The following is a 72089-nucleotide window of genomic DNA, read 5'->3' on the forward strand; positions in this document are numbered from 1 at the left end:
AACGAACTCCATGATAGATGTGCAAAGACTCAAAACAAATGATGAGGACTAAGCTTGTCATCTGGCCCTCCTTCTAGTGCTAAAATTTTGATGGTGTTGGACCCACCAACATGTTAGGGGATCTCCCCAGTAAGAAGTCCCAACTAGATCTCAGATTGTTTGGTGTAGGAGTCCTAGCAGTGGGTCATACAATATCGACTTGACCGCGGTTGCGTGTAGAGGCAAGTAAGATGTCCCTAATGGTAGCAAGGGTGTGACATGCACAGAAAGCCAAGGAAGGTGCATGAACGGTTCTAACACACAGAAAGTGAGGTGAGTGTGCCCCTTGGAAACCTGTGGAAGCACGCGACTTGGAAGGGAATACATGAGTGAACACATCACAAATTGGAAATCAAGCTAACAATCCAATGTGATGGTCAAACCAACAACACATTTCAGTAAGATTCATACATGCTTATACAAAAAAAGTCCAAACATGCATGCATAAGCAAATAGATACATATATCATTAGAGTAACCAAGATAACTGAAATACAATAAAAACATATGCATGAAACATGATGGCTTTGTTATATTAAGAAGTGAAGGTTCCAATCATACAGTACAACCATGACCAACCACTAGTCCTGATAGCGGAACGTTACAGTCATTGCCATCTGCTCCTCCAAAGAGATGTACTAGTTCTGCACTGTGGAGAAGCCAAGGCTCCTTACAATACTCTCCAAGCTTTTTCTAAGATACTCCTATCAGAAGCTTGGCTGACCAAAAGCCTCTACAATGAGTTATGAGGTACTATATATAACAAAGGGTGGGGTGACCATTGAGATTCCCCTTTGTGACTGTTCATCTACCCTCATCAATCTTCAACTACTCTATGAATGTTACATTTAGCTATTGACACTTGAACTTCCACTTGAAAAGACATTACATACAATATGCACATGTACCCATGTGAGGCAAAATGGGTTTGAGCAAGCCATTTAAGACATCACTAAGACTTAGATAGTTGTGGGAAGACCAATTCTTAGAAATCCTTGCGATGATCGATGGTGGCAGACTGATGCCAAGCTTGGTCATCCTTGATGGTGTTCATGTGCTTCAATGGTGACATCCTGCTGAAAGTGAACTCTTGCCTTCGTTGCATCTGGGTACAGGGATAGGGCTCCTCTGTCCAACTTGTCTAATGACATGCACATCATCATCTTGAATGCAGCTAGACTAGCAACATATTGATGCGTAGTGTCTATGCTGATCTCCGAGTGTGCGTTGGTGACCATGCTTATCAACTTGTCAAAATACATGTTCATCTCCAGTTGGACTTGCTTCTTGTCTTCACCTCAGTGAGTGTTCCAAATGGGTGGGATCACATGCGTGCACATAATGACATCCATGCTCTTGAATACCCTTACATGCGATCGAGAACACTTCTCACCCTGTCAGTTTCTGAATGGATCTATAGCCTGTATGGGCGCAATTTCATTAGTCTGTGGATGTTGCGCCTCATGCTGTACTTGTTCCTGCTGCAACTCCTCCTCTCGTTTGTGTAGCTCTTGTTCTTCCTTGAGTTGTTGCTTCAACACCTGCAACTCCTTCTCTGTTTCTCTCTCTAGCTTTGCATGATCCTCTTATCGCGCCATTTCCTGATAGCCTCAATATCCAAAGCTACTTTCCTCACAGTTGGATCTGCTTGAGCTTGCAACTTTGTCCTGCCTCTGCGCTGTCAATAACCCTCCTCTTGCATTTGCCGCATGCAGGTGTGCTACCTTCTACTGTTGCTGATGGTGCCACTTGCTATGAAATCACTGCTATTTCATCTTGATATCCTTGTCCATGAATAAATTGATTTCTTCATAGATAGGCAAGTTCACAGACACTTGATCGACTACATCCCCAGTTGTTCTCTGAATGGTGTCTTCGACTTTGCTCTCCTGGAAGCCATTGTACCTATGCTACTGAGAGGCAGACGAACACCTGCGATACTTGGAGACATAACAACACTCATGAAAAGTAATATGTCCGTCAAAAACCAAAACAAATTGGAGGACTGACATGCAACATACCTGTGTGATTGTCTATGAAGATTGTGTAATTTTCACCGGGAGGCTGGGAGACTGATAGCCAGAACTATGCAAAGCATAGTCTGGGCTATCGGGAGGCTGAATGACTGCTTTAACTATGCAATGCACAATCTATCCTGGCTTGATAAGGACTGGAACTGCATAATGTGCAATTTCAGTCAACAGTGACATGAAAACCAACAAACCGCATTTCGCAATTCCTGGGGCCAGCAAGGCACTGCCTCCCAGAATTGCACAATGCAAGTATGGAGGTTAGTGCTAGGCAAGATTTGTGTAATTTATGAAGGGAAGGAAGAGCCTTCACTTCCAGAAATGCACAATGCTAGCCATGCAAAGGAAAGGTATGGGCTAAGGCAGCCCAAACCCGCCGATGGGCGACTGGAAACATGAGAAGTTTGAATGCATGGTGATATTGAGTGTAAACAAGAGTGCTTGATAATGCATGCAAGCAGTAAGTGCAGGATTCAAAAAACAAGAAAGCATGCATGTGTATGAAGCGAGTCGCCGCAACGACGACCATCGGTGAAAAAATAGTGTCATGCATGCGACAGCAGTGAGATGCAAATGAAAATTGAAATAGTGCTTCTACAAGCTAACACACATCAAAACGACAACAAGTGCTCATTGAAATCAAACAAATTGCACTCACATAAAGTGAAACAAAAAAAGCGATAGAAATGCAGTGCAAGACATGAGAAGCAAACTTACCCTGAAACAGTTAACTGAAAGTGCCGAAGACTCTTGGATGTGATATGGGATTTCAGATCTGTAGATGTGAGGAATGAGGTCTGTAGTGTCTGGTTCATAAGTTTTGATAAGATCGAGGTTATGACATGCATGCCACAAATCTAGGAAAAAGCGACACTTGGCGAGAGGTTTCTAAAATGAGCTTTTCATATAACATCGATATGCTAAGAATGGATCCCTAGATCTAGGGATTCCTTTTGCATGTTTCCTTTTTCTATTACGAGAAGAGAAAGCCATGCATGCAAATCAGGATAGCTCAGCCTCGGAGGGGACCAGTCAACCTGAAGGCACATGCATCAGTCTGTGATCCTAGGATGAAAATTAGAGTAGTTCCTAAGATGAGTTGCGCTAGATGTCCTAGAGAGATTGCATAATTTTTGGGGTCAGCAGGTGATTGCCTCCCAGAATTACGCAATTCCTGGGTTGAGTAGCAATTCTAGGTTAGATTGCGCAATTCTCTGGAGGAAGCCTGCCTGACTGCTCTGCACAATTCTAAAGCCCAACAGGCTCCTAGGTTAATTTGCGCAATTTCTGGAGGGAAGGTTGGTTTCCCTCTATAATTGCACAATTTTATAAGGGAAGCCTCATAGAGTGATTTGCAAAATCTTGAGCTCAGTAGGCTAGCCATCTGATTTGCGCAATTTCTAGAGGGAAGGTTGGTTCCCCTCCAGAATTGCGCAATTTTATGGGGGAGCCACATGGTCAGCACATAGTCTAAGTCTGAAAAGACAAACTGTGAGGGGAGTGAAGAAAATTGACATGCACAAGTTGACAAGACACTGAGAAACAGTTGAAGCCTATATGCTTGACGGTGCAAGACATGCTACTGAGGATGGTTGGTAGGGAGGCTCCAAAATGAATCTAAGGAAAAAATTTGGAGGGTGTTTGTAGCCGCTAAAACACCAGTGTAAGTTAAGGATATCTAAGATAACTCGAAAGATGCAAGTCCCTATATGAGCTTACAAATCACCATACTTAGCTCATAGGGAAATGAGGCATTAGAAAACCTAACTCTAACACACCCCTTAAGCAAAACATAGGGAGTAACTAAAGAGAAAAAAGTGTATCTTGGAAATGAGGCCTGATTAGGTACCCATGTATAAAATCTCATAACCATAGAAAGAGAGAAAAAATGGTAGGAAAATACTCCCCCCAAAAAGAGAGAAAAATGTCAGTGATGAAAATTATCATAGAATCAAAATTGTAGATCCCATAATAATCCACTGAATGGCATGAACATAGGTCTGCTCCAATCAACAAGTATGAAATGCTGAAGTACCAAAATTTTGAAGATGAGAGTTGAGAAACCTTAATGAGGTCGGTCAATCTCTAAAGTAGGAATGTTGTAGAGGCATAAGGATAGAAACACTGTCAAATTCTCCCAAAAAACTTCAGAGAAAATAGGTGTTGATAAATAACCAGGACTAGGTTTAAAATAGAAGCAACACTATCAACCAACAAACAAACGATGAGGCATGTAAGATGGAAATATCAACTCGAAATTTGTACAAAAAAACTCCTGAAGCTGTCTGAATACCGTCACCATCACACTAATCAAACACAATATCTTTCACCATCTAATTTCCCCCTATTAAACACAATTGTGGAAGGAATAAGAATCAATAGTCTCCATTGTCTGAAAATTTTCGCCATAAAACACAACTGGGGGAACCATGGAAATCAACAATGAGCAAGTGATACAACATGATGATATGAATTTTGTAATAAATGGTTCAATTGGTTCCATGACCATCCATTGACCCATCCACAAATGATCTTGATGGTGGGCACTGGTCCACAATTAATTCTCTCACGTCTCTTATGTAACAATCTGAATGCAGGACTAGTAAATTATCAATAATGTTGGAGCCTGAATGATTTCCTTTGATGAGGATGTGGAGATGCTTTAGTATTTGTTTTTGCAAGCTCAAATTTGGGTGCCACAATATTTTCATTTGGAATGACATTTATAGCCATGTCATCAATATGTTTATCACAATTAATAGGAGAATTTTCTTCAAGCACCTCAAAGTTGGATGTAGGTGATGAGGCAACACCAGGATCATATCCAATACCTACTCTTTATGTATGCACTATAGGGTTAATAGGAGAAAAAATTCCTTATCCATTCTTCCCAAGTCCTCCTCCAGTATATCCCATTTTTCTTAGCAATCGAGACCCAATACTAGTAGTATGGTTTTCAAAACTGGGTGTGACAAAGGCATGTGATGAGTCATGATCATCAACATTAGGCTTCTGGCATTCAACATCATCAAGTGTGGAAGAAGGAGAGCTTGGCACCTTAACATCAATTGTCTCCATCTAAAATGTATGAACATGACTAACTTCTAATTCAAGTCCCTGCTTATACTCTTGCAGATTTTGAATGACCTCATCCTTCTCAATCATTTGTTGTGATAATGCATCATATTTTTGTTTCAAAAGTTGATATTGTTCCAACATTGTTTCTTTTAAACATTTAATCTCCATAACATGTTGATTATTTTTCTCTTCCAACTTCTTCTTCAATTTTTCTATTCTTGACTCAGAAAAAGACTCAACTTCCTCCTCCAAGTCATCAAGGAGGTCAATCTTCTCTTGAAATTCGTCTGCAAGCATATGGAAATATGTGGCCATGGTTTATTATATGTTCAACCTTCTTTATTTTTTCAACGATTAAATTTTGCAACCTATTCCTAAGAGTTGCATTCTCTGCTTGCAAAAAGGCTACCACGACTACAATTGAAGGACCTCTTTATGAGGTTCATCTACTGCCTTCTTTTCATGAATCTATTGCAACCTTTTACCTATATTTAAAATTTAAAGTTGAAAAATTAATGCAAAGAAAAGTAACCACCAGTTGATACATATGCCAAAGAGACACAATGAATCTAAATTAAAAATTAAATGAACTTTCCTTGGTAAAAAATAATAATGATTCTAATTACTACCTAATTACTTCAAACAATGCAAAAATACATTATTGATGATAGTGGGTTAAAAAACATAGGACTTCTTTCTGCATGGAAAATTTTAGCGCCTAATATTCGCAGGTAGGCTAATTTTCCATGATTTTCCAAAAAAAAGATTTGTTAATTTCCATTTTTATAAAAATGATTCACCTAAATTTTATAATATAAAATTATTTTACCATAAAAACCACCAACATTATTTAGAGAGTATATATAAAATCATTATAAATTTCAATAATTTTACAAATACATCAATAAATTTTTTATAGTTTACATATTAGGGACTAGTGAAATTTGCTAATGTTTTCAAACTTCAAGATAATTTTCTGTCCTTAATATTTTCTCTACCTACCATATCCAAAAATAAATAATTGCCTGCATCTTTGTCAATGTTTTCAAACTTATAATTTTCCATCCTTAAAATTTTCCCTACCTACCATAGCCAAGCCAAAAATAAATAGTTGCATGGATCCTAAAGGACCAACAATCTAACATTTTCACATTTATGTTTAGAATACCGATAGAAAACTCAACAAATGTGTAGGATGACAGGACTAGATTGATTCGTCGATGGGATATAACATCAAGCATCAACCCAAAAAAATCGACTGGTTGTCTTGGAGGGAGAACACTGAGATTTGTTGAATGATACATGAACCTGTTTAAAGAAGAGAATTGGAGCTTTCAAAATTTTTGAGTGCTGGAGTAGATTTTAGAAACAACACATAAAATATGCTTCTGCAAAAATGATCTAGATTGACAAACTCAATAAAAAATACGTCAAGATAGCCCACGTCACACTAGAGATTTGAGCTTCACAAACCGAAAGCTGCTTGAAGATTATAATAAAAGAAAAATTAACATGGAGCATGGTGTTGGATGCAGTAAGAGTAAGAATAAGAGTACGAAGCTATATAAGCATTTAACTCCTCGATCGCCAATCCTCGTAAAGAAGAACGACCTCTTCCTGCATTATTTGCTCTCAGTTCACCAATCATGCCAGCAGTTGATTTCCATTGAAGACACAACCAACCAGAAAGAAGGCGTGGATCCCAAAATATATGCTAATGCAGCGTGGTGTTCTTGTGAAAAAACCTCAGAGGCTGACGATACAAGATGCCAATTTTTCAATGTGTGGTAGCTTTTTATAAGTTTGTTGTAAAGTTGACAACGTGGGCTTCTCCTGTGGGTCTCATAGCTAGGATGTGTGTAGCCATAATCCTCTACAAAATAAAAATACTACAGATGCAGAGTCAGACTCAACTGATAAAGGATAGAGAAAATGTATTATCAGAAAGCGGCAGAGGAAATTTCACTAAACTCTTCAACTTAAAAAGGTTGACAAATGGATCAGGAAGGGATAAAGTGCTCGACTTTGGGTGCTTTGGTAATTTAGCAAACAGGAAAATATGTACAATCAGAAGAAATTCAATATATAAAATAAAATGTCACAGATAAGGGGTGTGCAAACCCTCAACTTCCGACAACTTCGCTCAAGAAGCAGGCTGCAGGATTCCACCATGATTTGCAACATATATGACCGACATGATAGGGAATATCTACATATTTCTTGGTTGTGATATGAAACACAACCACAAACCCATAACAACAACGAGAATCCATTCAATATCCATATTAGATTGAAACCATTATCACTTAGAAAGATTGGTAGATATCGAAAGAAAATTGTGATACCTCACTAAAACAAAAATTCCAGTAAGATGATAAAAGAATTATAAAAATTCAATAAAGAATTCCATAGGAAAGAAATCACCTGCTGTGATACCAAGTGATATTATTTTATCACTGACAATTTTATGTAAAAGTATATGGAAGACCTCCATTATATAGCAATGGAAGAAACATCTCGCCACTTAAAAATATCTATGACAATTGAACAAATACAAGTCCTTATGTGAAATTACAACTCACCACACTTATTTAATAAGGAAATGAGGCATTAGAGAATCCAACTCTAACCTATAATGCATAAGAACAAGTGACTGTAAATTACAAATCCCATCTTTTATACGTGGGAAAAATATTTTTGATCTTTTTGACGTGTGTGAAGAAGTTTCCATAGCATAAATCATATCTATACTATTAATTCTGAAATGGGAGGTCCCGCTATATGGATTTTCAACCATCCTATTATATAATTCAAATCGTGATCTTGAAATGTGGCTAAGGCTCATGTCAAATCTAGTGCTAAGAAGATCAACGTATGCCAAGCGACTTTCGCGACCAAGAATAATGGCTCACCACTATTATTTTCAATTAGCGGTTATGGAAATGATATTCATAATGGTGATATTTATTTATTTTTATAAAATTAAGAAGTCCCCTTCAAATTGTGATCCTTTATCATTCATATTGGTGGGGAAAATGATTTTAGAATATTTTCCAAAGGATTTGTGGTTTTCTTTCACGTCTTTATAGGTGGTTTTCTTTTCCATTTTTATATGGTAAAAAAAAAAAAAATTAAAATATATTCAATTTCATACAAAAGTGGTAAAGTGTGAATATCAAGTAAATGTTAATGTCTCCAATCATGCATTATTTTCACTTTGAGGTTATGATAGCTGCTGGTGACACACTTTTCATAAATCAAAGTCTTATTTTCACTTCACGCTTTTCATAGATCAAAGTCTTATTTTCACTTCACGAAATCAAGATGTGCGAAAGATTGCAGGAACTTTGTGACAAGAAGGAAATGGATAGGCTTCATAATGAGGTCATTCAATTGTATGCTATTGTTGCTATATTTCAAGCAGAGAATACAATGCTTAAAAATTAGTTCCAAACAAAAATGGATGGGAAAATCTTGAAGGTTGATAATATAGAATGAACCATGGGAAAGTATTTCTAAAATCTTGCATATAATTTTTAGAATAAGTTTGAGCTTCTTAATGATTAGGAGGGCGAATTTACGAAAAATACTGAGAGGTGGGTGAATCGATATTTCATTTTACTTTCATACTATTGGATAGTTTATCACTTTAGTCATTCATAGAATTAACATAAACATAAGAGATATTAGCACATCAATAAACAATGCACGAGATATGTTTTCCAAACATGCTTTGTATTATGTATGGTTACATGCACAATTTACCAGTCGAGATGGAAGGAGTTAAAAAATCCCCAAAGAATCTAAAGCTCCCCAAGTTATGAAGATATTTGTATACCTAGTTTGAAGGGGTCTTTAGTCCCCCTTACAATCAACAAATCAACCAATCACTTTCACTCCACAAATTTTTCCCCTTGTTTCCACCACTATTGTCACATAGCTCTCTATTATTTTCCTCACTCTCTGCAACCAGCACTTTTTTCTATGCTTCATCTATTGCCACACTCACTATCTATTGTCCATACTACCTCTGTTTCAATTCGCTGTTGTTATTATAACCCACTCCTACCACACTATTGTCAAGAAGAGACTATCACAATCTCATTGTAGTTATCATCATTGTCAATCATGTACATGTCAATCCTGAAAGTCTGTCACTATTATTGTTATCACCAAAAAATTGATCATCTAGCCTAATTTACTAGATGGATCGAAGTACACCATGTAAAGCCAATTTTACCATAGTAAAATTGCTTTCACTGTGAGAAATTACTTAATAAACCACCTTTGTTAAGTAATTTATAGTTAAACCCATGGAGGATAATTAAACATATCACTATTTATTTGATTTTCTTCTAGGAATAATTAATTAAACCATTGTTCAATTATTATTCCTTGTCATATTTGACCCAATCATGAAAAATAATCAGATAAATCATGAATTATCTTATTTTTCTCTAAGAATAATTAATTAATTACTAATTAATTGTTATTCTTTATCAAATTTGACTAAATCCCTTAGGAATAATTAAATAGATCCTTATTTATTTATTATTCCTTAACTAATTCCTTGAGATAATAAATAAATCATTTATTTATTATTTCTAAATAAAAGTTTAAATATTTTTTCCCTCCTAACCAAGAATCAGATCAATAATATTTTATTATTGTTCATTATTAGAGGATAACTCAATATTTTGTTAAAATAGAAGGGGTTTCCATTGATTATTCACTTTTCATTATTTTCATTGTCGCACACCATATTTTTGCTGGGTTTATGCATTATAGAGGAGAGAGACTCTACACAAGCTGAAGACGTTTGAGGATAGCCAAGAACCCATCCCATAGAGGGGAACTCGTAACATTTATTTTTTCCCTTCACAAGTGTTATAATAAAATTATTCTTTGTATATATGGTTTTCATTGGATGATTGGAGTTATAACTCTTTCTTTTTTCTATTTAACTATGATTGTGGCATAGTTCTAGACTTTGGCAAGTTTTGTTTATGTTAGTTGCTGCAGATCTACAATGTTTAACAACTATTTATATTATTGAAATTGTTTTTCATCCACAATCTTAAGTGGGTTCTTTTCGTACATCTTTGAGAAGAAAACACTACAACAAAATTGGCGACTCCACTAGGTTTTATACTTCAGATCCATAAACATGGGTGACCTTCGGTTTTCAACTTAGGTTTTTTTTTTTTTTTAATTAAATTCTCTTAATGTTTCCTAGTTTTTTAACCCTAGATCTATTAAATCTCTAACTTCCGTAAGCTTTCTCGTCGTTTCCGCAGGCCACAGGAACCATCTGCGACAAAGGCAACACTTTTTTCCGAGATTTGCCGACAGGGATCCACGGAGCAGAAACCAAACTTTTTGGCCCAAAAAGTGCGATCTGGATGCCAAAGCGCACTTATCAGCCCAAAAAGTGCGATCACTATTGGAAAACAGGTCAGTACCTGTGATTTCTGGGTTTTAGTGTTTTTCTCAGATCTGTTTATGGGTTTTGAAAACAGTTGTCTGCTAGGTTGTCTGACCTTTGTCTCATCCCACTCAGGCCTTTATCTACTATGATTTACTCGTCGAAGTCGAATTTATTCCCCTTCAGGGCTTATAGTACACTTCCACCTTTATAGGAGGAGTTTAGCTGAGTGAGTATTCTAAGTTTCTGCAACGCTTTCAGCCACATTTTTCAGATTTGTAGCCTTCCATTTTAGATATGTACCCTTCTGTTTCAGAGTTGTAAAGATAGGTTGCCACCATCTATAGTTTCATGAATGGTCATATAAGATCTGTGTCTCTATCACCATATCACAACAAGATATGTCATCATAGGAAAAGTCAAGGTCACTGTCATTATACATCTTAAAATCTCACTATTACTTAGGAACATCACTGTCATCATGAAGATTGTTTTTACATATAGCAAGGGAGATTAGTGTCACAATACTCACATACATTATGTCCTATTAAGAGAAATATCACTCTCTCACAATCATGACTGTCATAGAAGAAATATCACTACTGTCATACATCTCATTGCTATATGTCCCACTGTCATGATCAAAATATCTCATTACTATATATTTTATTAGATTACTATTGACTAGGTTATTGTTTCACTACCATCACCCAATAAATTTCAGCGTAAACATTATTTTCACATCAAGGATCACTCCTAAACACCATTGATATTGTCAATTAGAACTTCTACCGTTTTCCTTCTTCATCTTCATGGTGTTGTTCTTTGTTTGTAGCTTCGACAGGTTGTCTTAGGTTGCCTTGCCTTGGCTTTATCTTTTTTACTTCGGTTTGGGGGACCTTTCCCTTGATTCAAATTCACATATACAAAGCCTCGCTTCTTCTGTTTAAATTTTTGCTTGATCTTGACAGTGTATTGATAGGAGGTTCCAAGCATGGAAATGTCGAGGAACTCCATCTTGTCCTGGATGTGCTTTTGTAGAAAATCGTGGTACTTGAGTACTAAATTCCGCTCAGAATCATTAATACCCAGGTTCGTGCGAAGGGTATCAAAAATATTTGTGAACTCTGGCATGTCTTGGTACCTTCCTTGCCACACTGTGGTCCAATTTATGTATTTATCTTCATATCTCATGCCAGGGTAATATTATTCCTTGATGACGTCTCAGAAAGAATTGTGTGTGGCTGAAAATAGTGAGGGTTCTCTCTCGTCATTTTATTAACAGTAGGTTTCCCATCGGTCCTTGACATGGGGGGCGACTTTTAGGAGTGAAAAATTAATAAAACTCATGAACTGAAAAATATCCTTCCAACCAATTTAACCATCTATCTACGGTGTCTACATCTATTTGGCCTTCAAATATGGGAATGTCAAAGTTGACTTGCACCTTAAAGTGAGTGGTACCTCTAGAGTGGTTGTTGGATGAATATGCATCACATGTGGGTAGTTTTTGAAGGATATGGGCAAAATTGTCCATAATTCCATTCCTTTGTTGCTCGAGGGATTCTTCAAACAATTTTTTGAAAGGATCTCCTACTCCCTCATGTTTCTTTTCTTCTGCCATGAGAGGTTCTCGGGGTTTGTGAGGCTAGTCTTGCAAAGTTTCAACCAGTTTGAACCCTAACTCCTTATACCCTGACCTCGTTGGGGACATCCAAAGAAAAATAGACAAAGTGCAAACTAATCTATTACCACTAATATGGACTTATGCAAGAATGCAACAGAACACAATATAAACATAAATATAGAGATGCAGCGTAAATAAAACTTAATTTATTTAACGTCAGAGAACTAAATATGCTTACATAAAGAATGGAAATAAATCAGCTCTAGCGATGGTAGCTTATCTCTGAAAATAGATGTGGCAGCTACATGCCTTTGAACTGTGTTACAATGAGGCTCAAGGGAATTTTTATTATTGAACAACAAAGGAAAACCTAAAAACCAAAAACCTATCCCTAGGAGATGGAACGCTAAGAGTTTGTGGGCCCCGTTGGGGTTAGTTGGGTAGCCAACTTCTCAGGGTCGAAACTTTGCCATATGATCTTAGTTGGCGCATACAGTACCTTGTTAGAGAGATCGCTCCAATTACTAAAGGATTTGCAAAAATCCCTTACCTATGACTATGGGCCTACAATGGACCTCAAATAAACATCGTTTAGGGGGTCAAAACAACTTTGAAAACTTAGGACCCAAAAAATTGCTAAAACTATTAAATGTTGTTGTAATCAAGGAAACTGATGAAACCAACTATAGGTCTAGGTGGAATAGGTGTGTGGCCACCAATACCCACCTAGGTCATGTTGAGTATAAAATTACTTGGTTAGATTTGTTTTTATCCAAATAGTTAATATAGAATAAAAACATATTCATTATTAAAGTAATTTTTCTAAGTTTATGTTAAAGGGATTATTATTAATAATAAATAATTTTCCTATTAATTAATGATTAAATATTAAATTATTAAATTAAAATGGATTTTATTCAATTAAAAATATTTATAATTTAATATTTTTTTTGAACTATACAAAGTCATAAGTCATAAAAATTTAAATATATAAATAATATAGAATAATCATACACATGGAAGTATTGGTTCAACCATAACATTCATGCTTCATCTTTCTCACCATTCTTGATCTCACCATTGAAGGTGGGTGGGTTTTCCTTCTTAAATTCTTCATGCAATTCAACTTTAGAGTGCTTTTTATTTTTTCTATGTGACGTTGCTACTCATCCCACCTTAGTTATTTGTCCCATCACCAAAGGAATCAAAGGAGGAGTCTTCACTAGAAGCGGCCACATTTCTACTTCAATTTATTTTCTTAGATGTACCCTTCATGTATTGCTACTGGTAAATTCATGCTTTTGATTTTCCAAAGGGATCCATTTTCTTAGATGGGTATTTTCCATCATTTCCAGCGTTTGGTCCTTGTTGCAATTTCTTTTGAATTTTTGACAAACTTTACAAGAACATTGCATTCATTTGTTCTTTCTTTCTTGTTCATTGGAAAAGCTTTCATTATTTGTTTTTCAACTCTGAAGGTCATCCTTCAAACTCTTCATTGTCTCAAGAATTTTGGGAGATGGTCCCTTTTTTCTCCCCTTTTCCTCATAGGAGATCATTTTAGTACTAATATTTGTCATTTTGTTAGATGTCCTTCTCTTTCTTTTCACTACTGAAAAGTCTTATTATGCATTGAAATAACACATAGCTATTAGTATGCATAAAACCATAATAATTGTACATGTCTATTACCTTTACTTGTTTTGTTTCGAGCCTATACAAGCCTTTATTTTATCTTTCCACATCAAACTCAATTCAATCTTCAAGTGACATCGACGTATTTAGATATACAACAAAGCAACTTCACATAAGTACACATGTATCCAAAAATGTTAATTTAAAACTTAAATTCTTTCCTATACTCAAACCGATCTAGGTTCATTGTGAAACCTTAGCTATGATACCACCCAAATACACACCCAACCCCCTAACCATTCATTAGGTCTATGGGTGTTAGCGGGAAAAACCTCCCTTAGGTAGGGGTTGAGAACCCTAACAGATAGAAGGCAGACTATCAACAAGAAGCACTCATTCAAGCAAGAAAACTATGAAAACTACTAAAGTTGGGTTTAGGGAGAATATCCAGAGGTCCTACATTTGATGTCGATCCCATAGGGTCCAAACCCTCTGATTCCTCCAATGCATTCAAACCTGCAACATAAACTAGAGAAGCATATACATAGCAAATATTTCAAATAATGTGCATATTAAACATGTTAGATCATCAAGTATAGATATATAAAGAATGACATGTTAGACATGAATTATACAAACATGAGATCACAACATTTTAGGAACAAGACAGATCTTCTTTATTGACATACGCGAATAGGAGTGGAAGAATACAACCTGATCTGACAACGGCACCAACGAACCTTCCTCTGGATCCATCCAGCCCAAGCCTTAAAGATCACCTCAATGTGTGCAAAAGGATGGCATATAATGGAAGATTAACATCTATGCAAGAAAACAAGGGTTTCCTATGACTGGGAGTGTATGATACATAGGTAAAATCAGACTTGATCTGTCAACAAAAGGACTATAGAGTCGATATCCTATCTCCTTCTATGTTTTAGGCCTTCCCATGAGGTGTATAAATACCACCAAAAATTAGTTGATTCAGTTAGGCCACGGGCTCCTGTTGGTGGGCTTTCGGTGAAACTCATAAACCCCACTCGAGAAATAGGAATTTTTTTTCATATTTTAAATTATGTACGCGGGTTTGGTATTATGGTACCCGTGTGTACACGTGCTTTTATAAGGGCAGAGTAGCATATGATTTTTTTTTTTTTTTTTTAAATAAAGGACCAAGTCTGAATGGGAAAGGGCTGCCCAAGGCCATATAAGAGAATCATAACTATAGGAGTGCTAAATAATTATATAACACAGGGAATCACATTTTTCTCAAACACGGTCCCTTAAAGGTTGATTAAGGGTATGTGGTATCGATTTTTCTTTGATTTATTTTGTGCTTTGCTAACACAATCATTAGTTCTAATTTCAAGAGCATTTAAAAGACCCAAATTCCTTAGGTAGTGTCTCCAAAATCAAAGAGAAACAAGATCTAAATCTTCTACCAGAGGTACCTTGACATATTTTCTTAGTCTCCTCCAAGTTTTAGGGTTTGAAACCTCAATGAAATAAAGTTATAGGGAAAATAACATTTTGATATATTTGAAGCCCAATCTTATGAGCATTTAGGACACACAATTTCCTTAGAGCATATATTTGAAATTATATATTAAAAAAATGTATGAAAATTTAGCCAAATATTAAAGGAGATTCCTCCTCATTATGGTCAAAGTTTCATCCTCTGAAACCCCTCAAAAGAAATGTTATAGTGAAAATCCCAAGATGACATGTTTGAAAATGCATTATGGAAACCCAACTTCCTCGGATCATACATTTGAAAATAAAGTGAACCAAGATCTAAAAATTGAAAAAAATGTTCAATGAGATTTCCCATCACTATGGTTCAAGTTTTAGCCTCTAAAACCTCCCAGAAACTCTCTCTCTCTCTCTCTCTCTCTCTCTCTCTCTCTATATCTATATATATATATATATATATATATATATATATATATATATATATATATATATATATATATATATATATAATTCCAAGATGATTGTTTACCCCATAAATCACATTCTGGCCTTCATGTTTAAACTCTAAGACTAACCCTCAGACTCTTTTTGAGCTTCTTTTTTCCACCTCAGATCTATTTAAATTAAAGAAAAGGTTTGGGACTTATAACCTATAGAGAAAATTAGAGAAAAAGAAGCATACAATTAACAGGGAAGGTATGCATGCACAAAATTGACTCATGAATTTGGAAATTTATTAATATGATCTCTACTAGGAAGAATTTTTTTTTCCAAATCAATTCAATTTCTTTACTCAAAGTTAAGAAAATAATTAAAAATTCTACTAGTAATAGAATTCATATCTTTTACATGTTTATTTTTCATAAATAGATCTCATAAAAAAATGAAAAACCTTTAAAGAATAAACAATTTCAACTATTACAATTTCATACATATATTGCTAAATTATTAGTGTCATTTACCAAGCATATAAGTACTTACATGATTCAAAAAAAGTGAATTTGGAACTGAAGAAAGGTGAGTTGTTGTCCACCCAACCATAAGCAATACTGTGTTGTAGTCTTTCTCATAGCCAACGACCCTTAAGGTAGATTTTTGATGCCTTGAAAGAAAACTAAATTTAGGGATTGAGCACAAAATTTTCAAACCAGATTTAACATAAAAGTGAAGGCCACTCTCCTTCAAGCAAAGGAAAAAAATTGTTCTCAACCTTTCCGTCTTTGATCAGGCTCACAAACATTCACAAAATGACTATGCAAGTCTACATGACGCAAGGGATTCCTTCTCAAATATTTGTAGTCCCTCATCCTTCGCCTCTCAAGTGCTCTATGTGCCACACACAAAAATGAACATTCATAGTCCTTAGAGCCATCTAGTCCAAGGAAAAGGTCCTGCAACACATTCAATTCTTGTCACATAATATGTCACTCATAACTCGTAACCAGTCACAAGGCTTGAAACTCTTTGTCTTCTACCACCAACTCTCTTACTATTTTCTTTGTGGGTCCTGACCCATGTTCAAACTTAGCTTTGACAAACAAATCCCTACACTACTAGCCCTTTCGGCATCAATCTGCAGAGCGCAGAATGAAGTCTCACCTGAAGTAGTATGGGGGGATGCTGGAACCAATTTTCTGCACCCAGAGATGAGCGTGATGTCATTTTATGCCCTAAATCTGTCTTCACGTAGATCAATAAGTCGTTATGGCTTATCAATATAACTTTCCTAATCAGCTTCTATACCTCTGTGAACATTCACGACTATCTTTGGCAGACCCTGAATATGTGAATCAACTACTTACACACATCAAATATTACTCTTAACCCAATAATTAATCAGATTAGCTTAAGTGTTTAATAACTTCCACAAAAAATAAGATAATCCTCGCGTAAACAATTAACAGTAATTGCGTTCATGCAACAATATCAATTATGTAAAGTCGCGCATTAATACACCATTATTTCATAAACCTATTATAACACAAGGCACATTCATATAAACGGAAGTAAAGAGACAGAACACAAGGGTTTCTGGAATAATCTCTTTATTAATGCTTAAGTTTTTCTTATAGACTCAAGACCTCCTTGCGCACTTAGCTGTAGGGGTTCGTGCACTCAGCTGCGGACTCTACTCTAGGCCTTTGCACACACAGCTATAAAGCCTCTCTTCTACTCTAAGACTTCTTCGCTCTTCCCTCTACTGACCCATTACATGCATCTTCATTCTTTTTCATCTCTATATTAGACTCTCATAAAATAAGGGTAGATCTTCAAAAGCTGACTCAACTTACATAAAATAAGGGTAAAACCATTTATGACACTTTAACTATCTACGTGCTCCGCAACCACAACTTGCAAAGACTTTACATTTTATACAAAAAAACTTGGGCTTTTGCCCCAAAATTGACCCTAGGGGATCCCATCCCAATAGGCCCCCAACACAAAGATCATGACTCACCCTCGAGTCACTCTTCTGGCGCAAAGAACTTATTGCGAAGACCTCCCAACTCTACTTGTGCTACTGCCAGTTCAGTCGTGCTTTGCATGGCTACCTATTTGATCTGGTCCACCAGCTACTCGGTTGCTAGTCCAGCACTGTCTTCCTTGATTTTCTGCTGCGTGCTCTGTAGGATTTCCAACTTCTCCTGAACGTTCGTAGAGATAATATAGGCCTCATCCAGCCAAGGCCCTAATCTAGCCTTGAGGACCATCTCTTTCTTCTGCGCTACTTCTGCTTGTAGATACAACTACCTAGCCTCCTACAACTTAGCAAGGCATTGTGCGGCAACAATGGTGTGCGTCATTGCTCTGAATTCATCATACAGTTGCTGAAGTTCTCGAGCTTATGTATTCAAGTCCTGCAGGGTGGGATCTTCCTGCAGGGCCGTGACTACCTCCATTACTTTCTCAAAAAGCGCAGTGCAATATACCATAGCGACATCCATTGTCACAACTCCATCCTTCAAGTGGCTTCGTGTTGTTCTCTAACCTCTGGCGGGGTTGAAGGTTGTGACTTCAACTCCAACTCTGTTATCTTCAGGTTCAGTTTAAACTGAACCTTGGCCACTTCTGTCTTAGCGTCACGCACACCTGTAGCCAACTTCCTGATCTTTGCCTCCAACGATGCTTCCTCTGGCATGTTTAGTTCTAGAGTTGTTCTGCATGCCTCAACCACCATGACTGCAAGCTGGGAATTTTGCTCCTAAACTTTCTTCTGAGCCTCCAGTGCCTCGACCTTCTCAGAGAACATATGTTCATTGTTGACTCTGTACTCACTTATCAAGATTAGTGTGCATTTCTCCTGGGCCTTGTTAGCTCTGGTACAGATTCAGTGTTTATGGGTTAAAATCAGGTTGAAAAATGCTGGTTTTGATGGCTAAGGAGCTCATGGCAGTTCATTTTACCCTTTCCCTTTTCACTTGCTTTACCCTTATAACTCCTGCCACCTTCATTACCTCCTTCCCTTTCATTTTCCCTACTCTCCCTTAACCCCGTTGTTGCCATTTTTCTTTATTATCCTTATAAACCCGTTATAATTCTATCTCCCGGGCTCCTTTTGTTTGAAACCCTTTAAACCCCGTTACCCTTTATAAAAGCCTGAAAACCTTTTAAAAGCTCGTATTAATCTATTTTTTGTTTAAAACCTCGGCGCGATGGTCCTAACCCTTTATAAACACGCATATGATAAAAAATTATATACCCTCGGCCCGCAGCTTTACCTATCACATCAACCCCAAACATAAGCATTAATCCGTGACTGTCTGATGATCCATCGCTTGATCCAGCGCCATACGTAAACCCCGCTCCCATGAACCGCTCGTCTGTTAGGCAGCAAGGAAAGCGGTTTCCCCGCCGTCTCGTCAGACACGCGTCACATTTTTATTCCATTGCTTCCCCGTGTACGTAAACCACTCTCTCCCGATAAGCGGTGCGGGGAAACCGCTCGCCCACTGTATCACTGTTTCCCTGCATGCTATCACCCCCGCTTGTTAATCGCCTGTCGACCATCCGATCGACCGTCCCGTGATCTAACGTCCCAGATCTGTCTTCGCCATCATTCATCTATTCACATGCCTCCCGATAACCCTCTCAGGTCTAATCTCAATCGTCAATCTGGAAGATCTAATGGCCATTGTTCCTCCTCGGTTCTTCGTCCATAGTTGATGAATTTTCCTGCATTTTTGGCTTGTTTTGTGCGTGCGAAGAAGCAAGAGATGATCTGGATTTCAGTGCATGAATTCCTCATCTACCAAAGTTAAGTAACAACATGGTCAAGGACGAGAAGGTACTGCCTCGAGCAGTTGGATTCATTCAACAGTTATGGACATTTATTCATAAAACATTCCACTTGTTCAAGGAGTACACCAAAGTACTAGAAAATGTGAAATTTGTTAATTAAAACAGTCTAAATGTATCAGAGGCCCATAATAGTTTGTAAATGTGGTTGTTGATCCATTAAGACACCTCCACGCATAGCCTAGCAAAGATATTTTGTAAACAGATTCTATATATACCTAGAAAAATGATGTAATCAGTTTGATGAGTGATAAATGAGTGTTATTCTATTGTAAGCTTCAACTTCTAGATACTGTAACTACTGTGAGACCTGCAACTTTTGGTCTTCATTTCCAACTAATACAAGCTTCTTTTGCTGTCAATTGCTTATTTTCCACTTCTTCTTTGTTCCAGGATGTGCTTGTATGCATTTTTCATTTGCTTTTGATGTTTAGCAGTAGAGGGGATGTCATCCCACCTCTCTGTTAGAATCTAGTTAGTATTATTGAATTTGTATGCAGGTTTCTATTGTTTTAATGCCAGAGAGCTGTCATCCTGTCTGTGCATTAGGAAATAGAATTATAGACCTCTTTACTGGTTGCAGCTGGCCATCACAGGGTCCTGTGCATCTGCTGGTGTGATCAATATTCTCCATCATCACCTTTTATCTAAAAATGTGAGTATTTGGTGGTTAAAAGCCTTGTAGCCTGGGGGTGTTCACCCATGTCTGGGGTTAAGCATAGTAGAAGTGGTTATCTGGCTTGAATATGCAACATTTTCTTTCATTCATCCACCATTTATCCAACATTTTTGTTGAGTTTGTAATGTTCCAGAGCATCACTGATATACAACCTAGGTGAATTTCTTGGGGTGATAACATTAATTGGCATCGTTGCTAGGGATCGAAGAATTGAATCTTAGCTTCCCTGGGAGAACGACTTAGCTTCAAGCTTTGATGACAGACAAGGTTTGAACACAGTTTTTGGTTGTAATCATATGTTTGGTGACTCCATTGGAGGAAGACCATCATTTGGTGACTCCACATCGAATTTCTGGCTCAGTTTGTGAGACACACTTGAAGAAATCCTCAGAAATTACTAGATGAACCAGTGCCTGAACCTGAGAGGACTGTTAAATCGAAGAAAGCTTCAAAGAAAGGGGCATCAAGATTAGGTAAGCCTAAGAAGTCTCATGCATCTCTGAAAGATAAAGTTATTGCTGAAGATTTACAGTTTGAAGATTTAGAGCATAGCATTGATAATAAAGAAAAACCTTCAGAGATTGATACAACCCCTTTGGCAGTTAGTTCCCCTTTGAATCTCAGTCCAAAGAAAGCTTCCCATTCAGTCCAAAACATCCCATTGTCTCTGCCATCTATTACATTACTTCCAACTGCTCCATCTGCCAATATTATTCCACATATTCTAATCATGGCAGGACAGCAAGCACCTATGAGGATAGAAAGAATTGTTGCTGTTAGATATGGACCTTTAGTCTTGCCTATCCCTTTAAATCCTATGCCTGTGGGAGAATATAAAAAATATATGCCTAAATTCACTGATACAGAGGGAGTGACAGCAGAAGAACATCTTGAAGCTTTTTACAGATATGCTGATAATTTAGATATAAGTGAGAATGATGTGTGGATGAGAGTTTTTGTCCAGAGCCTTGATGAAGAGGCTAGGAAGTGGTTTAGAGAATTACCCCAGAGATCTATAACTGATATTGAAGCATTAGATGATGCATTTTTGAAGCAATGGGGAGATAAAAAAGATTTTATGTATTATCATACCGAGTTTGGTAATTTGAAGAGGGAAAATGGTGAAACTTTGTCTGATTTTAATAAAAGATTCAATCGAATGTATAGTAAGATACCAGCTGAGGTAAACCCTATTCCTACCTCTGCCAAACTCACTTATGCCAATGCTTTTGACTCTGATTTTTGCCTCTTATTGAGAGAAGGAAGATGTGCTATGCTCGTAGACATGCAAGATGCAGCACTAGAAGTGGAATCCAATATCATGGCTACAGAGAAACTAAAGAGTCAAGCTGACAGGAGAAGACAGAGAAATCAGGCATCTACTTATTCTACATCGTCATTAGACCCCAAATTTGATAAAATGACTATGATGATAGATTCATTGGCTGCTAAAATATCTAAGTTGGAGGTTGAACAAAATTCAGGGAAAACAAGGCAGCAAAACACATTTGCTCCAAGAAACCCAAGTCCTTTCAGAAGAGCAAATGAGCAGTTACAAATTATGCAGAGGGGTGAAGATTCAAAACAAGATCAGAAAATTAAAGCTCCCTTCCAAAATGTAGTCATGGAGGAGGAACAATTTGAAGAAGATGAGGATGAAATTCATTGCATGGAAGATAAAGGCAGCGCTGCATTTTTGACATTGGATGAGTATGAATAATCATTGTTGCATGAAAAAAACAGTCAGGAGTGGGACAGAGGAGCTGTTTTACAAAATGGTGACCAGCAGAGATATAATCTGAGATCCAATGCAAAAAATGCCAAGGAAAATCATGCCCAAAGAGCTGCTGTCCAAGCAGAACCACAGAATACCAGACAAAGAAGACCAGCAACTGATCCAGTCATCCTCAAAGCTCCAATTCATGAGGTAAAAAGTTTTGATAAACCATCTTCCTCTTTTAGCTTTGTGTCAGAAGTTCAAAAATTGAAAATATCTGTGCCTCTGGTAGAGTTGGTGAAGATTGAAGTATTTAGGAAGCCCATTCTTGAAGCCCTTGAGCTAGAAACCAAACAAACCTCCAATGACTCTGTTAATTTGCAAGATGATAAGCCTGCCATTGTGCTCAGTCCTATGATTGAACCTGATTATTATAATTCTCCATCTTTTTATGTCTCATTGACCAATCATGATAAAATCCTTCACAATTTCCTACTAGACACAGGGGCCAGCCACAATCTAATGCCTAAAGTTGTCATGGAAGAGTTGGGCCTTGATATCACCAAACCCTGTCATGATTTATTTTCTTTTGATTCAAGGAAGGTGAAATGTCTTGGATTGATTAAATATCTGGCCATTACCTTAACTCAGTTGCCCATGAAGAGTATGATGATGGATATTGTGGTAGCAGATGTCCCTCCTAAGTTTGGCATGTTGTTGTCTAGAGGGTGGATTAAGAGACTAGGTGGGACATTATAGAATGATCTATCTTATGCTACTATCCCAGTGTTTGGAGGAGAAAGCAGGAGGTTATATAGAGAAGCACAGCTGGCATATATCATTAGTGATGAGAAGAATCCTACAAATCATCCCATATATGTAGTGGATACCGATTTTGGAGCCTGTATTCTCCAAATAGAAGAATCTCAGAAGGCCGTAATGCAGATCAGGAAACCAATAGTGCAGGTCGAGAAGGATCAAGGAAGTCATATTTTGGAGATGTTCTTTGATGGAGCATGTTCCAGGGAGACTGCAGGAGTAGGGGTGGTTCTAGTATCTCCACAATAAGAAAGCATTCAGCTGTTTTTTAAGTTGGTTTTTCAAGTGACAAACAATATAGCAGAATATGAAGCACTGTTGTTGGGCCTTAATGCAGCAAAAGACAGAGGAATCAAAAATCTGAATGTGTTTGGAGATGCTGATCTAATTATACAGCAAGTAAATAAATCATTTCAAGCAAAGCACCCAAGGTTGAGAGTGTACAGAGATGAGGTATGGAGAATCAGAGACTTTTTTGATTATTTCTGTATTTCATACATTCCTAGAGCCCAAAATCAGCTTGCTGATTCCAAAGGTGTTTCTGCTAGTCTATTTATTCCTCCCATGCCTCCCAGACTAGTTTATGAAGTCCAAATGAAGTACAGACCATCCTTGCCCGATAATTTCCAGCATTGGAAAGGTTTTGAAGATAACGAGTTGAATAGGTTCTTGCAAGTCATTGATGAATTTTCTGAGATGCAAATTGACCAAGAAAATGAAGCCTTGTTAGAAAAACCCCAGTCCCAGCTTAGAAATAAAATAGGTAAAGACAACATTGTCCAGCTTCCTAGTAACCATATTCCTAAGGGCCTAATTCCTCTTGAAAGATTGTTTGACTAGAATGATGTGCCTTACAAGGCTGCCCAAAAAGAAGACCAATATGCAGTCTATAAGCATGATATAGAAAGTCCAGGTCAGCCGAAATATGTAAATCTGTCCACTCATTTTTCAGTTGACCAAAGTGTTGAATACTGCAATTTAATGAAGCAATTTGTGGATGTGTTTACCTAGGAATATAGTGACCTGAAAACTTATGATAAGAACATAATTTAGCACAAAATCCCTCTGGAGAAAGACACCATTCCTTTCAAGCAGAAGCTGAGACCAGTAAATCCTATGCTTCTTCCTTTGATTGAAAAAGAAATTAAGAAGTTGTTGGCTGCCAAAATTATTGTGCCTCTCAGATATTCTAAATGGGTAGCTAATCTAGTGGTGGTGAGGAAGAAGAGTGGAGAAATCAGACTATGTGTTGATTTCAGAAATCTAAACAAATGCTCAAAAAAAGACAACTACCCTCTGCCAAAGATGGAGCATTTGTTGCAAAAGGTCTCAGGAGCCAAAGTGATGTCATTTTTGGATGGATTTTCAGGCTTTAATCAGATTTTTAAGCACCCAGATGATCAAGAAAAGACGACTTTTACCACTCCTTGGGGTACTTTTATGTATGCCAAAATGCCTTTTGGATTGATGAATGCTGGAGCTACCTTTTAGCGAGCTATGGATATAACATTTGTCGGAGAGAAGGACAAATTTGTGCTTATCTACCTTGATGATATAACAGTTTACTCCAGTAGCCATCAAAATCATTTCCAGCATTTAAAAAAGGTATTCTTGAAGTGCAGGAGGTTTGGAATCTCAGTCAATCCCAAAAATCACAATTTTCTTTGGAAGAAGGCAAGCTGTTAGGACATGTTGTGTCTGCTGCAGGTGTTCAGATTGACCCAGAAAGAGTCAAAGCAATACAGACTTTGTCTGTCCTCAGATCAAAGAAAGATATCCAATCCTTTTTGGGCAAAATAAATTTTGTCAGGAGGTTTATTCCAAATTTTGCAGAATTGTTTAAGTATGTAACCTCCATGTTGAAGAAAGGAGCAGAGGTAAGATGGACTGATATAGCAAGAAAATCATTTGAGTCTATTAAAAGGCTATTATGGAGGCTCCTACTTTGATTAGTCCTGATTACAACAAGGAGTTTCATATTTTTTCTTTTGCCTCTGAAGACACCATTGCAGCAGTTTTATTGCAGCAAAATGAAGAAGGTTCAGAACATCCAGTGGAATTTTTCAGTAAGAATTTGAGGGATGCTGAATTGAGGTATGATATTATTGAAAAGCAGGAATATGCTCTTATTAAATCATTAAAGGATTTTAGAGTTTATATATTGCATTCAAAAATAATTGCATATGTGCCTTTTGCTGCAATTAAAGATGTCTTGACACAACTTGATGTTGATGGAAGAAGGGCAAAATGGATTGCAAAGATGATAGAATTTAACATAGAGCAGAAGCCCACAAAACTGGTCAGAGGTTAGGGTCTTACCAAATTATTAGCTGAAGAAAATTTCGAGTCTTTAGAAATTGATTTCCTGTGCACAATTGCAGAAAATGATCAGGCAGAAGAAGAGGAAAAAGCAGCTGAAACAGAGAGAAAATAGTCAGTGGCTGAGAATCTAGCTTCGTGTGGTTGGTATTCTGTAATAATTAATTTCTTGTTGAAGCTAGAAATCCCTTCAGGATTTACTCAAAGTCAAGCTAGAACTTTAAAGCTTAGGGCAGCAAAATATTGTATCAATGAAAATCTGCTCTACTGGAGGGATCCATCAGGAGTGCTTTTGAGGTGTCTGGACAAAGAATAGTCAAAAGAAGTGATGCAGTAGCTTCATAACAACATGTGTGGAGGGCACCATTATTGGAAGACTACAGCCCATAAAATTCTCAGAGCTGGGCACTATTGGCCCACTTTATTTTCTGGTGTATTTGTTTTTGTTAAATCTTGTGACAGGTGCCAAAGATTTGAAGGAAAACAGCAGTTGAAATCCCTGCCCCTAAAACCAATCCAGGCCAAAGGACCTTTTCAGCAGTGGGGTTTAGATTTCATTGGAGAAATCAATCCACATTCCAATGGCCAGCACAGATGGATATTAGTAGCCACTGATTACTTTACTAAGTGGATTGAAGCAATCCCTACCAGGAAGGTTGATCATAATGTGGTCATGAAGTTTTTTACAGAGAATATCTTCAACAGATTTGGTTGTCCACATAAATTAATCATAGATAATGCAACAGATTTCAGGGAAAAAGAACTGGTGGAAATGTGTGATTCAATGGGTATCAAACTTGTTCATTCCACTTCATATTATCCATAGGGAAATGGTCTAGCAGAATCCTCTAATAAAAGTATGATCAGGATAATTAAAAAGCCATTAGAGGACAATAAGAAGAATTGGGATTCAAAGCTCAAGTATGCACTGTGGGCTGATAGAGTGACCATTAAGAAATCCACAGGAAATTCTCCTTTCAAGCTGGTATATGGCACTGACGCTGTATTCCCGATTCAATTAACTCTTCCCGTGGCAAAATTCCTTCAAGAAGAGCAGGATGAAGAAGAAGACATGGCAAGAAGAATCACTGATTTAACAGAGTTACATCAAATTAGAGAACAGCTAGTTGAAAAGGCTGCAGCACATCAGAAGAGAATCAAGGAAGCCTTTGACAAGAAGGCAAAATCAAATCATTTTTAGGTTGGTGACTTGGTTTTGAAGTGGGATGAATTGAAGGAAAAGAAAGGCAATCATGGGAAATTTTATGCTTTCTGGACAGGGCCTTTCATCATCTCACAGGTTCAAGGGAACAACACCTTCATACTGAAAAGTATGGGAGGAGAGACAGTTTTTGATGGCCCAGTCAATGGGAGGTTTTTGAAATTTTATGTTGTCTAAGGTCTTTGGGCCTTAAAGGCTGTAAATATTTTGTGTTTATCAGTATTGTTCAGGCAAAGTAGACTCCATGCCCAATGGAACACTAGGAATTTTGGCTAGTTTGTTTTCAGCTAGAAAGGCAGTGGTTTGCAGGTTCTTGAAACCTCGCAGGGAGGATCTCATCCCCAGAAGGAGCCAGTGTTAGCTCTGCTATAGATTCAGTGTTTATGGGTTAAAATCAGGTTGAAAAATGTTGGTTTTGATTGCTAAGGAGCTCATGGTAGTCCATTTTACCCTTTCCCTTTTCACTTGCTTTACCCTTATAACTCCTGCCACCTTCATTACCTCCTTCCCTTCCATTTTCCCTACTCTCCCTTAACCCCGTTGTTGCCATTTTTCTCTATTATCCTTATAAACCCGTTATAATTCTATCTCCCGAGCTCCTTTTGTTTGAAACCCTTTAAACCCTGTTACCCTTTACAAAAGCCTGAAAACCTTTTAAAAGCTCGTATTAATCTATTTTTTGTTTAAAACCTCGACACAATGGCCCTAACCCTTTATAAACGCGCATATGATAAAAAATTACATACCCCGGGCCCGCGGCTTTACCTGTCACATCAACCCCAAACATAAGCATTAATCCATGACTGTTCGATGATTCATCGCTTGATCCAGCGCCATACGCAAACCCCGCTCCCGTGAACCGCTCGTCCGTTAAGTAGCAGGGAAAGTGGTTTCCCTGCTGTCCCATCAGACACGCATCACTTTTTTATTCCATCGCTTCCCCGTGTACGTAAACCACCCTCGCCCGATAAATGGTGCGGGGAAACCGCCCGCCTGCTGTACCGCTATTTCCCCGCGTGTTATCACCCCAGTTTGTTAATCGCCCGTCGACTGTCCCGTGATCCGATGACCCAGATTTGTCTTCGCCATCGTTCATCTGTTCACATGCCTCCCGATAACCCTCTTAGGTCTAATTTCAGCTGTCAATCTGGCAAATCTAGCTGCCATTGTTCCTCCTCAGTTCTTCGTCCATAGTTGATGAATTTTCCTGTGTTTTTGGCTTGTTTTGTGCACGCGAAGAAGCAAGAGATGATCCAACTTTCAGTGCATGAATTCCTCAGCTACCAAAGTTAAGTAAAAACACGATCAAGGACAAGAAGGTACTGCCTCGAGCAGTTGGATTCATTCAACAGTTATGGACATTTATTCATAAAACATTCCACCTATTCAAGGAGTACACCAAAGTACCAGAAAATATCAAATTTGTTAATTAAAACAGTCAGAATGTATCAGAGGCCCATAATAGTTTGTAAATGTGGTTGGTGATCCATTAAGAAACCTCCACGCATAGCCTAGCAAAGATATTTTGTAAACAGATTCTATATATACCCAGAAAAACAATGTAATTAGTTTGATGAGTGATAGATGAGTGTTATTCTGTTGTAAGCTTCAACTTCTGGATACTGTAACTAGTGTGAGACCTGCAACTTCTGGTCTTCATTTCCAACTAATACAAGCTTCTTTTGCTGTCAATTTCTCATTTTCCACTTCTTCTTTTTTCCAGGCTGTGCTTGTATGCATTTTTCATTTGCTCTTGATGTTTAGCAGAAGAGGGGTTGTGATCCCACCTCTCTGTTAGAATCTAGTTAGTATTATTGAATTTGTATGCAGGTTTCTATTGTTTTAATTCCAGAGAGCTGTCATCCTATCTGTGCATTAGGAAATAGAATTACAAACCTCTTTACTGGTTGCAGCTGGCCATCACAGGGTCCTGTGCATCTGCTGGTGTGATCAGTATTCTCCATCATCACCTTTTATCTAAAACTATGAGTAATTGGTGGTTAAAAGCCTTGTAGCCTTGGGGTGTTCACCCATGTCTAGGGTTAAGCACAGTAGAAGTGGTTATCTGGATTGAATATGCAGCATTTTATTTCATTCATCCACAATTTATCCAACATTTTTGTTGAGTTTGTAATGTTCCTGACCATCAATGATATGCAACCTAGGTGAGTTTCTTAGGGTGATAACAGGCCTTAATCTCTGCTATCACACCTTCTTGCAGTGTGTGAAGAAACTCGCTGGGGAGCGCGGCTAGGTTGAGGCCAATTTTCTTCAGGGAGCTAACAATAGCCTTATTAGCGGCCGCCTCTGTGCTCAAAGCTCGATCTGGCAGCGTGACTGCCTGGAGATCCAATGATTGAACCATCTCTGCTACTTGAGTGGTCCTTGGTGTCAAAATAGTTGATGTCGCGTTGATCTGTCTTGCAACTGCCTGGGTTCTAGCCGTCTGGATCTACAACTCACGCCAATCCTTCGGGATGGTGCTCAGTGCCTATTATTTCTGCTGCTCAAACTGTTGTAGCAGTTATGTTGTAGTATTCCACACTTTGTCTCCAATTTCATCCAGGTCACCATCTATTAAAGTAATCGGGTCCAGCGACGGCTTGGTCGCTTTTGTTTTCTTTCGTGGCCCTACATTTTCCTGCTCCCTATACCGCTTCACTCAAAAGGGAGTACTCTCCTGCTTATCACCATCACCTTGCTCTGACTACTCTTCCTCCTTCGTTTGGGGTGAAGGGGACTTCTCACTCTGCTCAGAGCCGTACTCTTCCTGCTCTGCTTGTTTCTTCACGATGCACTCCGCTTCTACCAGGGCCTTCTCCTCAACCTCTTTCCTTCTTTTCTCAGCCAATTGATGAACCTTTTATTTGGCCACATCCTTCTTCATCTTGTTTATGGACTTGTTAGTCCTTGTAGCTAGATCGAAAGGATAATGCCAATCTGTTGGCCAGTGCTTGATGACCTCTTCAATAGCATCATTGGTAGCAAGGTAGGGTAGGTCGAACTACTTCTACTCAGTATCCTTCTGCGCTTGGATGTATATGTGGTGGAAGTCTGCTTTGAACTTCGCATACCCTAAAAGTTGCTCAAACACATTTGGTGACAACTGCGGCTTTTGGTTAATGGTTGTGTGAATTCTCACCTCCATCGGTCCCCAAAATATCCGTGCAACCTCTTTTGTGGCCCAAAGAGATGCAAATTTCATAGCTTCTGGAAAATCCTTCTCTAGTGGAGGGAACTAGATGTCCTTTGGCAAATCCCATGTGATTAGGATAATCAAGAGCAACAACCACGAATAGTGGAAGGTTTTACTCTCGTCCTGTGCTTCTCTATAGTTCGCGAGGAACTCACTACACAGGTAGCGCACCCAGTTGAACTGTACGCCCTTCGCACACTGTGGTACCAACGAGACCACTGTTGTTGGCACCTCATCTGCACGACACTTTCTCATAACCTTGCCAGCCAAAATATGTGTGGCAACCTTTACTACGGGGTCAATAATTGAAGTAATCAAGTACCTGCGTGGCTTCTTCACAAGTTTAAACTTTTCCTTCATCTTCTCATCGAGGTCCTACTCGCTCCTTTTTCCGCCAAACACGTTGGCTGGATTTAACCATGAGTGTGGCAATAGCGTGATCTGATGGATAAGCATATCAGTGATGGGGATCGACGCATTTATCCACAAGCACCCATGATGCACCAGGCACAAGAAATTCTTAATGATTATTAGGTTTATATTTGAGTGATGGTAGTGGGGTAGCCACAATAGGTTCAACAACCCTGACTTTTTTACTCTGCAAATCCATTCCATAGGCTCTAGCGTAGTGACACCAAACTTTTTGTAGAAGAACCTCTTCATGTAGGTGTCTATAGCTAGGTGGGGGAGCCACTCATGGTCCACCAAATCCCAATCTTCTAGCTTCACGTACGAGATCCACGCTAAGCGCAGATCTTCAAAGGTTATGTTCTCCGGTAATAGGGGTGTGTTGAGGAGGAACTGTCTTGCATCCAAGTCCTTAGGGACCTTCACTTTTCCCTTACGCAGAGGAATATACTCTGGAAACTTAGAGATGGGATCCACCCCCTCAATGTCTATATCTTTTGCACCCTCCTCAACCTCCAGATCCACCACTTTCCCCTTCTCTTTCACGCTTGGGTTTTATTTCCTCTGGGCCTATGTAGCGGCATGCTTCGTCGGTGACTCATGCACTAGCATCAAATTCTTTTGCTTATCTTTCTTAGGTTTGGGGACCTCTCTCACCAGTGTAGGCTTCGACCTAGGCGACCTCGGCGTTGTAGGCACTGCAGCCAGAACCTCCATGCTCATCACCTCTGGAGTAGCTCCCTCAAAAGTGATAGTACCTCCAGTGCTAACAGTCTCTCTTGGTCCAAACATTGTGCTGGGAATTCGGTGTCCTCAGGTAACTTCTTGAAAACAAAAATAGCGACCAATTCAGTGTAAACCTGAGGATTCATATACAAGCGATAGCTCAACATAGAAATTCCAAGAGTGCAAAGTGTTTTCCACTAGAAGGCCACGCATAATTTATAGATGAATTCGAATTCAAATTCAATTGTTCCCCTGAAAATCCGTCCATTATTTCTAGATTGGTGGCAAATTTTCCAGGATTTCACTCTTAAACTCAGCCTTAATTGCCTTAAATTCCCTCCCCCCCGCTCCTCTTGACCATGTCCTCATTGTCAAATCATGAATAGTGATGTTAACAATCAGTTTTTGGCTGCGCTGCATGGTCTCTCCCCTTATAGTGCAATTCCATTCGCGCTTCTTCTGGTACTGTGACACCATCCTGTTTCCTCCAAACCCTTGGTCGCGCAGCTCTACAAATTGGGTAATGTAGTTTATAGTCTGACGCCTCCTTGCAGCTACCTAGAGTGCTAAGATTGTGCTACCATCATGTAGTCATTGGGTTGGATCCCCGGTGTATGGATCCAATCAACTTCCATTTACCTTTCCCAGAAATGGATCTCCATTTAACTTCATGATTTTGACTGCTCCACCATTGGTAATCTCTTAGATAACATATGGCCCCAGCCAATGCATCTGAGATTTTCCTAGAAATTTATCAAAATTACTGTCATATAATAAAACTAAATCATTTACCTTGAAGGTGCACAGTTTGATGTGCCAATCATGCCATGCATTTTTGTGTTCCTTCTAAACGTGCTAATGGAATCTAGCCAAAAATCTATCTTCATTGAGCTCTGTTCACTACACGAGCCTCTCTTCTAAGGCTCTGCGCTCCACCATTCCTGTAAAAGCCACTATGCATAGACTAGGCACAATGTACTCCATAGGCATTACAACCTCTATGCCATAGACCAACCTAAATGGTGTCTGACCAGTAAGATTCTTACAAGTAGTTCAGTAAGCCCATAACACTGCTGGTATGCACACATCCCAATAATTCCTCTGCGCATTGCAAACCTTTGTCAGTGCATTCTCCAATATCTTATTAAACTCTTCAACCATCCCATTGGCCTGAGGATGATATGGCATACTTTTTTGATGATAAACTTGGAATTCTTCTATCAGCATGCTCATCATTTCATTAAGGAAATGCATACTGCGATCACTCATTAAAATATTCAGGCAACAAAACCTAGTCAACACATATTTAAATAAAAAATTTCTACTGTTGCCCATGTATAGTCATTCATAGGCTATGCCTCCGCCCATCTGGTCAAATATTTGGTCGCGGTGATGATATACCGCGCACCTGTCTTCTTGCCTGGAGGCTGAATTGGCCCTACAAAATCAATTGCCCACTTCTCAAATGGCTGCAATGACACTTGCGGATTCAGAGGAATCTCATCTCTTCACGATGGCCTACTTGTCCTATGACATGCATCGCATGCCCTACAATATGCTTTGGAATCCTTATGCAATGTTGGCCACCACAACCCAACGCGTAAAATATTCTGCATTGTCACTTTCCTTGCATAGTGGCCTCCCGCAGCTCCTCCATGAGCTTCAACAAGGATAATATTTCATTCAAAATCAGGCACATAATGTCGCAGTATTTCATCCGACTCCATCTTGTACAAATTCCCTACAATAACTGAAAATTATGCGACACACACTACCAATTCTTTCTTCTATTGACTTGTGTATCCTTCTGGCACCGTTCCCATAGTCAGGAAGTGGATAATGTCTGCAAAGTGATTATTTGCTACACACACCATGAAGAGCTGTGCCTCATGCAACTCCTCCTCCAAATTGGTGGGCTCCTCTCCTGTTTCAATGCACCTCAGATGATCTGGCCCTGCATTTAACCTTCCAGGTTTCACAATTACTTCGAAATCATACTCCTAAAACAACAGCAGCCATTTACATATTCCCCCCCCCAACACAGGCTTGTTGACTATGTACTTTAATGAAGAATGGTCTGTATACATCTTAAAATGTCTGCATAGCAGGTAATGTCTAAACTTCTAGAGCACGTACTCTATAGCCAACCCTTCATGCTCTGTCGTCGAGAAATTCTTTTTAGCCTTAGACAACTTCTTGCTCGCAAACGCTATAGGGTGATCTAGTTCTCCTTCACTGGCCTGTGTCAGCAATGCTCCTAGCACAATACATGATGCATCCACATGTACATGAAATTCCTTTTTCCAATCTGGGAAGACTAGGATTGACGCGGTGACCATCTTCTCCTTTTATACATCTAGACTTTGCTGACACTCTTCATCCCAACATAATGTAGCATCCTTTTTTAGTAGCTTTTCCATCGGCCTAGTAATCTGAGCATAAATTTTAATGAACTTTTGATAGTATCCTGTATGGCCCAGTGTTGCGCGCAGTTGTTTAACACTTCTTTGTCTTTGACAATCACATTATAGCACTCCAGTGCATGACGCAACTGGGTGCTCCAATCTGGTTGAATCAAGTCCAAATGATCCTGTGGTATTATGAAGATCACTACCTTAACCTCCTACAACACCTCGTCAATGCATTCAAACCCGTCCTCAAAGCTGAATGTCATCAAGTATCCCTGTCTCAAAATGTCCCACTCTTCAGTGCCATGGCGGAGCTCTATTTCCAGGTACCAATTCATTGGCATTACATCCAAAGTGTGATAGAATAAATGCACCCTCTTAGGTTGCGACTTTGTTCCATAAGCATCAGTCCATTTTGTTAAATGATCGTGTGGATCATTCCTTTCATCATATTTCTCTATTAGCTAGACTTTTGGGTGACCAAATTGCAATCTCATCATTTTTCTGTACTTGCACCACCCATGAAAATTGTCTTCAGGCATACCCCACCATCTTGTTGGTGTAGCGTGCAGTGCCAATTCCAAGGCTTGGAAGCAATGCTTCTCTAGTACTTCCCTTTCAAATGCATCCAAAAATTTATCTACTCTAGTTAGACCATCATAATAAGGTAAACTTCTTACCTTTGACGATACATAGTGCAACGACAACACAATGTAGATACTTCATGCAACCTATTCTTCTAGTGTTCTAATTCCTCATCTGAATCTGATGTACAGGAACTTTCGCGGTCCCATGCAATGCATTCATCAGCTATTGGATTAACCCAATCTTGATCTCACGCTATTCTCTTATAGATTTGGTCTAGATCATTGGTTCTCTCCTCATAATCGCAGACCAGTTCAGTATAGCGTGGTCCTTCTGTAGGGTCCAAAGGTACTACCACACAGAGCGATTTTATTTCAAATGACATGTTTGCCTCTTTAGATTGATTACCCCATTCATGTCGATAGCCCAATCAATCCCAAGGAGCGTGGGGTATGGATTGCTATCATTAAAAATCTCTATTACTTCAAATTCAGCCAACATGCTCGTGCTTTCTATGTCTACTGTTACTCCCTGCAATCTTCCCATGGGGATAATCTTTTGTTGATTTTCCATCGTCAATTGAATCGGAGACCAATGCAATGCAGGTCTCCCCATTCTTTCCCATGTTTGTTTAGGCACAACGTTCGCATCCGACTAAAGATCCAAAATATCTTAATCCATTTCATACTCTCCTATTTGTGTAGTGAGCCTCATCTCACGCCCTGCTCTTGCCTTATGCTTAGTAATTCTTTTGACTACGCGAGGTCCTTAGGGAGCATTCTCTTTACTGACACACTTATTTATCAATACCTGTAATCCTTACACAACCTTGCTATTGTGTAGCAGCTTCATACAGGTCTCCAAGAAGGTAGGAAGCATGAAGGGGTCAACTTCTTCAGATAGCTTGTACTGATTTCTTGAGGTAGAAGCCTCAACGAAGCTTTTCTTTGCTTCCATGAACGTTTCTTTTGTGCGCTCCAAGTCAAACCCAACCTCTTTTTCTAGAGATTTACGGACCCACTCACTTTCTTCACATTGCTTTCCTTTATCCTCACCAGTCATCATTCCACTTTGCAGCACGATATTTATATTAGGATCCTCTTCGTGGGGTTCGACCCTCATCATATATAGGTTTTGGGTGGGCTATTGCGGCTGCGACCTCTTCTCCTACATCTTAGCTGTCAATACAAGGCAATCTTCTATCGCGTGATCAAACTGAGTACAATATTATCATGACAGGCACGTCTGGCTTGTACATTCCCGCGCGTAGTGTCATAGCACTCCACAATTGTAGCAAATAACGTGTCCCTGACCTCTACCAGGTCCTCCTCCTCCTCGGCCTTTTCTGTGGCCCTCATATCCTCCACATGATTCCCAAATGCCTTGATCTAGAGGCCGAGTTTCTGTCTGCATCCGATACGCGGGTATTCTCTCCATCATCAACTCATAGCTATGACAGTTACACTCATCGTGACCCATCGATTTACAAAAGTTGCAGAATAATTGCTGCAGCGTCTTCACAAATTTCTGCAACAAGTGGAAATTTTTTGTTACATGTTTTCCAACTACCTTATAGATAGCAAACCACAGCTCGGGCCCTGTACTTGGCTTGCTTGAGCTTTTGTCCTTATAGGCATTGGCTCTCCACCTGCAACATAGTTCGCGAAGACAGGGCAGTGATCTTTATCATGCCCCTAGCTCTTACACTTCAAGCACCAAACTTCTTTGCGCACCTCTGGCCGAGCTACTTTCTCCTTTTTCAAGCTTTGAAACTCCAAATAGAGATTCTGCAGCTTTGCATGACTCTGTTGAACTCCCAACATCACGTCTTGGATAGGTGTCTCATGTAATCTCATTGTGATTTCCAGCGCTTTTGCTTGAGTCCCTATCTTTTGCGATGACAAGGAAATTCTTAAGTGAGGTAGGAGCATGGCTATAAACCAATCCTGATGCTGACTGTTTGTGAGATTCATATTGGCTTCGTGGATTCTGCAATTCAGTCTCTGATCCAACTCCTAGGGTGTTTCACCAATTCTCATCGCGATTTCCTTGAATCCCACTACTGACTGCGTTTCAAATTTAGGCCTACTGAATTCCTTGTTAAGCGTGGTCTGAGTATCCGCCAATGATGCCATCGGGTTATCAGTGCACTTCTTAATGTACCATGCTAACGTGAGATATTGTAAAGCAATAAACAAGTGCACTTTCTTCATATGATCATATGTAATATTTTATGTTGTCCACACGGCCTTCGCGACAAACCAAAACTGGTCTGAGTCCTCATTTCCCAAGCCCTTGAAAATGGTAAAATTCATCGTATTCGACATATTGAACGGTGGTGGAGGTGGTGGCAGTGTGGGCGAAGGTGTATGTTGTGGAGGTGGTGGCAGTGTGGGCGAAGGTGTATGTTGTGGAGGTGAAGGTGGAGATGGTGTGGGTGGATGAGGCATTCGTGGAAACCCTTGTCTTATTAACTAGACAACGCTCTGTGGTGAAGCCTATGCTGCTCCTTTGTTGTCACTCAAAGGAGGCCCAATCAGCAGGATATATCCAAGGTCTGTTCTCCCTTTATCTCTAAAGAACTTTCCACTTTGTGTAGCTCCAAACATAAAGTTTATGGCATAACCCGATTTTTGCACAAGAGCATCTTAATCCAAATATTCAAATATCTTAAATACTTATGTCGCGGTCCCTTGAAGAAGCGTCGCTCTGCTTCACTGTAGCTGACTGAGGTATCGACTGCGAATTTTGTCACAACTCCTCCTATGATTCAATCAAGCCAGTGATCAACAATGCGCGTGAGCTTATCTTCAAAGGTTTCCAATCTTCACACTAGCTTCGAGGTCCACACTATTGGATAGTCCAACCTCCACCTTCCCTGGTCATCTGCTAATTTAGCGATCCACTCATATAGTTTGATTGGGAAGGTGCATAAGAAGATTTTGTGTATTTTTGTGTATAGGTATCTATCCAACCACTATTCTTTCATCAGGCCCAGATTTCTATTTTATTGTGCCGCGAATCCGTGGATCTTTCTATCTAACCACTCCTCAATTTCTTTCTTAGTTGGATTCCAGTGATGCCACATCACACATCTCTTTATGTAGATCCCAGTCCTGACAATAGAACCATATGTTGGCTTAGTGGGTCCTGACCTAGGTTCAGTGTTAGATTTTCCAAACAAACCCCTACACTATTGGCCCTTTCGGCATCAATCCGCAGAGCACGGACTGAAGTCTCACCCAAAGCAGTATGGGGGGATGCTGAAACCAAGTTTTCGCACCTAGATATGAGCGAGATGTCGTTTTATGCCCTAAATATGTCTTCGTACAGATTGATAAGCTTTTATGTTTTATCGATATAACTTCCCTAATCAGCTCCTATACCTCCACGAACGTTCACGATTGTCTTTCACAGACCCTCAATATGTGAATCAACTACTTACGTGCATCAAGGATTACTATTAACCCAATAATTATTGATATTTTCTTAAGTGTTTAATAACTTCTGCATACAATAAGATAATCCTCGTGTAAACAGTTAACAGTAATTGTGTTCATGTAACAATATCAATCATGTAAAGTCGCGCATTAATACACCATTATTTCATAAACCCATTATAACATAAGGTGCATTCATATAAACAAAAGTAAATAGACAAAACACAGGAGTTTCTAGAATAATCTCCTTATTAATGCTTCAATACTTCTTACAGACTCAAGACCTCCCTTGCGCAGTCAGCTGCAGGGGTCTGCACACTCACCTGTGGGTTCTACTCTAGGCCTCTGCACACATAGCTGTAAAGCCTCTCTTCTACTCCAAGACTTCTTCGCTTTTCCCTCTATTGACCCATTACATTTGTCTTCATTATTTTTCATCTCTATATTAGACTCTCTAAGAAGGGTAAAACCCTTTATGACACTTTAACTATCTACGCGCTCCACGACCACAACTTGTAGAGACTTTACATTTTATACAACAAAACTTGGGATTTTTCCCCAAAATTGACCATAGGGGACCCCATCCCAACACTTGCCAAATTGAATTTTTGACTGAGATGGAAAAAATGTATGACAGATAAAATGGAATAGGCTAAATATCTAAAGGAAGAACCTCTTCATTGATATTCCCTCTTGTTTTTATAATCCCATCTTGACCCTTCTTCTTCCCAACCTCTTGCTAGAAGCTTCTTTAGAAGAGTAACCATCTCATGAAATAGAAAAAATAAATTAAGGTTATTTTTCCTCTCAAGGAATCATGATTTGTTAGTTATCCCCCTTCCTTCAGCTCTAGGAATTTTTTTTATTAACAAAAAGAAACATTACATCATATCATAAACTTTTTACTCATAACATAAATTTTAGTACCCTAACATTATAAGTTCTGAATTACATCATAACATCGGGAAAATTAAACGGGCATCACATTCTCAATGACAGAATGAACAAGGGAATCCCCTATAGTTTGTTGTAATTTTAGGATACCTCTAGCTCTAACTCTTGATATGTATACCTCAGACTTCTACTGAATAATAATTCTCTATTCCTTACACAAACCATTTCAATTTGTACCTTCTTTATGTCCTTATTATGATAGGTATTGTGCATGGTAAAGGATTGATCCTTAAAAATGATTGACTATTCAACAACCAATACTTCAATTAAATTCTAGGTCTCATCCAGGTGAAATGTCACCCAATTTAATGCATAAAAAGAAGAAATATCACCCAATTTGGAATTATTGCATTATCTATTTCCATTTATGTGGGTCCTTTTACATGTTGGGGCCTTTCTTACTCAAAATTTTACTATGATGAGATCACAATGTAGGATATTTCTAGGGTAACTTGATGATGTAGGAGCATTCAACTCTGAAGGATCATTGTATTTTAGTAGACACAGGGTGATCTTATGTTTTAAGGAAGTTGGTTTCCTAAGTGTTGAGTTAATGTAATTACATAGGTTTTGAGTGATTTTAATGAAAATAAGAATTAATTAAGTATTGTGAGGCATATTGTAAAGGTTCTCGAATGAAGGGGAACATGAGAGAAGTATGATAGTTGAGATTTCATAGGAATTGATATTTTTGGAAATTAATTGTAGATATTGAATTAGGAATTAGTTCATGATTTATAGGATTGAGAGGATTCTTAGGTTTTAGTTGAAATTATTAAGGATCTAAACCAGAAATTGGTTATAGAATCCTTTTGTATAAATGTAAGCCTAAAATACATAGTCAGGGGTTAGCTAGTTAGTCAGTTAGGTCGAGAGTTAGAGGTTTGATTGTAAGCCTACAGGAAGATTGTGGAACAAAGGTCACTGATATTGGAAATGAGGCCTGAGAGAGGAAACTGTGTAAATACCTGTTTATTAATCCAAACAACCCAATTCTGAGTTTATGCGTGTGTATGGAGTAATTTAGTTATAATCTGTGTGTGAACTAAAGTAAGTTCTATGTAACAGAAGTTGCATGTGCAGAATCAGAGGCGAAATCAGTGAAGAGTATCAGAGAGGTGTTATGGCTTTGTACACATCGACAGTACAGGAGGAAGCTTTTAATGTATTAGTGAAGGTGAAGGAAGCCTAAAGGCCCGAGCGGAGCTAAGTTAAGGAGGAAGTTGTGATGCAGAAGAGTGAAGGACCAGAACCCTGAAGAAAGCCAAAACTACAGAAAGACATTGAAGAAACAACATAAAAACGAAGTAAAGAGAAGGGCGAAGTAATGAGGTAACGATGCACAGGAGTCGTTGGATCTAAAGATCAATGAACGAGGCTGAAGGCGATGGACAACCAAGATTAAGTCGTACAACATAAGTAAAAGAAATGAATGATGGAGATTCAATCCAAGTACTTGCAGAAGGTGAAAGGCGGGAATCGATCTGGACCGTCAGATCGACATGGTAGATCGACGGTGATTAATAACCGCAGCGGGGGTAGAGAGTGTACGGGTGCCCTGATCGTGGTTGAAGTCCCGTAGTAAATCCTAGCCGTCGATCCCATGGTCAACGCTTACGTCACAGTCAACTATGGTATTAGACCTGTAATTAACCCGTGTGCTAGTTGAAGGGCTGCAGGTCGTAGGATTTAAATGGCCTCCATCATCCAACGAATATCGGGCCGTAAAGAGATCGAACTTTAACTTCAAGGGTGGACCCGAACATTTATAGATTAAGGTTGTATAATCCTTATCGGCTCCGTAAGGTGGTTAAACTTCATTTAAGTGGTATGTGTGATATTGTTGTAGACCGTCAGATCAAATCGGTTTTGATCTACAATGCAAGATCCCCGAGCATCTCTGTTGATTGGAAACGATATCAACCGTCAGATCCAGGGTAAGATTGATGGTGGAGATTGAGCGATAAGATTTGTGGAGAGTGGACCCGAGAAGGTTATAGGCATGGTTTTAATTTATTTGGAGTCTGACTGTGTTATCACATATCGCATTCGAGAGGATGAGTCTTAGGAATGCGATGAAGTCACATATTGGTTCTGGGATGGGATATTGCGACAACCGTTGATTTGTTGAACAAAATCAATGGTGGAAAAGGGCAATCACATATCGAACATCAGGAGTTCTAAATGCAAATTCTATTTGAGTCATTTGAAACTCCACGATTGCGATAAAGGATGAGTTGGCACATCTTGTGGGGTTTGATTAATATGTGCGGGTATAGAATTAATCAGAGTTCTTATAAAGGATGAAGGGTTGAATTATAAGGTTCCGCGGAAAAAGGATTACCAAAGGATTAGATTGGGGTTAGTTTTAAATTGTTCCACATGAGATTTAATTAAGGGGCCCTAGACCTTAAATTATAAAGGTTTGACTAGGCAGGGGAATTAGAATTTCCTGGGGCAAATGAGATTATGCATTTTATATGCATACTGTGGGTATTGCATGTTTTTTTCCTGCGTCAAAAGTGGTATCAGAGCAAAATTATGACTGAAACATTTGATATTAAAGCACAAAGACATTCTGCGTGAAAATTTCTTTGGAAATAATTTAGAACAAAATTATGTTTTGAAGGTATGTATATAGGTGAATGGTGATGAAAGCAGGCAAGAGGAGATCAAATTCTAATTTGACAAACAGTAAGCACAAAAAGATAAATTATAGCAGAATGTTGAGAGAATTGTAGATGCAAGGGAACAGAGGACAATCCATTCAAAGTGTAGGTGAATGGTAGAACAAGATCATGCAAAAGTCTTGAAGGTGAGATTGTATGTTTTTATTTTGATTTGATTTTAAGATTAGAGTGTGTGGACTTTATATTGGTGCACAAGTAACAACAAAAAAAGGTGAGAAGATTTGCAGCAACCTAGAGCAAGGAGTGTTCAGTTGGTTCTAGAGGAAAGAACCAGAGAAATGCTAAAAGACTGAGCTCAGAGGAGAGAAGCTTAGTGAAGCATATGTAGCAAGAAGGAAACTTGTTACTGCAGAGGTTTTGCTACAGTTCACAAAGGCAATTCCACAGAGAACGTGGATAGAATTGCTAAGTAATGAAAGAAGCTGATAAGACTTTCTAAGTGAAAGAAGAGGTGGTCAGAACCAAGTCTTTCATTGTGATTGAAATACAAGAGGACAATTATGTTCTTAGAAGATGCAAATGAGTTGAAGCCTAGAAGGATCAGAGAGAAATGATCAAAAGAGGTTACAGAGATAGAGAACCAAGGACTTTCCAAAAGACCAAGTACAGAGGAAAGCTTGGTGAGGTGAGTGGCAACATGGAGGACTTGCTGTTGCAGAGACTTTAATGTAGTTTATAGTGAGTGAGTGAGGAACTCATAGAGATGGATGAGAAAATGACTATTGATAGTCATAATAGAGGTTCTGAGGAAGATCACAACAAAAGAAAAATGAAGAAGGAGGATGCCAAGGCAAATGGCAAGAGAATGAGTCAAGAGGAAATTGACAAAGCAATTGCTAAGATGAAAGAACAACTCAATGTGTTAATGATGATACTTGAGGAAAGCCTGAGACTAGGTTGGGTCTTGAAGAAAAAGCCAGTAAAGTGGCATAAATTACAGAGAAAGCTACAATAGAAACAAGTGAAGTGGTTGGTGGAAAAACTCAGAGAAGTTGAGTTGGAAATGGAAGTTTCCATTTGTGAACCAGAGAAGGGTGAAGTTCTAGGTGAAGATGAAGACTTGAAGACTGAAACTTCAAGTGAGATCAAAGGGTCACATGATTTTAAATATGATAATTTGCGTATGTTTGGAGGTGAAACATGTGAAGAAGGACAATTTGCTGACATTTTCGTAAAGGAGGAAGAAGACAGACAAAATCTAAATTTTGTTATGAAAGAAGAAGTAGAGAAGGATATCAAGAAATCAAGTGAAGGACTTGATTAGATTGAAGAGAAGACCATTGAAATATTTCTGAGTCATGTAGAGGACTTGGAACAACAGGAGGACTTGGTGATTGAATCATTATATGAGATCATGAGGTCTTGTGGTTTTGCAACTGACAAGTTGTGTGTGAATGCAGGTATTGCATAAGACAAACCATTTTATGGAACTATCTTGAATGAAGCTGAAATTTTCCAAGTGAAGTATGATGATGATTGTCTTTCAAATGAATATCAAGTTGAGTTATTACAGCAGAAGGAGTTCATAAATTCCTTGCTTAGTGGAGGAGATATCTTCAGTAGAGATGAGACAATTATGTCTTATGATAAGGAATTTTCTATTGATGAGGATAAAGAAGAATTTATTTTCTTAAATGGCCAAGGGGAGAGTGATGGACAGAAATCTAAAACTATCACAGAGATGGAGGACCAAAATTTTATTCTAATCAAGAATGAAGAAGTAGTGTCAATAAGAAGTTATACTCATGACAGAGAAGAATATAGTGAGGATTGTACAGAGCTTTTAGGAGAAATTCCAAGTGAGATGGAAAATTTATGGCATGAATTAAGTCTTTTGGAGAAAGGGCTAGAAAACCAAAAAATAAGTGTTTAGGTTGTAAAATAAGAACTGAATGAAAATGAAGAAGTTCACTATAGTGGACAAGGACAGGAAGACATCACTGAAACAGATGGTGTGGAGGAGAGACTAGCCGATAGTCTCGTGAATTTTGTTGAGAATGAAAATCAGCATACTGATGTGCTGACAGAGGAGGAAGATTCAGAGCAGGATATTGATGTGTTGCCAAAGGAAGAAAAAGCACAGAAGCCTTATGATTTTTATTTTAATAATTGTTTGGTGAGTGCAGGTTTAGTTGCAAATGTTGGAGAAAATTTGGCACAGATGAGAAGCCAAATAACAATGAAAGAGGAAGATTATGTGGAAGTATTTAATCCATGGAACAGAGATGTTAAATTGCTAGAGAGAATGTTGGAAAGTCAGGATTCAATACAGAAAGAGATGATCATGAAAGAGGGTAAGGATGAAAGGGACGCAGAACAAGTAAGAATGAGAGAACAAGTAAAAATAAGCAAAGAAAGAGTAAGTGTAGGGAAAAGAGTAAGTGATAGAATTCGACAACTTCAAAGAGGAGAACAGTAGTTTGAAGAGTTAGTAGACAACAACAACAACCTGAAACAAAGAGAAAGAGGTAACAGGAAGAGGTAGAGTATGGACCAGCCTAAGGATGTGCTAGAAATGGAAATTGAAAAACTATGGTAGTTGATAATGAAACAGTCCATATGGAGAAGATTGATAGCAGCAGGAATTATGATCAATATGAACTTGAACCTGATTGACAAGGAGAGGAAGATGAAACAGAAGACAACAGACCTACAACAATAGCAAAGGTGAAAGGCATTTGGGCAATTACACACTAAAGTTTGGGACCCTGGAGGTTTTTTATCAACATATGAAAGCACATGATCAGGACATCATGAACATTTTCTACTTTGGGAGTCTGATGCAGGAGCATTCAGCTCAGAAGAATCATTGTATTTTAGTAGACATGGGGGTTCTTATGTTTTAAGGAAGTTGGTTTCCTAAGTGTTGAATTAATGTAATTACTTATGTTTTGAGTGATTTTAATGAAAATAGGAATTAATTAAGTATTGTGAGGCATATTGTAAATCTTCTCAAATGAAGGGGAACACGAGAGAATCATGATAGTTGAGAGTTCATAGGAATTGATAGCTTTGGAAATTAATTGTAGATCTTGAATTAGGAATTAGTTCATGATTTATAGGATTGAAAGGATTCTTAGGTTTTAGTTGAAATTATTAAGGATCTGAACCAGAAATTGGTTATAGATTCCTTTTGTATAAATGTAAGCCTAAAAGACATAGTCAGGGGTTAGATAGCTAGTCAGTTAGGTATAGAGTTAGAAGTTTGATTGTAAACCTATGGGCAGATTGTGAAACAAAGACCACTGATATTGGATATGAGGCTTGAGAGAAGACACTGTGTAAATACCTGTTTATTAATCCAGACAATTCAATTTTGAGTTTATGCATGTGTATGGAGTAATTTAGTTATAATCTGTGTGTGAACTAAAGTAAGTTATATGTAATAGAAATTACATGTGCCGAATTAGAGGCGAAATACAGTGAAGAGTATTAGAGAGGTGTTATGACTTTGTACACATCGACAATATAGGAGGAAGCTTTTAATTATCAGTGAAGGTGAAGGAAGCCTAAAGGCGTGAGCATAGCTAAGTTAAGGAGGAAGTTGTGATGCAGAAGAGCGAAGGACCAGAACCTTGAAGAACACCGAAACTATAGAAAGACATTAAAGAAACAACATAAAAATGAAGTAAAGAGAAGGGTGAAGTAATGAGGTAATGATGCATAAGAATCGTTGGATCTAAATTTTAATGAATGAGGCTAAAGGCGATGGACAACCAAGATTAAGTCGTACAACATAAGTAAAAGAAATGAACTGTGGAGATTCAATCCAAGTACTTGTGGAAGGTGAAAAGCGAGAATCAATCTAGACCATCCGATTGACGGTGATTAATAACCACAGCGGTGATAGAGAGTGTACAGGTGCCTGATCATGGTTGAAGTCCATAGTAAATCCTAGCCGTCGAACCCCTGGTCAATGCTTACATCACATTCAACTACGGTATTAGACCTGTAAATAACCCGTGTGCTAGTTGAAGGGCTATAGGTCGTAGGATTTAAATGGTCTCCATCATCCAACAGATATTGGGCCGTAAAGAGATCGAACTTTAACTTCAAGGGCGGACCCAAACATTTATAGATTAAGGTTGTATAATCCTTATTGGCTCCGGAAGGCGATTAAACATCATGTAAGTGGTATGTGCGATATCGTTGCAGACCGTTGGATCAAATGGGTTTTGATCTATGGCGTAGGATCACCGAGCATCTCTATTGATAAAAAAAGATATCAACTTTCAGATCGAGGGTAAGATCGACGGTGGATATTGAGCGATAAGATTTGTGGAGAGCGGACCCGAGAAAGTTATAAGCATGGTTTTAATTTATATGGAGTCCGACTATGTTATTGCATGTCACATGCGAGAGGAGGAGTCTTAGGAGTGTGATGAAGTCACATATTGGTTCTGGGATGCGATATTGCGATAGTCATTGATCCGCTGAACGAAATCAATGGTGGAAAAGGGCAATCACATATCGCACATCGGGAGTTCTAAATGAAAATTCTATTTGAGCAATTTGAAACTCCATGATTGCGATAAAGGATGAGCTAGCATGTCTAATGGGGTTTGGTTGATATGCGCGGGTATAGAATTAATCAGAGTTCTTATAAAGGATGAAGGGTTGAATTATAAGGTTTCGTGGAAAAAGGATTACCAAAGGGTTAGACTGGGGTTAGTTTTAAATCGTTCCGCATGAGATTTAATTAAGGGGCCCTAGACCTTAAATTATGAAGGTTTGACTAGGCATGGGAATTAGAAATTCCTGGGCAAATGAGATTATGAATTTTATATGCATATTGTGGGTATCGCAGGTTTTTTTTCCTATGTCACTTGAGTGGTGTTTCTTATCCATCACTTCTGTCGTAATGTCATTCATTACTCTCTACTTGAATTGTAATATTATCTTTCATCTAATAGTTGAAGAAAATCTCCGACAAGCTTATGGAGTTGAAGTAGGTTAAGAAATAGTAGGCTTCTTCCCTCTCTGCTTAGTTCTTTCATCAATATTAGTACATATAACTTTATCACTACATCATTAGTGAGTATGGGTGTCTCCTTAACCTTTGATGGGTTAGTTTGGTTTTGTCCAATTCTTGTTGATATTCGTTTCCATATCTTACTAACGCCAGGTGCCTTGAGAAAATTCCTTCATGTTCGAATCCTTGAGTAGGTTCGACTTTAGCTAAAATAAAAGCTTTTAGCAACTCATAAAATTCTAAAAGGGGAGAATAATTCTTTATAATAATCACTCCTAAGGTGGATAATGTTTTTAACTACTTATTTTTTCTTGTAAACAAAATCAACAAGGGTTGACACTTTCTGCAAACCTCAAGAATAAAATATCTATTTAGAATCAACATTGATAATAATAAGATTTTTTTGTTGAGCTCAATACAATTTGGTAAGAGTATGGTATTCCCTTTCTTCATGTATCCTTTTTCCCCATAAACATTTTTGGACCTTTGAAGATATTCTTTCAAGATCATGCCCTCTTATTATATGGTTGAACTTTTGGATGAATTGGTCCTAAAATTGGTAGTAATGGAATGAAATCTTATGCCTCCATATAATAAGATACCAAAATTTCATTGGGTATACATTAGGATTCATATTACTCTTGTGGGGTATTCAATTGAATGAATTACAAGAAAAATGGCCATCATCACACAGATCTTCATAAAGAATATTTAGTTCTTATAAAAGAATGACCAACTGAATGGTAATTTCATTTGAAATGATCTCTTCCTAGTAAAAAAATGGCATCTTTATTCAAAGAGAAATGGAGTATATATAGAACTAACCTAGGTATATTGATAGTTGATTCACATTCCATGTATCGGGAAAATAACCAGGAGAAATCCCTATAAGACTCAACTAGTATAGGGATATCAATAAAGGAAAGGTTGGATAGGACTTGTGCAAAATGTGACATGAAATACTAGATATTATTCATCTTGCCACCTTGGGAATAAAAAAGAGCTCCAAATTTATATAATTTGAGTTTCTTAGTAGGTTCTGGAAAATTCAATGTATTTTTGAAGAATTAAGAAGTAAGTAGAACTAGATTATTCTATAGGCCGAGCTTATTGGTCCTAGTTTCAAGGTCGAAATAACGAGCACACTAGCAAACCATTTCCTTGGAGTCAAACAATTTTGTGATGCATGCAACATTAGACAACCTTGTATTCAAATCTTGTTTCTCTATTTCTCCTCTAGGGACAAATTTAAATACCATTAATATGTAACTGACCAATGGAATTTTTCATCCTAGTGAGCTATTGTATCCCCACAAATTGGCTCCCTTTTCCTTTTTATCACCGTTATTATTATTTGTTTAATGTAGTTAGAAATATGTGATAGATCCATGATGTTTTGATGGAACTCTTAATTGTTAAATCCTCAATTTACATTAGCATTTAGTAGGATGTTATTTCTTCACATACCACCTTCATTTTTTCGTGCAAGAATGATAATGGAAAGTTAATAACTTTTGGCAATTCTTTAGTAGATGTGTCAGAAGATAATTCCCATGACATAATTTTGAGCACCTCTTTTTACCTTCAGGATCAAACTTTCTTCAATGAGCTTTCAATTAGCCTCGAAAGGAGAAAACAACTAATTTCCACTAAGTATGGAATAAAAGCAAGGAAGTGGATTTTATGACATATTGTGTGGAAATTTGATATGTGCAAAAATTTGATTGTGCGGAGAAATGGATGTGCATGTGGATGAGTTGCACAAAAGATTGAGTTATGCAAAACAAATGGAGGTGTAGGGGAAAGATCTGCAGAAGGTTAGGTTATACGATTCTTCCACACACCTAGAAAAATAGGTAGGTATGTAAGAGTGTGGGGAGTAGTTGTTGGAAATAATTATGTGCAAAGTGTGGGAAATAGTGTACAGAAGGAGTGTGCAAAGCACGAGGATGTATGAAAAGAAGGGCAATGAAATGTTTTTGCACACTACACACATTGAAGAATGATCAAGTACAAAAAAATTGACCACGGAAAATTTTAGGGGCTAATATTTGTAGTTGGGCTAATTCTCAATGCGTTTTTTAGAAAAAAGATTTGCTAATTTCCATATTTTATAAAAATTATTTGCCAAAATTATATAATATAAAATTACTTTACCTTAAAAAATTCCAAAACTTTATATAAATCATATAAAATCATTATAAATTTGAATATTTTTACAAAAATATTGTGAAACATTTTACACTTTACATTTGAGGGACTAGTAAGATTCTTCAAGGTTTCTAAATTTAAGATAAATGCCCATCCTTCAAATTTTCCTTGATTTTGAGGTATCATGTATAATACACAATGATGATTATATTGCACAAAAATAAGTCAAAACAACACACTTTTGGTCTTAATTTCCACCTGTATCCAATTCCAATGAGACTCAAGTTTTAGCATCGTATCCTTCTCTAATCCAATGAAGCACCCAATCTAGTTCCCAATGAACTCTAGGTACTCTTTAGAAGGGCACTCTGCTCCAAGTTTTTCATTCTTTAACATGGTATCAAAGCATAGTCTGCATTAGACTCCTTGAGAGACCTTGCATAAGACTCCTTAAGAGTAGTAGAGAGAAAAGTGAGGTTGGATAAGACTCCTTGAGAGAGAAACAACATGATAAAAAACTAGGTGTGAAGAAGGCGGTCTTGTCAAGAAACCAATTTCTGCATAGGCAGTCAAGAAAGGCCGAGAAGCCAAGGCGAAATAGATTGTTGATGTCAAGAAAGGCCGAGAAGCCAAGGCGAAATGGATGGTTGATGAATCCATTAGGAAAAGTAAGAATTTTTTTTTAAGAAGTGTTAATCCACGAGTTGTCCCAGTCGTAGCATGGTATCTGAAGACACTCTTCATGCATAGAGAGCCTTCCATGAATGGGCTCTGAATCTGTAGCTGAAAAAATGTGAGGGCGACCGATCGATGCAACAGTCTGCATAAGAAAAAGTCATTTTTTTGGTTCATCGCACTCGTGGGAGAGGGAGTGTGGCATGAAAGTGGGAAACTTTCGAAACTCAAATTTCTTGGATGATATCGCATGTCCATGTATCGAAAAGCGTGTGCCAAGTCAACAACAAGGCCTTGAAACCACACTAGACGAACGGAAAGCCAAAGGCTCGAGGCACGCTTGAGAGAATTTCACTAGGAGAAAGAAGTTGATTCGGAGCATGAGGCACAAAAAAATCTAAGTCCCTTATTTGGCATGAAGAAGAACGAAAAGTCAAGGCCTTCGTTTTGTAAATCCGCAAGGCAAGAATTTTTTGGGGAAAGTCTGCGTAGGTGGAGGAATTGCGTAGGGGGAGGAATTGCGTGGGCGGTTATTTTTGGTAATTTGAGTAAAAAATTTTAACAAATTTTGCTGAAGCATTACTTAGATAAGTAGCAATTGGGTTTACAGAAAATCTTTGCCGGAATTTATCAAAATAGTGGCAGAAATTTTATGATTTCCAAGAAGAAAAAACAAACTCATTAAACTATGACTATTTTTTTTAATAAATAACTCTTTTTTAAACAACTTTTATTTTTAAATAAAAAAAGGTGCCTTATAGCCATAAAATTAAAAAAGGGCAGATTCACTTTCGTATGAAAAGTCCAATCTAAAATCGTGGCTATGAAAAAGGTTCATGTAATTCTTGAAGTGAATTGCGATAGTATTATGTTGAAAATAGGCTTACCTGATTTTGAAAAAGGGCTCATGTAATTTATAAAAAAGGACTTCGTTGATCAGAACAAAAGAAATTCACTTAAAAAATAAAGAGAGTATTGTTTTAAAAATGCTAGGTATTGTTTTTAAGAAGGGGCCTTTTGCATAGTGCTTAAAAAAAAAAAAGAGCATGATTTTGTTAAAAACGACAAACAATCGAATTTGTTTGTTAAAGACAAAGGGGGCATTGTTGAAATTGGTCACGGGGATTGTAATTTTTTTTAAAATGAGTGTGAGAAAACTTTGGTCAAAACATTATTTTTGTAAAAAATTTGTACATCTATTTATTTTGTGCACTGTTTCTCTTGTGAGAAAGTTTCAAAATGTTTTCAATGTTATGGTTAGAGGATGAAGTAAAGTGTTTCATCCAATTGTATATTTTGATAAAGATTTGAAGGTGGATCTATTTGGGCTTCTTGAGATGTGCAACTGCCATTGTTCATGAGTCAATTTCTTTGTTGAGCCATAGTCAACCAACGCTCAACAAATGGGAAAATCCAAGAGGTTGAGAAAGTCGAAGCAACAACAAGAGTTGTTCGAGATCTATTTAAAATTTTTGGATGACAAAAGGAAAAAGAATGCCTTCACATTGAAATGCATAAAAGAATGCGTAGATGACAACATTCTTCCCCTCATAGCATATGCAAAGAAAACAAAGGAAGCCTGGGATACCCATGAGAATATTTTTCATGTAAGGGAGGGTATTCAAGTTGAAGATGAAGGTGGATGTAACCACCTCCTCCCACACTTACCCGAGTTCATTAATCCATCGGGGTAAATATGTGACAAAGAATTACTATGATATGAATCAACCACCTAAGTATAGTTAAGGAAGTGGAGTTGACAAAAAAAACTTTACTAACCTTCCTCAAGAGCTACAATACCCCTAGGAGATAAAAAACCACTCCATGCTCCCAGACCCTGAGGTAGACTACTTTTTCACTAATCTAGGCTATTGGTCGCATGCACAAGCTTGCACCCATGTGACTGTAGTATTCCATTTGCATGCATAAGCCTACAAGGTAGCAACTGCAGTCCCAAATTATTAGTTCTGAACCTGCAACTGTGATATCTGTGCCACCTTTTTAGGGCTAGACTTCAGATCGTTACCTAGAACTTGATGAGACTTTCCAATAAAATAATTGACACAAGGACAAAGCGTCTATTACAAAACTTAATTAAGGACTTGACCTAACTAGGCCTAACCATGACAATCATTTCGTCAAACATATTGTGAACATGTAATCTACAGGTCGTAAATTCATATATGAACATAAGGGTCTCATACTCATCTAAGAATCATCAAGAAGGTCTAATGCCCTCTAATAATAGATGCAAAAACCTCTATTAGGTCATGCATTCAATCACCATTCCTTTACCAATCAAAACATGTTAAGAAATATAACTAGAATCTGTCATGAAACTATACTTATAACCAACATATAACCAGAACAATAACAATGAGAGCACAACCATCAAAGCCACATAATAGAAAGTGCATTTACTTATAAAATTACAAGAGGAAAAGAGCTCTTATTAACATATGAAAATATAACCAAGTCACAGAATTCCATGTACCGCCCGAGCATAGATTAGGATGAACCAAATATTTCTTTCATCCAACCACCCCCATGCCATATTCCAAGCATGAACGTGGGATCTCATGGAATAAACTAAGAAAAACTAAACTAGGGCTTCTAGAGGCAAAACCACCTCCACCCTCAACCAATGATTCCATCTCACAATCGGATATCACCAACCATCACTAGCTTGGTCTCTACCCAAGTTGTCCAAGGCTCTAAAGAATTTGTTCCAACCCAACTCTAGAACTAATAACTCAAGCCACAGATGTCGTAAGGCATTAGAGAATTTTTCCAACTAAGGCTCCAAGACTAGTAACTCAACCCACCAAGGGCTCCTGAGCATTTGTCCAACTAAGGCTTCCAAGGCTAGTAACTCAACCCAAGTTGTTCCAGGGCTTCTAGAGCGTTTGTCCAACCAAAGCTCCAGGAACTAGTAACTCAACCCACATCTATAAGGAACATGAGCACGGATCATAAATAATCAATTGGGAAACCCACAACCATGGATATTCAGGAAATGGCAAGGCTAGGTAAAAACATTATCAATCCAATAAATCCTCCATGCTAATGACATATCAAAACCAAATAACCACATGCATATTCCATGTATGCTAAAATATCAAGAAAATCATACTTGCAACTCGGTACCTGCAAAGAAGTCTGCTTGTAGCCATTGATCTCGATGTCCCCTTGTGATTTCCTGCTTTCCTGCTTTCCTTTGCCTTCTTTCTCCAAATCCAAAGTATGCCAACATCCTCCAAGAGTGCTCTAAAAAAACTCTAAGTGTGCAAGAGTATGAGCGAGAGAGAATAGAAGAGAGATCCAAGCTAGAATCTAGCAAAACATTGTGAATTGATCCTCTGAAGCCTTTTTATCATTTATGCCTCTATTTTCGTCATTCTCCTCTATTTTCCTTCAATTTTCCTCACATGCAATCTTGTGACCTTTCACATTCAAATGCCAATAAATGCCTCTTTGCCAATTTCATCATTTATTAATCACCAGTGATTCCCATCACTATGTTTTTGTGCCCAACATTTATCTTGGAATAGATCTCCCATGACCTTGGTCTTCTTTTTCCCTTATTAAATTTATTACATGGATTTTTTAATCGGGGATGTTATAGAACCCTCCCCCTTGGGGGAACATCGTCCTCGGTGTTCGATGACACTTATAAACCAAAAAACACATGGTGCCTATGAAGATTTATAACACAGCTCGATGTGGCATTTACATCATAACCATTTGCTAGAATATAGCCAACATATCATGAGCACCATACCACTTAATGGAGCTTTATAACACAACTCCATGCGATATTTACAACATACATATGCATATATAAACATAACCAAAATACAACATCAAAACATATACCAAAAGAAATCCTCTCAACCCACAAATAGAGAAGGACACATAACATGCATTTGATGGTCCATATCCCATGTAGCTTCATTGGGACCAAAGTGTTTCCACTACAATTTAACTTGATCGATTGACCGATTCCATAGCATGAGCATATTTTGCTGCAAAATGTACTAAGGTTCTAGCTGGAATTATCCTTCTGTCTCCACCTGCAATACAAAAAAATCAATTACATGATCAACATCTTTTGCATACTTCTTAAGCAATGAAACATGGAAAACATCATGGAATTTCACTGTTAGAGGCAGTGTAAGTTGGTATGCTACTGCTCCATTCCTCTTAAGAATATTGAAAGGCACATAATACCAAGGTGCCAACTTGACACATGATCCAATCCTCAAGGATGTCTTCTTTGGCTTGATGTGCAAGTACACTTGTTCCCCAATCATAAACTCCTTAAACAACCTATTTTGATTTTCATAGCTCTTCTTCCTATCATATGCTACCTTTAGATTCTTCTTAATTACCCGCATTTCTTGTTCCATATCTACCAACATGTCTGGTCCAATCAGTACCTTGTCCATTGGATCACTCCAACTAATAGGAGTATTTGAACTCCCCCCACAAAGTGCCTCAAATGGACTCATCTTTAAATATTGATGATACCCATTATTATACGCAAACTCCACAAGTGGAAGATAAGCTTCCCACTTTTGTTGTTGATGCATAACACACATTCTCAACATGTACTCCAAAATCGTGTTGACCCTCTTTGTCTATCCATATGTCTGCGGATGATAAGTTTTACTAAAGGCCAACTCTATACCCAAACCTACAAATAATGTTTCCAAAAACTGGAAGTGAAATTTGCATCTCTATCTCACACAATCTTGTTTGGAACACCATGCAACCTCACTATATCTTTGATGAATACATGTGTTACTTCACTGGATTATTGGTTGCTTAAGAGTTAAGTGGATAGGACTCAAGTTTAGTCCACCCTTGCTGCTAGGCTTGCAATTTGGACTTATTTTAGAAGGATGTTGATGCCCATATATGACTCCATGGTCAAGGGAAATGCCTAGGCCACTCCAAACCCTCATTTTCCTTTACCCGTATTACTTCACTGGATTATTGGTTGCTTATTGGTTCATCTCTTCCTTCCTGCAAGCCTAGCAGCAAGGGTGGACTAAACTTGAGTCCTATCCACTTAACTCTTAATCTTTTCATGATCCTCTTGTATAGGGGTGTCCTCTCTAAGGAATTCCTTAGCCTTTTAAGAGAGTGGTATTCTATGATCTAGAGGTTGTGGGGTAAGGAATGTCATCTCCTCTGGAAGGCTTACAGGTTTTATGTTCCCAACTACCTGAATGTGTCTTCGAAATGTAAGATGGATTGTTCCTGGTTGGCTAGGTATTTAGGTTCTAAATTAGCATCATTGGAGATGATGCTATGATTTATAATGACAACCATTGGGCTCACTAGCTCTGCCCTGATATATAATGGTTCCTTTTCCTCATTTTCCATGACTCTCTTCACTTCCTCAACTCTTGCCTCCTCATGAGTCATCCAAGATGCTAAGGCCACATTGATATGAGTTGGGACCCAAAAAATTCATGTAAGTCATAGTGAGGTTGTGTATGTAAAACTCAACCAATTTTGCTTTGTCCTCAATGCTAGCTTGGTTGCAAAATTCAATGAACTATTTATAATTCTGAATGGTGTAGATCCATGTTGTGCTAAGGTTTTTATTTAGAATTGCAACCACTGTTCTTTGAGAAAGAGTGCATAAGACTTGGATGGTTGTTTTCACTGTAATGCCTTCATAGAGAGGCTTGTCATGGTGGAAAGTTGGGTTTCTTTCTCTTGAAACTTCTCTCTCAACCACATATTTTATACCTTTAACTATTCCTTCATTGTGGGCTCCCTCATTCTCAGCTCACTTAATTCTTTGCTCATTTCAAGCAATTTTTCTTCCATGAGGCCCATATCCTCTACCTTCTTAGACTAAGAAATTTTCATCCACCTATGGGTTCTTCCTCTTTTTGTTTCTAGCTCATAGAAAAGTGGAATTGCAATTTTTTGGGGAATAATCCTCCCTCCTTCAATGAATTTGTAATAGGATCTTAGGCTAGGTTGTGGACTAGGCTCTTGGAGCTCTAGGAAGTCCTTCTCAAATTTTTTTGGGGAGGCTTCTACCTCCTATAGTTGTTGTGTCACATTCTGCCCCTCTAGCAGCACATTATGCCCCTCCTGTAGCTCATTCTACCCCTCTTGTAGCATCCTCTATCCCTCCTGTAGCATACTCTATTCCTCCTATAGCATGCTCTGCCCCTCCTGTAGCTTCCCTTTTTCCTCTTGTAGGAGGGTTTTTGGTGTCTTTGGTTGTTTGAAGGAGGTTGATCTGGTGGTGAGCCTCCTTACATATGTTATAGGAGTCTTTGTTGTGGGTTTCAGAGAGGTTGCCTCTTTGATTTTTCCTTCCCTGCCTCCTCTTTCTTACTTGTCGACTCCTCAATTGTGATGGGGACCTTTGTGGGAGTTTGTGGCCTCCCTTACTTGATCCTGATACTTTTACTAGTATTAAAATATAGGGGGGATTGCCTTTATCTCTTCTTTTTAGGTTTGACTGGGGTTCTTAAGGTAGCTAAAGTTACAACTACCTCATGTTCAATGGTTCCTGGAGAAAAAATTGTTTGTTTCAGGGGTATCTCTTTTTCTCCGGGCTTAGTAGTCTTCTTAGGACTTCATTTTTCATGTTTCTCCCTCTCTTATTTTTCATTTTTTTCTCCTGCTACCTTTGCCTCTAGTTCTTCTTCCTCCTTTGTTTTCATCTATGCATCTTCTATTGTCCTTTCTTCTTCTGTTTCTCTTTCTTTTTCTTCTGATCATGTTGTTTCTTCCTCTTCTGTCCTTGCTCATTTTCTTCTTCCTCTGTTTTTTTCTCACTTCCCCCAACACTAGAGGCAGGGGTCTCACCTGGTGTGAGGGTCTCTGTCTCAATGAAGGTTTCCCTATTCATGTCTATGAATTTGGAAAGGATGGGGATTCTCAAATTTCTCAAGGAATCCACCACTATCAGTTTAATGAGGCCATGGTGTCCTAGGTGTTGGTGATTTACCTCTCTCACTTCTTGACTCATGTCCATGATGGAAAACAAGAGGAAGTATGGCACACTAAGTCTTTGAGAAAGAAGTAATTCTTCTTGGAACCTGAGTTCATGAGGTAATCTAAAGTGGTAAGCATATAACACACTCATTCTTCCCTCACAAGATATGTATTTCAGAATATGGTAGGCCACCACATCCCAAGGATAAGGTAGGATTTCCATCCTAACTCCATGCTTGTCCCCAATAGGATTTTCATTGGAAGTGAAGAAATTATTTTTAGCAGTGACACTGGTGGCTTTGTCTTCTATGGTCCACTTGATTCCTTGAGGTAGGGTTGTTACTCTGCTAATTATTTCAGGGCTGATAGAGATAACCAACCCCCTCACCACAGTGGTGGAACTGTCCTTTGTTTGTGAATTCTGGTGTCTTCTAAAAATGTCTACCACAAGAGGGTGCAGGTGGATTCGCTTGGTATTTGAGGGCTCCCTTTTGTTAAATCCTCCCCCAATCTCTTCTGTATGTTCTTACTTAAGTGAGGGAGAGATACTTCTTCTATAGTTTCAATGTGTAATTCAGTGGTTGTAGTGAGCTAAAAATCCATTGTTAATGACATTGCCTACATTCCCATTACTCTACTACTCAAAAAGACCTTTTAATTTCACAATTAGATTGCCACTTCCTGTAGAATTTGAAGTGAAATTTGCATGCAATCTAATGGATGGATGAAGGAGATGGTGGAACTTACTTTTTGTCAAGTAGTCTGGGATGAAGGTGGTAATTCAGAGATCAATTCAAACCTTTGTGGCTTTCCTCCACCTTCTCAAATTTCCTGTAGGAGTCTCTTGACCTTCCTGTAGCAGTTGCAGACTTTCATGTACCTCCTTCCTATAGAAATTATAGAACAGGGTTCAAACCTCCTCGATGGAACCCTGAGCTTGTCCTCTCCCTAACTATTTTTGAAATGAGCAATTATGAAAAAGAACCCGAGCCCAAGTACATAATATGCCATTTTTGGTTTAGGCTTGGAACATTGTGGTGACCTCACAGTCACATGAGGCTTCCTCGTTTGGACTATTGTCCCCACTCTTAGTAATTATTTCTCCTTTTATCATAATCATGACCCACTATTTGTGATCCCGACTTGGCTAATGTGACATCTCCATGTTGCATGAGTTCTTACCATCACTTTAAGTTTACTAGCCAAGGGTGTCCAAGTTAACTGGCCACCTCGAACATATTAAAGAATTCCCTCTAGAAATTTACACATCTTCATTATTCACACATAGGGAGGAGGTAAGATTTTTCTATACCTATTCCTACCTCATGATTGAACTACTGCAAGGATTTTCATACTGAAGTTGTACCATATCATTGGCATCAAGGGAGTTGAATTGTTGGCTTATTTCCTATGTATTTCTTCATTTCTCTGCATGATACTTGACTATTGTGTTTGTTGTGTGTGGAGGTACCTTGTTGATGTTTGATTTTCTATTGTTGGTGGAAAGTACTCCTGCAAGTGATATGACTGATTCAGAGTGGTCTCATAAGTCTCCATGATCCCCCTTACTAATGAGAAAAATCAATATTAGTGCATTCTATGATGTGTGCACAAGATACTACAAGAGGAGGTTTTCTCCCTGTAGCAATCCTTTCCTTTTCCCTGTGGTCTTCAATCTGCATGGGGGTGATCAGAGAAGTCGTAGTAATTCTTGAGGACAATTATAGGAGCATGAGGGAGTAGTGTAGACTTGTAGAAATTAAGATAATGACTTTTGTGTGTTTTAAATTTTTTAACACGGGTAAGACAGAGTGAGTGAATAGTGAGTGAATTTTTGTGAAATGGGATGGATGATGGACCATGATGGGGGAACCTTACTCATCATTTTCAAGGTCATAGGGTCCATGTTGGGTTATCCTTGTCCTCATATCTCTCTCATGTAGATTTTTAGAACCCTCCTGTAGCATTGCAAGATTTTCCTATAGCAATTACAGGTCCTTCCTATAGCAGTCCACAGAGGGAGTGTGTTATCACGAAAAATTGATCATCTAGCCATAATTTACTAGATGGATAGAAGTACACCATGTAGGGCCAATTTTACCATAGTAAAATTGCTTTCATTGTAAGAAATTACTTAATAAACCACATTTGGTAAGTCATTTATAATTAAACCCATGAAGAATAATTAAATAAATCATTATTTATTTAATTATCTTCTAGGAATAATTAATTAAACCATTGTTTAAGTAATATTCCTTGTCATATTTGACCCAGCTATGAGAAATAAATAGATAAATCATTAATTATCTTATTTTTCTCTAGGAATAATTACTTAATCACTAATTAGTTAGTATTCCTTGTCAAGTTTGACTAAATCCCCTAGGAATGCTTAAATACATCATTATTGGTTTATTATTACTTAACCATAATTCTTGAGATGATAAATAAATCATTTATTTATTTATTATTTCTAAATAAAAGTTTAAATACTTTTTCCCTCCAACCAAATATAATAAAATATTCCAAATGGTCAATTCTAGAATTTGGTTAATAATATTTTATTATTTCCCATTATTCAAGAATAACCTAATATTTTGTTTTAAATAGAAGGGTTTTACATTCATTCTTCACTTTTGATCATTTTGATTGTTGCACTCATTGTTGTAGCTCTGATTATTATCATTTCACACACCATTTTCTTTTCCATTTGAGTTCTCATTGAACTCAAACATTTTGTTTGCTGGGTTTTACACATTATAGAGGAGAGAGACTCTACAAAAGTTGAAGACATTGAGGATAGCCAAGAACCCATCCCAGAGAGGGGGGCTGGTAACATTATTTGTTCCCTTCATAGGTGTTGTTTAATAAATATATTCTTTATATATCTGGTTTCCATTGGATTATTAGAGTTGCTTGCGCTCATTTTCTTATTCCATTATGTTGTTTAACTATTTCTGTTGCATAGATCAGGGCTTTGGCAGGTTTTGTTTCTAACATTTGTTGCATATCTACATTGTTTAACAGGGATTTTTACTATTGAGGTTGTTTGTCATCCATAGTCTAAAGTGATTTATTTTCGTACACTCTAGATAAGAAAAAACCCCAACAAATTGGCGACTCCATTGAGGAATTTATGATTGTCACTAACAAATTGGCGACTCCACTACGTTTTTAATTCTAATTCAGAAACCTAGGTGACCTTTAGTTTTCAGCTTAGGGTTTTTCTTTCTCAGTCTCTTAATGTTGTTTACTAGCATTCTAATCCTACATCAGTCAAATTCTAACTTCCGTAAGTTTTCTGGTTATTTTTTCAGGTCACATGAACGAACTGCGACAAAGACAACAAATTTTTTTGAGACTTTTCACTTGAGAACTGAGGAGTAGAAATCACACTTTTTTACCCCAAACCTGCGATCTGGAGGTCTAGAGCACACTTTCAAGCCCAAAAAGTACACTATCCCCCTAAACAGGTCAATACCTACGATTTTATGGTTTCTAGGGTTTTTTCTGATCTTTTTATGGGTTTTGTCGAGAGTAGTCTTTTGGGTTAGTTGACCACTGTCTTAGCCCGCTTAGGCCTTGACATACTCTGTTTCTCTCATCGAAGTGGAATTTATCCCCTTAGGGATTCTAGTACACTTCCAACTATATAGGAGGAGTTTAGCAGAGTAAGAAGTTTGAGTTTCTACAGAGATTTCAACCATATTTTCCAAATTTGTACCCTCCTTGTTTCCATCCAAAGTTCCCTCTTAAACCTTTTTTGGTCATTTTCCTTAGGGTGCCATTGTTTTCCATAGGTTTCATACCCATCTCCATATATTTTGTAGCGACTTTCCTCCCTAGTTTTGTGCTGTCGCTGCACCACTTTCTAGCAGCATAGTGTCATTTGATCCTAGTCACACCAAAACTTAGATATCTTGGCCTTTTTTGTGTGTTTTCAATTGATTTTGCCACCAACCAACTCAATGTTTGCAAACCTAGTTTGGTTGGGGTTTTAGATAATTGATTTTTTGTTCATTTTCTATTTTTTATTTCAGTTTATTTCAATAATCTTTTTCTTTTTCAAACACGATTTGGGCTTAATTAATAAACACACTTGCACACACAAGCACACCTTAAGCGAAGGGCATTTGGTTTACACCACCAAGCCAAGAGTTAACTTAATTAATTTTTCTCCCCACACAGAGACAAAGACATTTTTTTTATCTCCCTTTACCATTTACTTGTCACTTGTGTCTTGCAACCATTACACCACCAAGGCATTTCGTGGAGACTCTTAGGCCTTCATCCCCAGTTTTCGTTTGGACGTATTACTAGTCCTTGTAGGGTTCCAGTTAATTGTCCCCTGAGTCCCCATACTGAATCTTCTTCTAGTTCATATGATTCCTCATTTGATTCTGAGCCTCTTTCACTGCATACCGTCATCATGTCAGGACCCACTGTAGGTGCAGGAAACCAACCCGGTGTTGGCTCCAATTCTACCCTGGTAATCACATCTAGTGGAACCGTTTTGAAAGCTCCAATGCTACCTTTCATGGCTAGGTTAAGCCTCCTGGATTTTAGGCGGATTAATGACCCTATACACCATAATGTTGGTTGGCCAACTATGCCGACTAAGCTTCCCTCCGACATTCCCATGTTTGAGGGTAATTCTGGAGAGGACCCTACAAATCATGTCCACTCCTTCCATATGTGGTGTTCATCCAATTCCATCACCAATGATTCAATTCGTCTTTGGTTGTTCCAACGCACGCTCATTGGAGATGCTGAAAAGTGGTACTTTGACCAACCCACCACTTCTCATTCCACTTTCATGAGGCTTGATAAAGTGTTCCTTTCATAATTTTAGTTACCTCTCCGACATAACATTGGTACATAGCTCTTGACCACCTTTCGTTAGTCCTCTTCCACCCGTCTTACCGACCATGTCCAGGAATGGCATAGATGGAGGAGAATGTGCTGTGCTCCTTCCTTTGAAGATTGTGTCTACCTCAATTGTTTCCTTATGACTCTTTTAGCACCCATTTCCAAAATGTCGCATCTCACTTTCCTTAAACAGAGGAAGAGGCTCTCCATACTGCTCTAAGCTTAATTTACGCTCAATCTGGTTATGTCTATACCATTATACCAGACCTCCCTCATCTTGGTAGTGCCAATGCACTGGGGGCATCTCACACCGCCAACGGTATCGTTGGAGCTATTTCACATCTTTCACCATATACTCTACAGTGTTATGGCCATCCGTAGGGGGGCACAAATTCCTCCAATGCTTATCCCGCTCCTACCAGCAATGTGTATTTAAGACAAATCACATCTTATGAATTCACCCAACCACATCAACAGATGTTAGGGCCAGCTAGTACTCAACCTATCTACTCAACCATTGCCCCCTCACCATCTTACACATATGCATTGCCGAGAACTCTAGCCCCTCAGGCATTAGTGTTGCAACCTCCCATGCATCCTCAGCCCTAGTAGCCACTGCCCCCTCAGGGTCAAGTGTATGCATAACATAGTGCCACCAATCCCCAAAATTTGAGGAAAAAGAATAAGGGGAAGGGAAACAAGGGTAACTAGAGTAACCAAGGTAATGAACCCCTTAGGGAACTAGCCTAACACCAACAACCAGCAACAGGGCGACCAACCCAAGAAGAACAAGGTTATTCATATGAACAAGCCTTGTGCATTTTGTGGTGTACATGGCCATTATACTCATGAGTGTCCCCTCTTACCCCAGATGCGGCAAATATGGGAAGCCCAAGAAGCTTCTAGAGGTCAACCGCCCATGCAACAATCGCTTCATAATCTCGCGCCATCTCAATCGTCCGTGCTCACAAATCCTTTCCCTCAGCAAGGATTTGTTGCTGCTCAACCTCAATAAGGTTAAGCAGCCCACCCTCCCCAACCTTCTGGTCCTCGTGACTACCTACTGAGACCAAAAACAAAGCATCTAACGAGCCTCTTATATCACCAAATGGTCCATTACAGATCCCTCAACCTAAAGTTGAGTCAATTCCTAAGGGACAATTACGTTGTAACATGACTTCTAATCGAGCTGCCCATACATACATGATAGTAGACGACTTGGTGCAATCACTTGTTTCCATGTAGACGTTGGAGGTTCTCCAATCCTGCCCATCTCAAAAGAAAGCTCTACTAAATTCTTTGTGTGCAGTAAATCCTTGAGACGATTTTTAATTGTCTTTCCTATTGGTACGTCAAAACATCCTCCATTACCTCCACCCGTTTCGTTTGAGATACAAGTCTGAGTCTGTAATGCCATCATCTCTCAATGTTTTATTGATGAAGTGCATCCACCTGTGTGATGTCCGCTTCCGTTTGGAAGCAACTCAAGTCACCTGAACTGTCCCCATCCACCATCACTTTGCGTGCTTTGGACAGTCACTCCTCCCAACCTATCAACATGTATCGCAATTGTCCAATGACTCTTGCGGGCAAGACTGTTCATGTTGGCATTAAGGTTGTTGATGTGCCTCTAGATTAAAACATTCTATTGGGTCATAGTTACACATACGCCATTTCAGCTGTCGCGTCTGTGATTTTCTGCAAGATGTGCTTTCCCTAAGAAGGGAAGATCGACACTATTGATCAGTTGACATATTATGAGTCGTTATATTTAACCTCCCCTGAGTCCATTATCTCATCGATGTCCATCAAGAAGTTTTCCACACGTCTCGCTGGTGTTTCACTTGAAATCTACAAAGATTCCATCTTCTTGAGTGCTTTCCCTAGTCCTCCCCCTCCCATCTTTGAGACTAGATCTTTGAGTGTTTGCATGTTACAAGTGTCACAGGTTGCTCAAAAGAAGGTTGGTACCTTTGGTAAATAACCACCCTGATATTACCATTTCATCCAAGCCATCCGGATCCACCCCCAGGACCTCCTCCATTTGTGGGTGCCTCTCCTTTGTTCCCACCAAGAACTATTCTTCCAGGTCTTAACCATCCAGGAGATATTTCGCTAGGACATTACCCTGCAAGACAAATATCTTTTTTCTTTCCTCCTCCTAGAATATTTTTTGTCCCTATCATGGCTTCATTGACTCTCCCTAATATGACTTTGGGGATCTCAGTCTAGTACATTGATCTCCCAACAAATACTCTCCCTGGTCAGCTTAGAGCATTCATGCTTTGACCCCGGTTCAACTGGTCCCTACAACCCCTATCGCTACTTCAGCTCCACCACAACCTCAACAGGAACCCACTTCTGTTGTGAAAGAATCCAGATAGGGGGGGAAATCCAAGAGGAAAGAACCAAAGGACAAGGCTCCCCAAGCTCCTACAGCCCCCAAAGCGCCAAAGTCGATGCCTTCGTGCGCTTTGTGTGAGGCTGTTGGGCATGACACCAATAACTATCTTGAACTTCCTCGTCTCAAACCTTTGGTTCATGAAACATTCCTTGAGTCTAATATCCCTGAGGTCCAAGTTACCTTACCAGATTCAGCTAAAGGATTAAAACGTTGCACACAAATCACCCTTGTTCCCTGTGTAATCATTATGATCATTACTCCCATTTTTTCCCTCGTCTCGATGAATTTCGTGATTAGTGGATCATCTACTCCTATACATGTGAATTCTGGTACCACTAGTACATTAGAATAGGGAACTTTGGTCCCACCATTATGATCCCTCCCTCCGATGTCGAGATGATGGATTCCACAGTCCATATCCTTTACCTATCGTCGTCCTTGAGTTCCTCGCAAGAAAACCTTTCTCAGGTTTTTGCATGCTTCTATCGAACCTCCTTCATCAAAAACCCACATCTCAATATCAATAGATTTTCCATATACTAGCTCATTGTCTACCATTCCAGATGATGTGTATGTGAAACTTCTTTCTCAGGATGAGGCACTAGGTCCCGCCACCACATCAGGTAGTCAGTCTTCCTCCCGTCCATCCATCTTCCATTCCGATGAGGATATCTTAGAAGCTATGTCTACCCTTGATTACCCTTGGAGTTAGGCAAGGGAGCATATCTTCTCGAGGATTTTGAAGGCCAACTACTTCCTAATCCGTGCAATGCACTCTAGCTTATGAAATTTCACCCATAGCATATCCCATTTATTTGCACATATTTATTATGTCATGCAATTAGGTAGGTTGCATCATCTCATCTGTTGTCTTTTTCACCTTTCAGATGGATCCATCATCCACACTGTATATGGGTTATGTCGATGTTGTGAGTTGCTTCTCTAGGAATCTAGCCTCGGCAACATGGGCCATTTTCACCCCCTTGCATAGATTAGTTCATTCCAATGGCATGTGCATTAGATCTCCCAAAAATAACCAGGCCGAATATGATGTAGTGATAGGTTTGTTAGTCGATTCCCTTGCTCATCGCATCCTTCATCTCATGTTCATTTAGATTCCTTGTTGCTTGTCATGCAATTTAATGGTGCATATCATGTGCATAAACAAGTCCTATTTAGAAAATATATACAAGTTAAGCTATTGGTACGTGAATTTGAAACCATCACTTTCAATCATGTTCCTAGAGCCCAAAATAACTATGCAGATACCATTGCAAATAACATTCTAGATTGGCATTTATCACATGTATACCACAAAAGAAAACCATAAACACAACACATGGCGAACCGTCATCATCACATAAAAGACGCATAACCACATTATGCATCAACATATAAAAATAAATGTGTTTGGAGTCTACCACTCTAAATAAATCTAGTACGTCGATAATGTACTGAGCGACACATAGGCCCCTACATCTCCCTATCATCCTTTGGAGGATCTCGTCCTAAGTTGGGCTGAGATGCTTGAATCCATTTTTCAAGCACTCGGATTACAATGGAACTCCACAAACTCCTCCTACTAGGGGGCATCATTCCCACCTTTGCATACTAGATCACTCCCTTCCATCACATATGCTTGCGGGTAGTAACCCATGCTTGGGGGCATGATGGTTTTTCCCTGGCTATCTTTTTAATTGATTAACATAAGTCTCGGCCTAGATCCCACCGGATCTAGGTATGGTCGTTTATCCCCCCATTCCTTGGATATTTTTTCCTATCGGCCTTTCTAGCGAGCCATATTCACATCACATATCGTAGATGTTTGATACCATATGTTTAAATATTCTACTCTATGTGTTATAGCTCCATTTACCACCCTTGGTATTTGTGATGCTTGGTTTATGGCCTAGGGAAACCCCTCCTTCCAGTCTTGGTCCAAATATTTTAAAAACAATGTTTTATTCCCTATACGCTACTTTTCCCTAAGATAAAAGCATGTACACACGGGTTAGTCAATACCCAACCCGCGTATATGTGTTAAAACACTTAAAAAAATTAAATTTCCTTAATTTTGGTCAAAGTTCATGGGTTTTACCTGTTGATTACCTCCTAGTGCTCGTGGCCTAACTGTTTCCCAACTAAAAAACTAATTGGGAGAAGTATAAATATACTTCTACGGGAAGGCCTTAAGGAAGAGAAGAGATAGAGTTATTATACTGAGATTATCCCCTGACTGAGTCTGAAGTATCCCTGTGCTTCATGCACTTCCCCAAGTTTCAGGAAACCCTTGTTTCCTTGATTGTTGATATTCTCCCACTTGCTTGAGATATCATGGTATTGGTTATGGAAGGAGGCTGTTGAAGACTGGGACTGGATGGATCTAGAGGACAGTTCCGCTTGGAGCCAAAAGAAGAAGACTCAGGGGAATTCTCCCCGTGTTAGTTATAGCTTTCTGCAGTAAAAAGAAGCATTGTCTTGTTCTTGAGATTAACTGTGTTTATGCATCAGATAGTATTGTAATTCATATGTGAATGTTATTTTGATGTATAACTAATCATTTGCTTATATGATACAAAGTTAGTTTCATTAAAATGCTTTATCTATATGCTACTATGTATGTTCGAATTGGTTGATTTGCAGGTTCGAAGATCATCAGGAGTTGCAGAGGGTCTGAACCCTGCTGGAACTACCCAAACGAAGGACATCCGGGTATGGTCATTTTCACATAGTTTGTTTATATAAGCATGTTGCTTGAGTTGTATGAATTCTTCTTATTGTAGTTTTCTCTTGATCTATTGGGGTTCCAACCCAAAACCCTAGGGTACTTATTCCTGTAATAGAATTGGCGACTCCACTGGGGATAAAAATCTTGTTATTCCTAGTTTGGGTTGTTCAGTGTCATTCAGGGTTCAGTTTTGCTCTTGCTTGCTGTTACTTTTTATTTATAGAAAAAGTTAGTTTTTCATTGGTTTCTTATGCGTCATACAAACACCATTGGTTTCATTGCCATCTAAACCCATGACTTAAAAGAACAACTATAAAATCAAGCGCTTAACTAAAATAAACTAGAACTTTTGTATTGTCATAAAAATACACCAAAAAATTTAGGTTTATTAGGGCCTTGGATTAGGTGAGAGGAGAGTTAACTCTCCAAGGCCACTCTAAATTACAAAACGTACAAGTTTGATTAAAGAGTGAAATACAATAGCGTTAGGGAGACTGGGAAAGCTTCATGACTGGGAGTAAAACACGAGGGTTCGTGAAGATAAGGATGAGAGATACCCCCTCTCTTACTTATCGGATCCTACTTCACGACTGTTCTGCCTAGCTTCTAATACGAGTTGGTGACCATAGTTGCCTATCCTAGGAATCACACAGGTGGCTGCGGAGGGGAATCTTGTGGCACCTGAGGTTGAAATTGTATCACGTTCAGTAGTACTTCTGGAGGGCACCCTTGCAAAGCTTGGGGGCTTGCACCGGCAAAGGCTGTTGTTTAGAGGTCAGCGTAACTAGCTCTGATACCTTCGCTAGTAGGCCTGGGGCATAATTACCCTAGTCTATTTTCGGAAGGCCCTTATTATTAACTTTCTTGTATTTTGGTGTCCGGTCCTAATCACTCGGAGCAGAAATATTTGGAAGTTGCTTGATTGCTGATATCTTTAGGGACATTTTAGTGAGTGTTCTATGCTCCTAGTCGGCCTAGCTTTATAATTTTCTTGATTATTTAAGTAGATTTTTATAAATAATTCAAAGTGGTTGACCGACTATCTTGACGGTCTCGGAGACTTCGTGGGCTTTCACCTATGAGTCGAGAACCTTCTCCTAGAAGGCGTAGGAGCGATTCTGCCAGTGGTTTCCAACTAGTGGCAGCAGGTGCATCGGAGATTGATCCTCTGCTTGGGGGCATTATTTCACAAGATAGACCTGGTACCAGTACATAATTAGAGAGGAACACACCAGTTCTTTCTCGAGTACTCTTTCAGTTGGAAGATAGTATTGAAGTAGAAGAGCTTTCAGAGTCGGTTGCGGCTCCGGATTCTCCTCTCCCTCCTGATCATCCAAACATTTTTTTATACGTTGGAACTCCAACTCACAGGCCTTCGAGCCCAGGTCCACATACATCTACCCCTTCAATGACCACTACTGGAAGCATGACATCCACAACGAGTGTTGCGAGCATGCAGACTCCCATATATGTACAAGGAGGAGGAACTATTTCCATCCCTTCTAACACTCCCAGCACTACTATATTTGGGTCTACTATATTTGGGTCAACGAGTGGAAGTTCTCAACCTGCTGCATCCAGTTTTGGATTCTTCGCTTTTGGAATGCCTTCTCAAGGTATTCCTTCAGTTCCTTTAAATATACCATCAACCGCCTCTACATCCATGATGAGTGGATCAGCTTCTTTTCAGGGTTTCCCATTTGGAAGTGGTAATATACCACATTCCAATCCGTTAGTAGGGTAAATGCCTTTTCCTTTTACAAGTCAAGGCAGTAACCCCTTCTAGAGTTGGACAAACCCTACGGTTAGTGGGATAGGAGCTGGGAATCAGTTTTTCAACCAATAAGGGAATATGCCATATTATTTGGTTAATTCATTTCAAAGTTTTTCACCCTTTTCTAACACATGGAACCCTTATCAGGGGCTATCAACTCCTTTCAATACTTCATTAGGGGGTAACTTCACTAGTTACGGAGGATTTTCAGCAGGAGTTGGCCAAAATCTAAATTTTGCTGGACCACAAGAGTCACCTTTTGGTTCAGTAGGCTCTACAAGTTACTTCGGACAACCTGGTGCCTTTCAAAATCCAGGTCATTCTTTTCAAACTTTCAGAAACCCTGCCCATTCTGGATGGAATTCCCAAGGTGCTCCATGACTTCCTTTTCTGGCCACGCTTAATCTGCCAGACTTAACTAAATTGAAAAATGATCCAATTAGGTACAATCCGGCTTGGCCTCTGGTCCCAGGAGACCACATTTCATTTATGGTGCTCATCCAACTCCCTGATAGATGATTCGATTAGGTTGAGGTTATTTCAGCGCATCCTAACCGAGAATGCAGCCAAATGGTATATAGAGTTGCCAGGGGGAACCTATACTTCTTTCACTGATTTGGCTAATATTTTCTTGAACCATTTTTAGTTGCCTGTCGGCTATGAAGCCAAAACTAAGCTTCTAGCCAATTTTCATCAAGACACAACAACTCACATTTCATATCATATCTAGGACAGGAGACAGAGAAAAAGACTTATAAAAGCTGAAATTCCACCAGAGTTCCATCTCAAATGGTTTCTCAAATCATTACAACCTGAGATCTCCAAGGATGTTTCTCTTTCTAGTGTTTATTCGGAAGAGCAGGCCATTTTTCGAGCCCAGCAGTTAGAATTGATATATTCTCAGTCTGGGACTCTTCAGAAAATCCTACTTGACGCTCCTAGATCCTGTTAGCACCTAAATCTACCTTAGGCTGAAGGAAGGCAAAAATTAGGGTAACCACAAACCACGCTCAGTCTGGTAGCTAGCCCTACCAGAACAGGAGAGGGCTCTCTCCGAGTCACGCTCAGTGAATATATAAGCAAAAATGGTCTGAGATGACTTACAATGAAATATTGATCTTAGGCTAGTAAGTGAATAGGGATACAAGAAACAATTTTTATGAATGACCGAGCTTCTGGGATGGTATGGGACCAACAGTCAGCAAAGAACAGAGAATTTAATACAAAGGCACATATTACTTTGTGAGGCAAGGTAGGCGGAAAGTGTAGCAATTTAGTTTGGAATAACGCGGAACGGAGAGATTGCTGAGGAGTGTGAAAAGGGCATAGGAACATGAATCCTTTTCAACAGAAGAAGAACATTGAACATGAAATTTTCCCACAGGCAGAGCAATAAAATTGAATTCTACCTAATCTCACTTAGAAAATTTCACTGGAAATGAACATGAATTGAATTATGAAACATAACGAAATACATATGAAAACATAAGAGACACATTTGCTACACTCACAACCACAAGAATCTCATGAAACAGAGCCGCTGCCTTTCATTAATTCTCTGTCAAAAATATATAGTGAAGAAACAGAGTTTCTTTCCCAGAGTCTTACAGAAGTGAAAAGCCAACCAACCCTTTGCAAATAGCTTACATACAATATATAGAATGTGCCATGAAGAGATAGAATGCCCAAGGGTTGCGGAGTTACTCGAATTATTGCAAAATGGAGATGAAGAGCCAACCATCAGCTACAGGTGCAGTGTTACAAACATGAAAAATGGCTTGGGTGACTGTTTGCCTTCCTTCACCACTTGGATAGAATCCAATATGGGGAAAAAATACTTTAAATTCCGCCTTAGGTGCCAAAAAACCGAAGTGTAGATGAGCGGGCCCACTTGGAGAAGTCGCGAATCGAAATTTCGCGAAACGGAAGCAAATTTGGCAATTTTTCCTCTGTGCGCCGCGCTACTTTGGGGCCTGTTTTGGGGCACTTGTAGGTGTCCAAAATGTGCCCAAGTGGGCTTGTTGGAAAGCCTGTCTTGTCTACTTTCTAACCCCACTAGAATTTTTGAATTTGGTGCTCATTTGTCCCTCCAAATCTCCATTCTCCCAAGACTGCTTCCTGTGTGTCAAAAAAGGGGCAAAGAGGCCATTTTTTGGGTGTTTTTGACCTCCTGGAGACTCAGATCTTGCCCAAATTTCTTGTTCGGGCACTAGTAGTCGTGATTTTCCATGCCGAATCAAAAAATGCAAACCATTCCTCATAGGGAGAAAATCCTCGTGTTTTGCCCATAAATTTGTCATGTGACCAAAAATTCCCCAAATTTCTTGAAATTTGGGCTGGAGGTTCTCTATGGGGTGTTATGATGGGCGAAGGAAGCCTCAGCCAAGATTCGAAGCCGATCTTGCTCTTTTGCCTCTTTTGCCTTTCTTGTTGCTTTCCTCAATTTCGCCTTCAAACTCTTTATTTGGGCCTTGGCGCTCATGTTTCATGCCCTGTAATGAAAAGCCATGTGTATCAGTAGAGCAACGTCCTTGTCGGCCTTGTCCAACAACCTCTCCAAGTGCATGTTGACCCTCTCAAGGTTGGCCTCCCGATCCTCATTGATTTCTTGCTCCAATGATGTGAGCTCAACTCTTCTCCTTTGAGCAGCTTGGCGATGCTCACAAACGTTTTGCAGCTCCATAATCGCCTGCCAGTACTCAAGCTTCTTGTTTCTCTGCTCCAGGTACTTCATGTTCCACTTGGCCCTCTCCAAGTCAAGGGATAAGGCCTCAATCACTGATTGCTGCTCCTAGATGATCTTTGTAAGCTCTGCATTTGTTGGTTCTGTATCTGTCTCATCATCATGGAGGAGAACGAATTCAGTCTCTCGTTCACCTGATGGCCCTTCCTCCTGCATTGGCTCCTTACCTCTGCCCTGCTCATGTGATGCTGATGTCAGAAGCAAGGTCCCTTCCAACCCAGGTGGAGATAACACTCGCTTTGCTGCTGCAAATAAGGGTCTACTGCCTTTTTGATAGATGATGAATACTGGCATAGTAGCAGTCTCATGGCGCTCATACTGATGTGATGGACCACCTATCTCATGCTTTGCCTCTGATACTACCTGTGGAGCACTGAAGAAGTCATGGGAGATGAAGTCCTCCCAAGCAATACCCTGCAATCCCAATTGATGATCCACCAAAATCCGGATAAGAGAAAAGTGATAAACACTGTTGAGCTGCTGCCGACGGGTCTTATGCTGCATGAAATTTTTCATCCTCTCTATGTTCCCGCAAATGAAAAATGGGAGGTTCATCATACACACCTTGGTAAAGTTCATGAGAAACCTAATGTGATAGGCATAAAGGCGAGAAAACCTCCCCTCACAACTGAAGTACTTCATGATCAATTTCATGAGCGGAGCATACTCATCTCTCAAAAATCTGAATGGGAAAACTCTCGTGAGCTGACTCAAACAACTGGCCTTAATGTAAGGCTCATAATGATGCCTCTCCACCTTATTCTTCTTATTCCACTGTTCTCCAACATTTGGTATGCCTGTTGCCACTGATATGGTTGCAGGTGTCAATGTGAAAGTGACCCCAGCCAAGATAGACTGACCTCCATGTAGGTGAAGTGCAAACAGACGGGCCAACTGATGATGAACTCTGACATTTGCCACCCTTTGACAAAATTCAAAACATGCTAGGTGCTGGAAACATGACATAGCAAGAGGGCATGCCTGCAACTCAGTGAGGGTGTTTGGCTCATCCCTAACATGTTTTCCACTCCTATGATGTCTCCGGGGAGCCTGTTCTCCTGAAGCTGTATCACTGTGGGTCTCCACCTCATACTCTGATGAAACCTCGGATGCCATGACTGCTGTTTTATAAACTGAATTTAGGCTGCCCCTTTTGATGATGGTGAAAGCTAGGTTGTTTTGATAATCTGCCACCAAGGGGACAATGAAACAAGGGAATATTAGGAGGGGAATAATATAATGGGAACATGGGTTATAGGGAGAATTTTTTTTAGGGACATGTAGGGGGTTTGGGTATTTTTGGCGAGGTAGGGTTTTAGGGTTTGTATTGAGTAATGGGAGGAGGGGTAAGGGAATATGAGTTTGGTAGTGTTAGGGTAGTGATAGTAGGAAGAATGCAATAGGGGAATAAGGAACAGGGGTAGGGAAGGGAAAATACCTTGGCAGTAATAACACTGTTACACAACCCTAGCAAGATGATTTCTTGGTGTCTTTTTGTGGTTGCTTTAAGAAATTTTTGCATTCAATCATGGGCATGAAACCATCATATCTTTACCAAATTTGATGCACAAGTGAGTTTAGGTAGCCTACCTTGCAATTAGAGTGTCTTCACAAAAAATTTGGGTGAGTTTGGCAATTTCTAGGCACTTTGTCTCTGTGCACCGCGCTCCGGGTGTGCGCCGCGCTAGTTGTAATTTAACACTACAGGCAGGCTCTGTGTGCGCCGCGCCCCTGCCTGTGTGCTCCAAATCGTGCGATTTCTCACTCAAACAGTTTGAAATGTTCTCCCAAGTACTTGTTTGCACAATGACTTGGATTCATGATGGAATTTGTGTATATAGGCTTGGAGGTCATGTTTTAAATTTGCTTTTTTTAAAAACCCACTTTCTAATGTCTTGTTTGGCACCTTTTTCACTGACTTTAATATAACCTTTATTTTCACTTTTTCTCTGAAATTTGGGCTCAAACGATGAAATTTTCGACCCTTTTTTGCAGGGATTGCATGACAGAGCATTTGGCCATGGAAACCATGAATGCAC

This window comes from Pinus tabuliformis, chromosome 2_1 (genome assembly GCF_031772625.1).
Source record: "Pinus tabuliformis cultivar Carrire ecotype Pingquan chromosome 2_1, CPIR1, whole genome shotgun sequence".
Classification (NCBI taxonomy): domain Eukaryota; kingdom Viridiplantae; phylum Streptophyta; class Pinopsida; order Pinales; family Pinaceae; genus Pinus; species Pinus tabuliformis.